Genomic DNA, 72089 nt, shown 5'->3' on the forward strand with positions numbered 1-72089 from the left:
CCTAAAAGAGTTCCTTCTTTTGACCCCCTCCACCAGGAGGAAAGAGTCCACTGGGAAATTCCACCCAAGGTACTCGCACTTGTGGCGAAGCTGGTGAGATCCACTATGCTACCCATTCCAACCGCGTCTCTTAAGGACCCTGCTGATAGGATGTTGGAAAACTTCCTAAAACTCATTTACATCACTGCTGGTGCAGGGGCCAGGCCTTCCCTGGCATCAGCCTGTGTGGCTAAGGCCTTAACAGAGTGGGCAACTACTTTCATGGCTGGTGCTGCCGAGGGTGTGCCCGCAAGTGACCTGCTACCCACTATTAACATGGTAAATCAGGCTGCACTCTATTTGGGGGAGGGAGCCCTTGATTCTGCCACCCTCACCTCTAGGGTGTCAGTTTCGGCTGTGGCTGCCCGCAGATCCTTGTAGCTGTGCTCTTGGATGGTGGACCCTAAAACTTTAAAAGCACTTCCCTTTGATGGTTCCCTTTTGCTACTCTGTAACTGCGGTGGCAGCTTCTAAGGTAGCTTTTCTGCCATCCACCCCTACTTATCCCCAGGTTGCCTTACAGTACTTTTGCTTTCAGGGCTGGGTTAAGGGACAGGCCTTCTCTAGATACCAACCCTAAGGGGCCAGATCCTTCAAGCCTAAGGGTAAGCTTCCCTGGGCCACCAGGTGCCTTGTCCCTAGGTCAGAGGGCAAACCCTCCACATGACGGGGTGGGCCTCCACCTGGGGGATCTCAAGGTGGGCGGCCATCTGTTGGGGTTTTCGGCCATCTGGCTGGAATCCACAGTGGATGCATGGTTTAGGGATGTTGTCTCCCGAGGCTACTCCCTAACCTTTTGGCATCGCCCGCCAAACTCGTTCTTTTCCAAAAGCTTTTTGGAACATTACCATCCAGAAGCTCCTCCAGTCAGGAGTCATAACACCTGTCCCATCGGCCCAACAGGGCTTGGGTTTCTATGCCAGCCTCTTTCTGGTCAAGAATCCAAACCATCCCATTCTTAACTTAAAAAGGCTCAAGGCAATAAGTCTGTTTGTGTCCCAAAGTTCAGGATGGAGACACTGCGATCCATAGTCTTGGCCCTACAGCCGGGAGACTATATGGCTTCCCTGGACATCCAGAATGTGTATCTGCATATCCCCATCAGGCCAGACCACCGCTGGTTTCTGCGATTCATACTTCAGGACTGTCACTTTCAGTTTCTGGCTCTGCCTTTCAGCCCTTTCGACTGTGATGGGCAGCTGCTTTCGCAGCCAGGGTGTCCGGATACTACCCTATCCGGGTGACCTGCTAATTCTGCACTCTGCAGAGATTCTCTGGGACCATCTGACCATAGTGGTGATGCTCCTGGAACGTCACGGATGGGTCATAAATTGGCCCAAGTCCTCCATGCTTCCAGCTCAGTCCATGATCCACCTGGGAGCCAGGTTGTATACCATTCATCAGAGAATCTACCTGCCGGAAGACCGCCGCCGGACTCTGGAGTCCCGCATCCGGCATCTCCTCTTGCTCAGACATATGTCAGTGTATGCCTGTATGAGGGTCATGAGGTCAATGTTATCGACCTTCGTCATGGTGGTATTTGCCCAGTTCCACTCCCGTTCTCTGCAGCGGGAGATACTCACCAAGTGGTCAGGGTCCTACCACATTATCCGGTCGTAGATGCTAGCCTTATCACCAGCTGTATGTCTCTCACTCTCCTGGTGGCTCATGGACCACCACATCACTGGAAAGACCATTCTGGATCCTCTGGTGGACCCTCCTCACTTGCCAAAGGTCATTTAAGGGCCTTTGGACCACGCTGGAGGCCCAGATTTCCATCAATGTCCTCAAACTGAGGGCAATCTTCTGGGCCCTTTACTTGGCGGAACCCTGGCTCAGTCAGTCAATGCAACGAAGGTGGCTTATCAACCACCAGGGTGGCACTCGCAGTCGCACTGTCATGGTGGAGTCATGCCGCATCTTCCAATGGGCGAAGAAAAAGATTCCTGCTCTCTCAGCGATCTTAATCCCAGGAGTCCTCAATTGGGAAGCGGACTTCCTGAGTCATCAGACCCTGAATGCGGGCGAATGGGCCCTCCATCCATAGGTGTTCCAGTTACTGGTGCGCCATTGGGGCAGGCCCGAGGTGGACTTCATGGCATCATGCCACAACCACAAGGATACCCTGTACGGATCCAGGGGCTTGCATGGTGGACGCACTGTCGGCTTCGATTTCCCTCATCCTGCAGGTAATTCACAAGTTGAAGGTGGAGGGCGACACCTTGATCGTAGTGGCTCCATATTGGCCCAGACGAATCTGGTTCTCGAATCTGCAGGCCCTGTCAGTGACCCCTCTGATCCGTCTACCTCTACGCACAGACATGCTCTCTCAGGGACCGGGTCTACACCCGGATTTGCGGCATCTGGCTTTGACAGGGTGGCTGTTGAGATCTCCCTGTTAAGAGCCAGAGGCTTTAACAGGGGGATTCCAAAGGCAAGGCTGCATGCTTGTGAAGAAAAACAAAGCCCTCATCCTCATGTGAGCTAGCCTATGGGCGTCAAATACTTGGAGGGTGTGACCCTTGGACCAATGAGAGAAGACTTTACCTGATGCATTATCTGCTTTTGGAGTGTATAAATATCTGCCACTTGGATCAGTTTTGGTAACACTCTGAAGACTTCTACTTGACGACGAGCATCCTGTATCCAGGGGGCACTTGTGTGTGTGTGTGTGTGTGTGTATGTATGTATGTATGTATGTATGTATATGTAGGTTGTGGTTCTCTCTTTGCTGTAATTATCTGTTGGCTGTCCTATACATACTTTGCTGTTATCTTTACTTTGCTAATTAAATCTGTGTGTTGGACCACAATACAACAGTATATGCTATTGTACTCTCTTAAAAGTGTTACAGCTGCTTGCATCTGCGCCAAATATCTTGTCATGCTTAAAAATAATTTGCCTCCTACAGTTACTACTGTATGGCATTTGTTTAAGGGGTACTAGTGTCACATGATGTATAAGGGGGACTACTGTGTGGCATGTGGAGTGCTAGTGTGTGGAATAATGTGTAAGGGGTACTACAGTGTGGAGTAATGTGTAAGATACACTACTATGCAGCATAATGTGTAAGGGGCACTGCTGTGTGGTATAATGTGTATATGGGACACTACTGTGTGGCATGTCTATAAGGAGTGCTAGTGTGTGAGATAATGTGTAAGGGGTACTACAGTGTGGAGTAATGTGTGAGACACTACTATGCAGCATAATGTGTAAGGGGCACTGCTGTGTGGTATAAGGGGCACTGCTGTGTGGTATAATGTGTATATGGGACACTACTGTGTGGCATGTCTATAAGGAGTGCTAGTGTGTGAGATAATGTGTAAGGGGTACTACAGTGTGGAGTAATGTGTGAGACACTACTATGCAGCATAATGTGTAAGGGGCACTGCTGTGTGGTATAAGGGGCACTGCTGTGTGGTATAATGTGTATATGGGACACTACTGTGTGGCATGTCTATAAGGAGTGCTAGTGTGTGAGATAATGTGTAAGGGGTACTACAGTGTGGAGTAATGTGTGAGACACTACTATGCAGCATAATGTATAAGGGGCACTATGTGTGGCATGTCTATAAGGAGTGCTATTGTGTGAGATAATGTGTAAGGGGTACTACAGTGTGGAATAATGTGTGAGACACTACTATGCAGCATAATGTGTAAGGGGCACTGCTGTGCATAATGTGAAAGAGGCAATACTGTTGTGCATGTGTATATGGGCTAGTGTGACGTGGCATACTATGTGGCATAATGTGAAAGAGGCAATACTGTTGTGCATGTGTATATGGGCTAGTGTGACATGTGTAAGGAGTACTATAATGTGGTTTAATGTGTATTAAGGGCAGTACTATGTAACATAATGTGTAAGGGGCACTACCATGGGGCATGTGATAAGGGGCACTACTGTGTGACATTATGTGCCAAATGACCAGTTTGTCACTATTTTAGGCGTAAAGAAATTGTAGATTGCGCTTTGTCTTTGGTTGGGTATGGGGGAACATATGTTGTACATGAATGATGGTAGAATTAACGCAGTGGTAAACTTTTAAATGCTTTTACTAAGTAAAATAAGTGATAGATAATGCATACAACAATTCAGTATCATAAACAAATTGAATGTCCTTAAGACTGACAGATCTGTAGTCCCGTGCTATGGTCTGTACACCGGGCCCTGAGTGCGTGTGTCAGATTAATGGCAACGATCTCCTGATCTGTGAGTGAAAGTTAGGAACAGTGTCCAATCTGTTCCCAGTTGAAATAAATCTCTGTCCACAGTTTCTTTAAAAGTTAAGAGTTATCTAAATGCGTCGTCCCGCTTATCAGATAAATTATGTCTTCGGGTACCCCTTTAAAAGCCTGCTGGTTTGTTGCTGCAGGTTTTTAGAGGAGAGGGACTGGTGCAGCTTAGGGGTGCCGGCGTCCACTCTCAACTGATAGCCCCAGATGGTGATGTGTCGCACATGTGTACACTCCATGTTTAGATTTGTTCTTGTGCTCTATTTTTTTGTCAATGATTGATTTAACCTCATTGTGTAGGTTGAGCCCTCTTGGTGCAAATGTTTTAAGTTTTTACATTCATTTTAATTCTGCTTTGTTGATTTTATGTGTACAGTCTTCCACCCTCCAGTTTGGATGTAACAATTCTATACCCACAATTTTCAACGATTGTGGGTAGGGTGGCCAATCCCGGGATCATTATCGGCGGGATCCCGGGATTTGGCCCCCAAAACACCGGGATTGGTGTATCCAATCCCGGGATTTCGGGATTTGCGTAGTCTAATGCTGGGCAGCATCTGAGCATCGCTCAGACGCTGCCAGACTTCCCCTGCACCCGGCAGTGCGGCCCTGCGCAGTGTGACGAGGTCATAGGTCACGCTGCACAGGCCGCATAGACAGCCTAAGAAGTGTCCTGCGTGCTGGCTCCCGGAGACCCCGCCTACCCACCCGGCTCACTGAGAACTCTCTCCCCCACCCGGCTTCCTGCCTGCTCCTGTCCTAGACAACATGCTGGCTGGCTCCTGGAGACCCCGCCTACCCACCCGGCGACCCCTCCCGGCTCCACGCCCACCCTCCCGGCAACATCACCATGCCCATGTAAGTAAACATGCAGGGCATTGAGCATTTTTCAATCCCGGGATTGAAAATTGCCCTGGGATTGGCTTCCCTAATTGTGGGTCATTATCATGGTGAAGTGTCTTGAGATATTGTGTTCCTTGTACCCTCTTTTTATGTTCCTTAAGTGCTCGTATATACGCTCTTTTAGTTGTCTGGTAGTTCTGCCAACGCATTGTTTGTTGCACCCACATTTCAGGAGATAAATGACACCCTTACTGTCGCATGTGATTTCTTGCTTTATTTTAAATGTTTCGTCATTGACAAAGGATTTAAAGTCTGTGGTGGGTCTGGTGCTTCTGTTTTTGGTTGTTACAACCGGCAAAGTTTCCACAATAGAAATCTTTTGTTAGGGGGGCACTGAGCTATTGTTGTTTGTATGGCAGGTTTTGGGGGATAAGTTTTTATTATTAACTTTTGTTTTAAATCAGGTGCCTTTTTTGAATATAAGTTTTGGTATTTGTGGGAGGTGGTCTGCCAGAACTTTATCTTCTAATAGTATTGGCCAGTGTTTGATTAGAATTGTCCTCAATTGTCCTGATTGTTTGGAGTATTGTGTGATGAAAGGTACCTCATTAAGGATTGGATCATTATCTGCTCCTTTATCTCTGTATTTCAATAGGTCTTCTCTATTGGTCTGTTGAATTTGTTGAAAGGCTTCACTGATTTTGTTTTCTTCATATTGTTTTTCTTTAAATTCAGTGGCCAGTTCATTCCCTTGTTTTATGTAGTATAAAATGTTGGAGCAGTTTCATCTTAGTCTCATAAACTGGCTTTTGGAGACTGAATTCATCCAGTTTGGGTGATGCCAACTGGTTGACAGTATGTAGCTGTTTACATCTACTGTTTTTTTTTCAATTATGTTTTTGTTTGAATCCAAGATTTGTCTGTGTAAATGTTTAGGTCGAGGAAATTTACTTATTTTTTGGTTGTGAAAATTAGATTGTTCTTGTTATTGTTTGTGTGAAATGAATTATTTTAATGACTGCTCATCCCCTCTCCAGATGAAGAGCACATCATCTATGTACCTTGTCCGTAGCACGAGATTCGCCTCTAGTCACCTCCCCCCATATGTGGTGGTCCTCCCACCAACTCAGGAAGAGGTTGGCGTTTCTGGGGGCGAATCTCGTGCCCATTGCTGTCCCAGTGGTCTGCATGAAAAACTGATTCTCAAACCAGACATAATTGTGTTTAAGAATGAAATCTATGCTGGTGATAATGAGTTGTATCTGTTCTGTTGCTAAATCTTTATCCTATGTGAGATGGTATTTAATACTTTCTAGCCCTAGCTCATGTTCTATCACTGAATATAATGATGTAATATCGGATGTGGCCAGCCAGAGGTCTTGGTCCCATTGGGTATTTTGAAGTTTGTCTAGTATATGTGTGGTGTCTCTTAGAAATGATCTGTTTTTGAACATATGGCTGCAAAAAGGTATCCAAGTATCGTGAGAGGTTTGATGTTAATGAGTTGATCCCAGAAATTATTGGCTTACCAGATATTACAGCGTTTTTGTGGATTTTTGGGAAATAGTAAAACAGATCCTGTAATGCTGATATTTCTCTTCTGGTTAGGTTCTTGTCATGATTGTGTATGTCTAGTTTTTCTAGATCTTTTTCTACCATCTTGGTGAAATGGTCTATCTGTGCGCCTTTCATGTAGCTGGGGTAGAAGGTCGATGCTGGTTTTTGGTGTGTATGTTTGTATTGGTCCCCATTATCGGTGTTTCTTATTGGTGCTGGCGTTGTATTTGCAAAAAACTTCTTTTTATGTGAGTTTTCCTGTAAAATTATGTAAATCAAGTTACGTCTGGAACTTGTCTCATTGATTGGTAGGAGTGAACTTTAGCCCTTTACATAGTAATTTTGTATGTTCTTTTGTCATGATATGGTTGCTTAAAATGAATATTCCTTTTCCTATTTCCCCCTCCTGTGTCTTACTCTCTTTCTTGCCACCTCCTCCTCTGCACCCTCTTCTAGTCCTCTTATTTTGTTTGTTACATTTCTCCATCTTGTTGCTTTCTTTATTTATGGAGGTGCTGTGTGTTTCACCCCTAAAAAAAAAGAGGTGCTATGTCGACACATGTCTGGGTGCTTGTTGTCTCACTTGGTGAGGTCTGATGTTGTTTAGATGTTACCGAGGGTGGGTTTGTTTTGTATTTGCAAGATGCAAAACAAAGGAAAGCAAACGCTTTTTGGGCGCACTCTTAGAAAATGTAATGTATATTTATTTTAAAACATAGCTTTTATTGTGGACTTGTTAAGATACAATGGCATAGCGCATGGATACAATAAACATTATTCTGAATATACTGGTTGTTTTTGTTGTGTGGTACTGATAAATAATAATTACTGAGTCATATATCAATTTTAAAGTTTACCACACATATAATTTGTCATTTGTTGCATGTAGTCATCAGAGGTATAATAACCAGAGTGACCAAGGGTGGCAAAAATGAGTTAGTTGTCCCCAACTGTTTAGACAGATTGGGGTTCAGTAGCCCCACGTTACTGGGTAGCTCTATCCTGTGAGCTGAAATAATTAGTGCCTGTATTGGCAAGGATTTTGGAATCGAGCAGTAGGCGGCTCCTGTGCTGTTAGTCTGTTGACTGGGATACCTAGATGTAATACCACACCTGGACTTCTCCAGGGGTCACCCACCTGGATACTGCCCTGGCCCTTCACTGCTTGGCTTCCAAGTTCGAAACGGGTTTGGGCACCCCAGTGAGGTATGGTGGTATACTGGTTGTGAATTGTGTCACGACCCAACAGCTCAGGTTAACTGCTAAATAACATCTGAAATATTGGATGTTAACCCAATGATTTGGGACAGAGGTTATATATGTATCCCACCAGTGACCCTGGTATAGTGTGCATACAGTTTGAAGTTCAATTATTGGCAACAGCTAACAAGGTGAAAGAATGGATGAATATCCTAGAGATTGGGTGATATATTTGCAGAGCCCTGGTTGTTAATGCAGCTTGAGTCCCAGTGTGTATCTCATAGTTCTGTTAGGAACACATAGACATGGCTTTTGTTGCAATACATTAGAAATGAATTGACAGTGGTTAAGTTACAATTAGTTGACAATTGACCATTTGTCACAGTGTATCACAGAAAAAATGTTGGTATGCTTAATCCTCCGGAGACACTGTAACTCACTAATGATTGATCAAGAATAATATTGAAGTCAGCCTGACCATTCCTCAGAGAGAGGAAAAAGATAAAGTGTTTGTGACTGACACAATGTAAGTACAATGTGTCGATTGGCCACTGATTGCAAATAATTGAGCCTGACAGTCATAAAAAAAGGGGTATAGAAAGTAACGTTTTTGGAGTGTACCACAACTGATGGTTCAGACTGTGGCAACTCCTGTACCTGGTCCTGTGGTGTGCCGGCAGGGGAGTTGGATCCTGAGAGCCCGATTGCTCATGCAGTTTAGGCAGTCCCTAGCCAATATGTGGCTGGGGGAGTGACGTGGTCCGTCCTGATGTATGAATGAAAGCTCCAAACGGCTTGTGATGAGATCAGTCGCCGCCATGCACCGCGGCTGGCGTCAGGAAGCAGACTTGCGAGTTAGGAATTCCCAGTGTCTGCTGTATGCAAGGGGGGTTGGGTGGGAGAGCACAGGTCCGTCTCAGTCTAGTGGGGGTAACGTGGGGCGCCTGCTAGGACACGTGTTTCGCCTCCATTGGCTTCTTCATGCAGCGCCATCTTGTTTGAGGGCAGCTGCCCTTTATTCTGATTCCTGACCAATACTGTGCGATAACCATTGATTGACAGTTTGAACAACCAGTAAGCTGATTATAAGTGTTTGTGATTATCAATTAACAGCTATAGCTAGGTTTAGCATTATAAGACTGTTTATTTCCGTAAATTAAAGCGGGAATTAGTATTTGTGTACTGTATTACAAAGGAAGAACTATTTGCTGTAGTTTTTTTATATAGATTGTTTGTCTTAGTTTTTATTTTTTATGTGTTATTTTTAATTATTCTTGTTAATTTTTATTTATTTAATATTTTATTTTTGATTTTGTATTGATTATTTTTTAATGTTTGTTTAATTATTTTTTATTTTTTATTTTATTACTCTGTGGTAGAAGATGAAAACTGAACAATTATAAAAGGAAATGATATGAGAGCATTCAATTAGAGGGTTATGAAAAGACCCAAAAATGGAGATATAAAAGGAAGAGATATAAAAGGAAAGGAAGAAATACAATGATGTACAGGACGATTAGAAGCAGTTGGTTGATCCCAGAAATTATTGGCTTACCAGATTTTACAGCGTTTTTGTGGATTTTTGGGAGATAGTAAAACAGATCCTGTAATGCTGATATTTCTCTTCTGGTTAGGTTCTTGTCATGATTGTGTATGTCTAGTTTTTCTAGATCTTTTTCTACCATCTTTGTGAAACTGTCTCCCTGTGCGCCTTTCTTTTTTTTTTTTTTTATTATCGTTTTTATTTGCTTTTACAGATTAACATACTTGTCATACAGTAATACATGCAATCGGGCATAACAATACATTAAGTTCTAATACAAGTACATTACATTATCCTGGTGAAGCTAGGTACTTCCCTTTTCCAATCCCTTCCCTTACTTTCACTTCCCTTTTCCCTCTTCTTTGGCTCCCTATCTACCCTTTTTTGGCCCTCCACCTTTTTCATCTCTTTCCCAGAGTTCTTTCGTCTGCATGGTTTTTTTTTTTTTTTTTTTTCCCTCGTTACACCGTCCCAGTCAGCAATCCTCCTTCCTTTGGTATGTTTATACTATGTTCTCTAGAACTGTACGACTGAATCTGGCCAGCAGCCATTTGTTTATTTCGGCCTCTAGAGTTCATGTAGGGTTGATATCCTCGTGTGTAAGTAAGGGGGGGCAGTAAAGGTGCAGAAAGTGGGGGAAGGATAACAAGTTGAGAATGAATGCAGCACCAATGCGCGCTATAAACGTTAGATCTCCGTTCGCATAGCCTAATCTAGATATCTCTATGTAGAGTTGTCTAATAGTGTACACCTGAGCATGGCCCAGTTTGCGTCGCCCTCTCCTCTCCAAGTAAGGCTAATAGCCAAGTAAATAGGATAGGTAAAGGATAACGAGATCAGACCAAAAATAAACAAAAGTACACTTTAGACTTTGAGTCCGCCTTCCCATGGCCTGATCTAAGTATCTCGATGTTGAGTTATCTAGTAACCCATAGCTGGGTGTCTACTGGGTCGCGTCAACCTCTCCGGTTCATATAAAACGGGTAACTAAATGTTTCAATAAGGGGGGACAACAAAATTAAAGAGAATGGGTAAAGGATAGCGAGATAAGGTTAAGAAGAAGAAAAAGCACACATTAGTCTTTAAAACTGTGTTCCCATCATATAGCCTAGGTCTCTCTCTGTATGGTTATCTAATACCGCTCTAAGGGGGGCCTGCTGAGTTGCATCAACCTTTCACATTCATCTGAAAAGGGTAACTAATTTTCCATAAGGCGGGACAACTTAATTAAAGAGAATGGGTAAAGGATAGAAAGACAAGATCAAGAAGAAACAAAAGCACACTGTGATCGCTAGATAAGTACTCCTATAGTATGAGCTAAGTATTACACCAAGATTATGGTGAGTACTGTCGCTTATTTCTTTAATCCCTCTCTATACATTTTAAGAACCATTGTGCCACAGTTTTCTTACCTCGATATTTAGTCTTACTGTATATTTTAGTATTTTATTTTATTTAAGGGTTCTAGGTGACTATTTATTAGTTCCCTAGATCCTTTATTTTTTCTTTTTCTGCTGTTTTACATATGACATACAGGACAAACAGGGGGAGACAAGGGAAAGAGTTTAGGGAGAAGGGATACGGGGAAGGTAAGGGTGCTGTCAAACTATTGTATACCTTTTATGTTAATATTCTCTGTATGTTAGTCTCCCTGCCTTGTTGTAGGTTAGGGTAACCATAGATCTCCCCTTTTTTTTTTTTTTTTTTTTTTTTTTTACTCGTTCGATATATTATGATATTCTACCCATGGATTCCAGATTTCATTGAATTTAGCTGTTTTTTCGTCTACTATGCTTGCCAGAAGTTCCATCTGGTAAATATACCAAATGGCTTCTTTTATAGCGTTGATGGAGGGGGTTATCTTAGTTTTCCAATTACTAGCTATTTTTGCCTTGACTGCCCCCACCACAAACCAAATAAATTTTTGTGCAGCATTTTCTATACCTGGTGTTTTTAGGGGGAATAGTATGTACTCCGGGGACATAGGAATATCTACTCCAGTTATCTGGTGAATTAATTTCCCAACTTTCTTCCAAATCTCCTGTATATTGGGACATCCCCAGAAGATGTGGCTAAGTGTACCCTGTCCCCCGCATTCTCTCCAGCATCGATCGCTGGCGTCTGGGAATATATGTTTCAGTCGGCTGGGAGTCAGGTACCATCGTGTATATATCTTATAGGTATTTTCTCTATATCTTATTGATTGGGAGACTGATATTAAATTTTGTTTAATTTTATTCCATGTCTCAGGGGTCTGTTGTTTCCCCAATTCTTCTTCCCAGGCAATTTCATGCGATAATTTACTCTGTTTCTTATAGTTCAATAGTAATTTGTAAATAATTGAGATTAAGCCTCTAGATGTTGCCCTCTTCTGGCAAAGACCTTCTATTATGTTTTTACTCTGTTCCTTTCTGGTTTTCCCGAAAAAGCTACGAATTTGTAAGTATTGAAAGTAGGCTTTAGGTATTATATCATATTTTATTTTGAGGTCCACGAAGGAGGGGAAACCCCCCGCAGTGTTTAATTCGTTGATAAATAATATTCCTGTGTTCGCCCAATTTTTTTTAAAATTTATTTCTTTGCTAACTGGTAGTTTTGGATTGTCCCACATTGGGGTCAAAGTAGATGGGCGGGGGGTCAGGTTATAGTCCTTGTTTAATTTATCCCATATTGACAATGTATGCCTAATAATTGGAAAATTTTTAACTTCCTCTGGTCTCTCCTTTTTGGTCTGCCATAGGAGTGTTGAGATGGAATACAGCTGGAGTGATTCCGACTCCAGCTGCACCCATCTCCGAGTATCGGGATCCGAGTGCCACATGATCATTTGCGCACATTGTGCCGCATAATAATAATTTTTTAAATTTGGGACCCCGAGTCCCCCCTCTTTTGTGCCGAATTGTAAGGTTTTGAGGCGCACCCTGGCTTTTTTCCCTGCCCATAAGAATCGGGTGAAGATACTGTGTAAATTTTTAAATATCCCCGCTGGGATTCTTATGGCCAGTGCTTGAAATAGATAGAGCATTCTCGGTAGTATATTCATTTTTAGTGCATTAGCTCTTCCCGTCCAAGAAATGAAAAGCTTTGACCACCCCTTAATATCATTTGTGATCTCATTTATTATTTTTGGGAAGTTTGCATTATATAGTTGATTATAATTTTTGGTGATATTTATTCCTAGATATTTAAGCTGTGCTTTCTTCCATTTTAATGGATACGCCAGTGATATGCTCCCTTTCTCGTCCGGTGAGAGGTAAAAGTCTAGGACCTCCGTTTTTTCTGCATTTATTTTGAAATTTGATATTCTACTAAATTCTTGAATTATCTCAAACAGCCTTCGCGTCGAGACTACCGGATCAGATATCGTAAGGAGAATATCATCGGCGTACATAGCTGTTTTATATGTATCCTTCCCAATTGTGATTCCTCTTATTTCGCTCTCGTTCCTTATCCTGGCCGCCAGGGGCTCCACCATGAGGGCGAAAACAAGGGGCGAGAGCGGGCATCCCTGTCTAGTCCCATTATTTATCATTATTGGGGTTGATTTGGTCCCGTTGAGACTAACTACTGCCGATGGTGTTTTGTATAGAGCCTGGATGCCTGTCAAAAATCTTCCGCCAATACCGTATTTCTGGAGGATCTGATACATATAAGGCCATGAGACCCTATCAAAGGCCTTTTCTGCATCAAGGCTCATCAATAGGGCCGGGGTCTTGGAATTATGGATGATCTGTATTGTATCAATAACTCTCCTAATATTTTCAAAGGCCTGTCTCGCTGGAATGAACCCGACCTGGTCCGGATGGACCATGAAGGGTGCGACCTTAGACAGGCGATTTGCCAAAATTTTCGCATATAGTTTAAGATCCGAGTTTAATAATGATATTGGCCGGTAGTTACTACAGAGGGTATGGTCTCTGTTTGGTTTTGGGATCACTATTATCTCGGCTGCAGTTGTGGCCTGGTCTAAGGGTTGTCCGTCCCCGATGGAATCGAACAGGATTTTTAGATTAGGGGCTAAAATCTTGCTAAACGTTTTATAATATATGGCCGAAAAGCCGTCCGGGCCAGGTGCTGATGAATTTTTTAAAGATTTGATAGTGAGCTCTATCTCTTCCACTGAAATGGGAGCTTCCAATGTTAGAATTTGTGATGCTGATAACCTCGGAAGGTTACATGTTTTAATAAACTCTTCAGTTTTAGTTTTACGTTCATCCTCTATCATTTCATTTGGGAGATTATATAATGCATTGTAGAACTCTCTGAACTGTTGTGACATTGCCCTTGGGTCATATATTAGATTATTATTTTTGTCCCTAATCGAAAAGATTCGATCTCTCTGTCTTTTTTTTCGGATTCGATGGGCTAATAGAGCGTCCGCCTTGTCCCCTTTGGAATAAAATTTGTATTGAAGCCATTTCATCGTATTTGCAGCTTTTTTTGAGTGTAATTGAAATAGTTGGCTTTTTAAAGCTAGGAGTTTGCTATAAACAGTCCGATTAGGTTTTTTTTGATGACTAAATGTAAGCATACTAATCTGTTGTTCTAGTTCTTTTATTAATTTTTCATCTTTTATTTTTTGAATTTTTGTTCGTTTTATGATTAGGCCTCTGATTACCGCTTTGTGGGCTTCCCAAATTGTGGCGGGCTTGACTTCCTCCGTGCTATTTAGCTCAAAAAATTCTATTAACGAATTTTCTATCTCCTTCCTGTCCTTCTGTCTAGACAGAATTGAGGAGTTTAGTCTCCATCTATATCCTGTTGGGTCCAAGTTATTAAGTTGGATACTTATTGTAATCGCTAAATGATCCGACCAGACCACTGGGGTAACCCCAGCCTTAGTCAGGTCCCTAGTTAATTGTGCATTTACAAAAAAATAATCTAATCGGGAATGCACTTTATGCGGAATAGAGAAATGCGTAAATATACATTCCCTTGGATAAAGAACCCGCCAGGCGTCATAGAGGTTATTTGACGTTATATTTTCATATAGTCTTTTTGTTTCTTTTCTAACTGCCTGGCTCGGGGGGGTTTCAGCTTTCCTGTCCATGTCAGGGTTGACTACGGCGTTGAAATCCCCTCCTATGATTATTTTGCCCTGTGATATCTTGTCTAGTTGTTTAAAGAAATCTGCGTAAAACTTATTTTGTTCTAAATTTGGGATATATACTGAGGCTATTGTAAATTGGTTGTTTGCAATATAAATAGTTATGATGTTAAATCGGCCATATGGATCTGAGTATTGTTTGATTATTTTATGCGCCAAAGAGTTATGTATTAAAATTGCCGTCCCTTTTTTTTTCTTAACAAAGGTAGAGTAATATACGTCTGGAAATGCTCGTGACTCCAGGGAGGGGTGTTCAGTTTTGAAATGTGTTTCTTGAAGTAATAAAATTTTTACCTTTTGTTTTTTGAAAAACTGAAGCGCCATAGTCCTTTTTCGCGGTGAATTTAGACCGTTGACATTCAACGACATTATACTTATTGACATGGGAGTTTTAAAGTTAGTTTTTTTTTTATCGAGAACTGCGTATTGCTATTTCGGTATACCGTCTGGCTGCACCCTTGGGAAAGACATACTGGACATAACACAACATCTACTGGAACTAACAACACGTAACATATAAAACAAAAATATTTTGATGCGTCTATGCGCATCTAGGAAAAAACCGTTAAATTTTAGTAAACGGTGACACCACCCTTTAGGGGTCCCTTGTTGGGGGGATTCCTCTCGGGGTGGAGTATCTCAATAGGGGAGGGAAAAGGGCCACTAGAACAACCCACCGAAGGAAGGGGAAAGGTTGATAAGTGGTAAGGTTAAGCTACCTCTCTTTTTTGTCACCTACTGGTGAACAGCTCTAGGGGGTGGGGAATTATGGGCATATGGGGGAATAGGTCTGGAGGGGGGGGGGAGGGACCGGTTATTATGTTAATCCCTGGTCTCTTTTCTTTTCTGTCCCATTCCTTTTCTTTCCTTTTATTTCCCTTTCTTCTCTTTCCTTCTCTCCTTGCCTTCCGTCTGCCCTCCTATCCCCTTCCCCTCCCTCTCTCCTTTTAATCGGCTGTTCTAGAACCTTTTAAATCCCACGCCTATGCCCGGGCCCTCCATTATTTAAGATGCCATTAGTTTCTGTTTTGGACTGTCCTCTCAAGGCTGTCCTGCGCGGGAATTTATCCCGATGTTCTCCTGATGAACTTCGCACACACAAACACACACGTAATCAAAAGAGAAGAAGAAGAGAAAAAAAAAAAAGGAGGACAAAGTACAATTTTTCTCTTTCTTTCCCTTTTTCCCCCTTCTCTACAACGACATATGTAATGGGGTGGGTGGGGAGGTAGGGAGTTCTATAGAAAAGGCTATTTCTATCGTTCATTTGCCCCGTTCGGGTTGCTTTACCTCTATAAGAGTTAATATATTAGCCGGTAATTATGCGCTGTAATACAAGCAACTCCTCCACCCACCCTAAGTATGATTTGAGCAATTTGTACATTAGCAAGTTTAAGGTCCCTAGTCACAGTTTTTTATAATATTACAGTGTGCCCTCCCTGACTCTTAGGTAAGACCTAGTTAATTTCATGCACACTTTTCCATCTTATAATTGGAATTGATTAATATGCTTTCTAAAGGGACATAGCCCACATTTATCAAAGCGCTAGGGTCCCCAAAAATTGGGGGGTGACTACAGCGTATTGCCTAGGCGCAAGGAGAGCTAGAGATCTGAGATAAATAGAAGCAGGAGAGGAATAAATCAATTATTATGTATATATAGGAGAAAATAATAAAAAAATAAAGTAAAGAGTGCAGTGAAATTTCTATGTTGATTAATGTACCCATATCTAAGACCCCAAATTGGGGATTTATGCGGGGTGTGAAGTGTGTGAACCTTATCCCTTTTTCTTTCCCTTTTCCCCTCGCACCGCCCCTTCTCCCCTTTTAACCCTCCCCTCCCCCTTCCCCCCTACTCCCCCCCCCCTACTCTCCTTTTTCCCCCGCCCCTTCCCCCCACCCCCTCCCCCCTTTGTGTAATCTGTGCCACTGTGTTTCATGTCTTATAACATAATGCTATTGAACTAAACATCTCTGGATATATGTGACTACTTATCATAATGTGCCGTTTCTAAGTGTCTTTCTGGGACCTCAAATCGTGGTTCCAAAAAATGGTTAGTGCGTGTCTTAAATATCTCAGTTATTTTATGAACATTTCTCTTCTGCCTCTAATATGCCTTTATATCAAGTCCTTTGCGCATCAGACTTAATTACTGTATATATAGAATAAAAAAAAAAAAAAAAAAGAAGAAAAATTAAAAAAAATATAAAAATAGAATGTTCATCATACATCGGCTTTATTTCTGCGACCATTCCGCACTCGGCGGCTTCCTTAGTTCAAGAGTCCCTGGGGCATCCATTGGGGTGTTTCGGGGGTCGGGGTCTATGCCGATACCTTTTAATATTGTTGTACCGGAGGCAGGTTCTTTAATCATATATTTCTTTCCGTCATAGGAGAAGTTATCTTCTGATCTCGTAGGGCTTTAGTAATTGCTCCCATCTCTCTTCTCTTCCTCAGTGTGGATGGGGCGAGATCTTGAAAGATCAACAGGGAAGAGTCTTTATATTGAATAGTCGGACTTGCTCTGCTATAGTCCAGGATTTTTGTTTTTATGAAATCGTAATGGACTCGAATGATAATGTCTCTGGGGGGTTGATCTGCTGTGGGTTTCGCTCTTAATGCTCTGTGTGCTCTGTCCAAAATAAGCAGATCTTCTTTACAGTCCGGCAGCATGTGTTGCAAGAGCCCCTTTAGGTATATAGGCAGGGTTTGATTATCGATGGATTCAGGCACATTTCGTATACGTAAATTCTGCCTTCTAGACCTATTTTCAAGATCTTCTACTTGTTCTTTTAAAAGACAGATTTCTGTTTTCATCTCTGTGACGTCCCGGCAGAGGTCTGTCTGAAAGTGACATATTTCGTCGGATTTGTGCTCCAAAGTATCTATCCGAGCACCTAGAGATGATATCTCCGATTTTAATTCTGTCACTGCAGCTTTTAATTCTGTCTTAAAAGAATTAGTGATTCTTTGAATCAATACATCATAGGGATCTGGGTCTACTAACTGGGATGAGTCAGATCTGGAAATTGAGCTTGAGGGGCTCATGGTAGGTGTTGACATGGCCTGTTGATTAGCTTGTTTGTTCTTTTTGGTGCCGAAAATGGCCGCTGGTTCCTGGGCATTGCCCTTGCGGCCTTTACTGGTCATCTTTATTTATATCTCTGATCTATTTTGATGTATATATTTTTTTCTTTTTTTTCTTTTTTTTTTCCCTTTTTTTTCCTTTTTTTTTCTTCCTTTTTTCTTCCTTTTTTTCCCCTTGCTCAGTCTTTCCCTCTGGTAAATAAAGATTATAAGATTTTATTCAAACTCTGCTTTTTGTACTTTTACTCTTCAGCTCTGATTCTCTGTCTCTCCTCCCCCCCTCTCCTTCTATTATGATTCTCCTCTCCCTCCTATTCCCTTCTTCTTGCTTCTTGTCCGGCTTCCCCTCCCTTTACATAACGTCTATGTATTTGGTAGTTTACCGCTTATCATTTTACTTTTTGGCAGACATTCTTCGCTTCTGGGGCCGGTGTGGCACTGTGCTCTAATTTGATCGGCCTGATTTATTACATCGTCCCTGTAGGACTGTTGTGAGTGAAAAAGCGCTGGATGACCAGTCTCTTCTGAGGATTTGCAAGTTTGTTTAAACTGTTTATGGTTTCAGAGTGAGCCTGGGCTTAAGCCTTGATATGCAGTTGTTGGGGATTTTAAGCGTATAATTTTATAATGGGAAATAGTTTCAGCCAAATGTTTGGCACTCACCCCTGCAAACTGCTCGTGTATCTGTCCGGTCTCCCTCTCCGGGGTCTGCTATGGTGTGGTCACCTGCGGGCCCAGCTGGCTTGTCTGGCTCACTCTGCTTGCACTGGCATCAGACGGGTACTCTTCCTGCTGTTTACCGCTTTTTCTGGCTGTGCCTGCAGCGTCAGGACCAAGCCGGGCACCGGGCACCTGGGTGAGGGACTGTGAGTGCTTCACACTACAGCGGGGTTCCTGGAGTCTGCGGCCACGGTGAGCGCGGTCCTCTCCTCGGAGATCTCTCTATCAGGCCTCTGACGCGGCACTGCAGCTTTCCAGGCTCCACTCTGCCGGCGCCTGCGTTCGCCGCTTCTCCTCACCGGTCTACAGTGCCTCAGCCTGCAGCTCCGTCCTGAGCCCGGCTCCGAGGCAGAGACCGCTCGAGGGGTTTGATGCTCCTAGAGACTTCGGCCGCCGTGAGCACTTTCCCTCTGCGGGCTTTCCGCCAATCTTCTGACGCGCCGCTACGCCCTTCCGGCTTCCACTCTGCCGGCACCTGCGTTCGTCACGTCACTGGTCCTGGTCCTCTCCGGTCTACAGTACCTCAACCTGCAGCTCCGTGCCGGGCCCGGCTCCGAGGTAGTGACCGCTCGAGAGGTTTGAGGAATCGGGTCTGGGGTCTAGCTTCCACCGGTACCGTGTTCTGCAGCACTTGTCTCCGGTTAGAGGATCATGCACGAGACACTCCAGTACGCGTCCGTGCGGCTTCCTCTTCCGGCCACTCCCCCCCCCTGTTCCCCCCGGTGCGCCTTTCATGTAGCGGGGGTAGAAGGTTGATGCTGGTTTTTGGTGTGTATGTTTGTATTGGTCCCCATTATCGGTGTTTCTTATTGGTGCTGGCGTTGTATTTGCAAAAAACTTCTTTAATGTGAGTTTTCCTGTAAAATTATGTAAATCAAGTTACGTCTGGAACTTGTCTCATTGATTGGTAGGAGTGAACTTTAGCCCTTTACCTAGTAATTTTGTATGTTCTTTTGCCATGATATGGTTGCTTAAATTGAATATTCCTTTTCTTATTTCCCCCTCCTGTGTCTTACTCTCTTTCTTGCCACCTCCTCCTCTGCACCCTCTTCTAGTCCTCTTATTTTGTTTGTTACATTTCTCCATCTCGTTGCTTTCTTTATTTATGGAGGTGCTGTGTGTTTCACCCCTAAAAAAAAGAGGTGCTATGTCGACACATGTCTGGGTGCTTGTTGTCTCATTTGGTGAGGTCTGATATTTAGATGTTCTTTGGTCAGTGTTTGATTCTAGTTCTGATCCTTTCTCAGGTGTACCCCGATGTATTGTGAATTCTGTTTTTAATATTGAGAATCTGTTAGTATGTCCCTCTGTTCTGCTTGATTCCCACCCTTGTTCTAGTGAAATCCTAGCTAGATGGTCGTAATGTGCGTTTTCTTCTAACGGTGTTTCTACTTCATGTATTGGAAACGATTGTTTAGCTATCGATGTATTAATTGTCTCATCAGCTAGAATATTGTTTTCTGCTGGGGTCTCTGTTTCTTGTCTTGCTTTGGTATGTAGTGATGTCATATACTGCTGGTATGTAGTGATGTCATATACTGCTGGTATGTAGTGATGTCATATACTGCTGGTATGTAGTGATGTCATATACTGCTGGTATGTAGTGATGTCATATACTTCTGGTATGTAGTGATGTCATATACTGCTGGTATGTTAGGTTGGGTCTTTTGTATACTGAACTGCACTTCAATGGTTTTTTCTCTATAGTCTTAATTGGTTTCTTCTTGTCTCTGGGTGGTATATTGAATCTGTCCCTAAGGAATTTTTTATTTTTGAAGTTCAATTCGTTGTAATTCTCTTCTAATCAGTCTGTCAGAGGTCACGTCTGAAAGGGTGATAAATTCTACTATTGTAGGTGTGGCAAGTCTCCAGATATGCCAATCTGAGAATCGCTGCCCGTGACACCTTACTGATTACCTCAGTGCGTGTGGTAAATCAAATTAGTTACTGACACCAGCCAGAGTACCGTGTGTATGCCAATGCCCAGGGCAAGCACTGACTCTTACATGCACAAAAAATTATTAATACATAAAGAAAATGGTAACATGCCTTCCGGGCTTGGGTTGGAAAACACAAAAAAAAAAACAGAACTAAGATTTATATATTTAATCCAGGTCCAAACTTCAAAGCCCATTGTTACAGAACAAAGGTTACAAGAATATTATTTTTTCTTTCAATGGCTTCCCTTCCCTTTCAGAATCCAATTTAAGCTTCCATCACTCCCTCACCCATTCCTTTGCCATTTACATCTCTGACCTCATCGCCCTTTACACTCCCGCCGCCCTCACGCTCTGCTAATGCACGCAGCCTCTCCTGCCCAGGGATTACTTCCTCCCACTCCTACCTCCAAGACTTTTCTTTTTTAAATTCGATAATTTTTATTGAAAAGTTTTTTGTTCATATAACATTAACACCCCATAACAGTGCTATAAATAGCCAGAGCATTTAAAACAATAGCATATATAACAGGAGCAGAAATAGCTTTGACATGTATATATATAGGGACATTTTTCCTGTAGTAATATAGACAGTGGTATTGCATTATATCGGTAGGTGTATAGCAGCCTTAGTATTACATAGAGACATAGTCATGTATATCAAACATATGTAGTTTCAGAAGCAAATAGCAGGGTTTTATGGGATTTTCATCACTTCAGGAGAGAGAGAAATGTATACCAGTCAAGGTACCCGGAGGCGCCATCCGGGTCCCTGGAAACGGATGGATAAAGAGATACACTAATATAGATATATATTGTATAGGGTTCACTACACCCCACCAACCTGCAACACATAGTGGTTAGTTGCCACTGTCCAAATACAAATAAATATAAATATATCCCAGAATAAATCATGTCTATGCATCAAAAAAAAAACCCAAACGTAGCCCAAATCAAACCTCCCTATAACCCCCCACCCTGTATGTCCCACCCCCAACCTGGGAATACCTGGAGCCCTAAACCTAACAACCTACCCTCTAAACCCCACTAAACTACATTAACTAGCCTAGAAAATCCCCCCCCCCCCCCCCCACAACCCAACATGTAGAGCATATTCAATAAGGGTGGTTAAGACAGGATATGCCGAGGGCTATTTAGAGTGGCAAAGAAATAATGACCTAGACTGGGTGAACCCCATCTCTCCCACAACAAGCAAGTATGAATGACCTTTTGGTTATAACATTAGACAAATGTATAGCATACATGAGGCAGAGTTAGAATGCAGTAAAATATAGAGTACGGTGTGAGAGACTTTCCTAACAGCGATTTTGAGGTAAGTCCTGAAACATTAATCCGGCCAGGCCTCAATGTCCAAAAATGATAGAAAAGGGCAGACAAGGTGCTTGATCCCAGCTCCTCCCGAATACTCAGGGCAATATTCAGGGCACACACACATATCAGTACAGGTATGCAAAGCGTCCAAGGCAAGTTTTCCAACTGACAAAGCCCCAAAGGTGTATATATCCGGAATTGGTATAGGAACAAATAAGTGTCTATCTCCAACATCTTGGGGACAATCCAGCCAGCGTTCAGGACATGCGGGCACAGCCTCACAGAAATTTAAAGTGTCCCATACAGGTTTCACAGCAGACAGGGCCACAGGAGAATATGTGTCTGGGGCTGGCACAGGAGCAATAGAACTCACATAAGTAGTGTGCATAGGCAGGCTGCCCAGGATGTCCCCCGCATCCTGTACCGCACCGTCAGGAGAGGAGGCAGGAGTCAGACCACCATGTTTAATAGCATCAAGCTTGCTTAAGAGCCTGGAGGCCGAGGCTTGAATCGCCAAAATAATTTTTTGAGTGGAGATTTCCATAATTTGTGTAGTCCTCCGTAGAAGGGAATATTATAGCTTCAATAGGACCTCAGGTGTAATGATCAGATTTGCATCAGAGGGAAAGTCCAGCATGTGCCAATTGAGACAGCAGCTCTGAAGTTTTAGCCCCCCTTGCAGGTACCAGTAGGTGTGTGGCAGCAATAGCCACTGGGCCCAGCACAGGATCAGTTCTGATATAGGTGCCTCACAGCTAGCCTAGAGACAGGCAAGCAAGATGGCGCCCGCCCCTCCGCGCGGCCTGAGCGGCGCGTCTCAAGCGAGACGACTCCCACTCTCCCCCGCTACTTTACGGAGAGCCACCGGACGCCACAACCCACCCAGTCACCTGGCCAGCGGCAGCAGCACAGACGGTCACCCGGATCGCGCACACATCCAGTGTTCAGGAGGATCCAAGATGGCGGCCGCGTACGGAGAAGATATGCAGGGCGCAGCAGTCTCCGCTGACAGGACTCCGCAAGCCGTCTATCGGGTCCTTAGGCAGCCCAGGGGAGACAGGAGCACCTCCGGACACAGTGGGTATATGTATTTGCCACCTGCGGGACCCGGGGCAGGATATATGGTCAGGATGTGCACGGAGCTCACACTCCCCGCGTCCGCTTTCAGTGCTGGTCAAGCCACGCCCCTCACCTCCAAGACTTTTCACATGCTGCTCCCTACCTCTGGAATTCTCTACCTCTCATACAGGCTCTCAGGACCCACTTCTTCACCAAACCCAACCAAATCTCACCTCTCTGTTCTATGCTTGCTGTCTGTCCCATCTGTGTCACCCCTATTTGTCTGCCCCTCATCTTTAGAATGTAAGCTCTTATGAGCAGGGCCCTTTTCCCTAATGTATGTGCTTTTCCTTCTATTACTTAAAAACCATCTTTGACCAAATTCTGCAATTTTCTGATAATTATTCCAGTGTCCTCTGCTGATGCAGCTATTTTTATGTACTCTGTACTTGTCCTCTGTTGTATTCAATTTTAAGTCACTGTTTTGCTGATTAGTTTATGCAATTGGGTGCTGGGGATCCTCTGTGTAACCATATAAATAAAGTATAATAATAATGTGTAAGAAACACTATTGTGTGGCAGAATGTGTAAGGGACACTACTGTATGGTATAATGTATAAGGGGCACTACTGTATGGTATAATGTATAAGGGGCACTACTGTATGGTATAATGTATAAGGGGCACTACTGTGTTATGTGTAAGGGACAGTATTGTGTTGTATGTACCCTGTTCCTTTTATCTGACACATTTTTAAAACAACCTGATGGGTCTGCAACCATACACACTGTGGGGGAGGATTTGCACAGGCACTGAAGTATAACATAAGTAAATAATCAAATTTTACCAACATCAAAACCACATTACCGGTAATCCCATGTGGTATCTGGTTGGCGGTGCTCCCAAGGTAGTTCAGTGCAATAACTGAAAACAACAGTCAGTCGTAGAAAACCAAAGAAGAACAACAGGGGTTTTGGGACACACTTTATAAAGATATAGATAAAATGATCGGTGAATTAATTAAAATAACTTTTATTCAGAAGATAGTTTAAAATAGCGACAAACATGAAAGACCTAGTCAATACATATAAGTGCAGAAATCCTTATAATGATAGGAAAGGTCTTTGTGATCACATACAATGGTTACACTACGGATTATCTCCTATAAACTGTCACCACCGGTAATAAGATGTTAGTCACTACAATAGGTGGCTATTGATATAAGATATAATATGATCAGTGACATCGGCAAGGAAATGTCAGTTATAACGCATGACACTGAATGAGAACATTCCGTACTGAGCAATAGATACAATATTTAGTATCCATAGGTTCCAGTGAATACATTTATAATATTGCTCAGCACCAGTTAGCGTCCTAAAGGCTGACAGATGAGAGATGCAGAGAAACAGAACAGATCTGGCTGTATAGAATACTCCACTGGGAATAGTTCCTGCGCTTCTGCTGTCTGAGAGATTACAGCACCAGGTATTCCCTGGTAGTCTCCTAATCAGGAACTAACCAGGCCAATCACGGCTTAGCCTCTAAGGTGGGAGGAGACTAGGACACAGTGAGGTATGGCAGTAATATGATCACAACAGATGAGAGAGCATTTGGTCATCAGCAAGTTGGAGTGAAAATGAAAAGAGAACGCTTCTGCTTTTCTGTGCATTGGTGCAGATGGGCCCCTGATACAGAATCGGCATTGCAGGGACACTCACCACCACAGAATGAGACAGCCTTAAGAAAATAGGGAATATATACATATATCAAAAGTAATGCTGCCCATACACTTACGCTATCGGATTCGATGCAACATCGCAGTGCGATGTCCATCAAACCCGATTGCATCTTGTGGTAAAAAAAAGTGCCCCTTTTCAGCACCCGATGTCCATGCCATCTTGAGATGGCACATTAGGTGCTGGCAGAGGACCGCATTGTAGTGTAGTGCTAGCGGGCGTCAGCAGTGGTGGCAAAATTGTTTAAAACACTGGGCAGCCCTCTGATTGGCTAAGCTGTCTCAGCCTATCAGAGGGCTGCCCAGTGTTTTAAACAATTCTGCCACCACCGATGACTCCTGCTAGCGCTACAATACAATGTTGCCCTCTCCCACACCTCCAGCGGTCCCTTCGGCCCCCTCTCCCCAAGCCACTGAAAGCGTTCTCTCTGACCCCCCATGTGGTTAAAAACTACATGCGATCGCTCCTGCAATTCAACAGAAATGATGTGCAGCACATACGATCTATCGGTGCAGCGTTCAAAGGCGTGCCTGCGCATCCTGTTTAATGGTCCCATTAAAATGCATACAAACATTTCATCTATCAGCCAGATGTGGTCAAAAGCAAATGATTACATGTAATAACTCACAAGTGTATAGGCAGCATTAGTTCTCACCCTCACAATTGCCTTCTGCTGTCCACCGTCTTATTTAACACATTGAATGGCGAATGAGAGACAAAGTAGAAAATGCTCTGAATCTACAACTAATCCCGGATAAAGAAGCCAATATTCAAACACTGAGATGTCAGCCTCCTGCTTCCCCGGGACAGCTCATATCTGACTATCAAAGGGACACCTGAGCCGAACGCTGAGGAGGAACCCGCAGTGCGATAGTGACACTGGGGCAGGTAGGAAGTAGATTCTGATTGGTTGCCCATAGCAACATCACATGTGAAGCAGAATACACATCTTAGTAAATGTCCCCCTTAGACTACTCGTGTATGCACTGACACGAAAAATCCTATAGAGACCGATATTAATAATAAGGTTTTATAATGAATATTTAAGATCAAACAGCGCCTGACAATTTGGTATAAGTGAATACATCATATTTATGCCAACATTTCTCCTTTTATTGTCAGAGTAATGTAACCAGCCTGTATCATGTCCCTCATCTCACGGGTATTACATTACACCTGTGTGTGGATTTTCTGGTGTCTAACCAGATGATATTTATATATAAAACATTTCCCGCACTCAGAACATGCACAAGGCTTCTCCCCTGTGTGAGTGGTCTGATGAGCACAAAGCGTTTGTTTTTGTGTAAAATATTTCCCACATTCAGAGCATAAAAACTTCTCCCCCGTGTGAGTTCTCTGATGTTTAACAAGATCTCCTTTCAGGGCAAAACTTTTCTCACACTCGGAACATGGAAACTGCTTCTCCCCTGTGTGGCTTAGCTGATGTCTATTAAGTTCTGATTTATATATAAAACATTTTCCACATTCAGAACAAGGAAACGGCTTCTCCCCTGTGTGAGTTCTCTGATGAATAACAAAATTTGATTTCTGTGCAAAACTTTTCCCACATTCAGAGCATGTAAATGGCTTCTCCCCTGTGTGAGTTCTATGATGTTTTACAAGATCTCCTTTCACAGCAAAACATTTCTCGCACTCGGAACATGGAAATGGCTTCTCCCCCGTGTGAGTTCTCTGATGTATAACAAGACCTCCTTTCAGGGCAAAACATTTCTCGCACTCGGAACATGGAAATGGCTTCTCCCCTGTGTGAATTCTCTGATGTTTAACAAGATCTCCTTTCAGGGCAAAACATTTCTCACACTCAGCACATGGAAACTGCTTCTCCCCTGTGTGGCTTAGCTGATGTCTATTAAGTTTTGATTTATATATAAAACATTTTCCACATTCAGAACATGGAAACGGCTTCTCCCCTGTGTGGCTTAGCTGATGTCTATTAAGTTCTGATTTATATATAAAACATTTTCCACACTCAGAACATGCATACGGCTTCTCCCCTGTGTGAGTTCTCTGATGTCGGACAAGATGTGCTCTCTGTGTATAACATTTCTCACACTCAGAACATGCATACGGCTTCTCCCCTGTGTGAATTCTCTGATGCCTCCCAAGATCTTTTTTTTGTGCAAAATATTTCCCACACTCAGAACATGGAAATGGCTTCTCACCTGTGTGAGTTCTCTGATGTTTAACAAGATCATCTTTCAAAGCAAAACATTTCTCGCACTCGGAACATGAAAATGGCTTCTCACCTGTGTGAGTTCTATGATGTAGGACAAGAGCTGATTTATGTGTAAAACATTTCTCGCACTCGGAACATGGAAACATCATCTCCCCTGTGTGGGTTCTATGATGCACATTAAGATGCGCTTTCATTTTATAACATTTCCCACACACAGAACACATAAATGGCTTCTCACCTGTGTGAACTCTCTGATGTGTTATAAGATAAGACTTTACTTTAAAACATTTCCCACACTCAGAGCATGGAAACGGCCTCTCCCCTGTGTGAGTTCTCTGATGTTCAACTAACTTTGACTTACATGGAAAACACTTATCACATATTGGGCGCAGTCACACGCAGCGGTCCATAGGGGCGCAGTCACACGCAGAGGTCCATAGGGGCGCAGTCACACGCAGAGGTCCATAGGGGCGCAGTCACACGCAGAGGTCCATAGGGGCGCAGTCACATGCAGAGGTCCATAGGGGGCACAGTCACACGCAGGTCCATGGGGGCACAGTCACACACAGGTCCATAGGGGCACAGCCACACGCAGGTCCATAGGGGCACAGCCACACGCAGGTCCATAGGGGCACAGCCACACGCAGGCCCATAGGGGCACAGCCACACGCAGGCCCATAGGGGCACAGCCAAACGCAGGCCCATAGGGGCACAGCCACACGCAGGTCCATAGGGGCACAGCCACACCCAGGTCTATAGGGGCAAAGCCACACACAGGTACATAGGGGCACAGTCACACACATGTATATAGGGGCACAGTGAGTCAGGTGTAACCCTTTCCCCAGCACCGCTCACACCGACACTGCAGCACTTACACCCCGCTGGCCGCCTCTCCCGGAGCTCCGGACACTTCTCTGCGCCGCCGCCCGCTACTTCCCTCTTCCGGAGACTCCGGGAAAATGGCCGCCGCGGCCCCGCAGCGAGTACACAGGAAGTGATGATGCTCTACTAGTGACTGTGACGGGGATGTGACAGTGCTCAGCCGTGCACGGAGCCGCTGTCACTGGGGAGACCCCGGACCCGCTGCTGCCGCCCCCGGACACACTGGCTGCTGCTGCCTGTATATAGCCCGGCTCACACTGCTGTATACACAGGGAGGGGGCACACAGGGACACTAGGATGGGGGCAGATAGGGATTAGGGGGACAGATATTATCAGAACACTATATTAATACCTAACCCGCCCGCTGGCTCCCTGGTAGTGTTGGGAGGTCAGGGGGCGGAACGCTGGGAATATCAGTGACAATCAGTTTATCGATTAATTAGAAAAAAACATCACCTCCATCATTTCCTGAGCAGGATGATGAGTTCTGTAACAGGGCGCAGATGGCCTTAGATACCGGATCTGGAGCAGACAAACTCAGCCAGATGTCTCAGGGTACAAAGCACCTTAGATACCCATTGTGGGTGCCGGGGCAGGGTGCAGACCACCATATAAGGCTGTTCTGGATGTGTGAATGGGGCGTAGACCACCTTAGCCATTTCTAGTGGCAGACACCACCATAGACAGATGTGCCGAATGTTGACCACCTTAGATAGCCATTCTAGGTGTAGACCACCTGAGCAAGACCTCCTTATTTATTTAAATGCCACATGGTGTGAAGACTACCTTAGTTAGCTGTTCTGTGTGTTGGAACAGGATGCAGACCGCCATAGCTGTTTCAGATGCTAGAATGATGAGCAAACCACCTTCACCAGGTGTTCCGGATACCAGAGTAGGGCGCAGACCACCTTAGCCAACCATTCAAGGTACCAGAGTAGGGCACAGATCACCTTAGCCAACCATTCAAGGTACCAGAATAGGGAGCAGACCACCTTAGCTAACCATTCAAGGTACCAGAATAGGGAGCAGACCACCTTAGCCAACCATTCAAGGTACGAGAGTAGGGCGCAGACCACCTTAGCCAACCATTCAAGGTACCAGAGTAGGACGCAGACCACCTTAGCCAACCATTCAAGGTACCAGAATAGGGAGCAGACCACCTTAGCCAACCATTCAAGGTACCAGAATAGGGAGCAGACCACCATACCGAACCATTCAAGGTACCAGTATAGGGCGCAGACCACCTTAGCTAACCATTCAAAGTACCAGAATAGGGAGCAGACCACCTTAGCCAACCATTCAAGGTACGAGAGTAGGGCGCAGACCACCTTAGCCAACCATTCAAGGTACCAGAGTAGGACGCAGACCACCTTAGCCAACCATTCAAGGTACCAGAATAGGGAGCAGACCACCTTAGCCAACCATTCAAGGTACCAGAATAGGGAGCAGACCACCATACCGAACCATTCAAGGTACCAGTATAGGGCGCAGACCACCTTAGCTAACCATTCAAAGTACCAGAATAGGGAGCAGACCAACTTAGCCAACCATTCAAGGTACCAGAGTAGGGCGCAGACCACCTTAGCCAACCATTCAAGGTACCAGAATAGGGAGCAGACCACCTTAGCCAACCATTCAAGGTACCAGAATAGGGAGCAGACCACCTTAGCTAACCATTCAAGGTACCAGAATAGGGAGCAGACCACTTTAGCCAACAATTCAAGGTACCAGAATAGGGAGCAGACCACCTTAGCCAACCATTCAAGGTACCAGAATAGGGAGCAGACCACCTTAGCCAACCATTCAAGGTACCAGAATAGGGAGCAGACCACCTTAGCCAACCATTCAAGGTACCAGAATAGGGAGCAGACCACTTTAGCCAACAATTCAAGGTACCAGAATAGGGAGCAGACCACCTTAGCCAACCATTCAAGGTACCAGAATAGGGAGCAGACCACCTTAGCCATCCATTCAAGGTACCAGAATAGGGAGCAGACCACCTTAGCCAACCATTTAAGGTACCAGAGTAGGACGCAGACCACCTTAGCCAACCATTCAAGGTACCAGAATAGGGAGCAGACCACCTTAGCCAACCATTCAAGGTACCAGAGTAGGGCGCAGACCACCTTAGCCAACCATTCAAGGTACCAGAGTAGGGAGCAGACCACCTTAGCCAACCATTCAAGGTACCAGAGTAGGGAGCAGACCACCTTAGCGCAGAGTAGGGCGCAGACCACCTTAGCCAACAATTCAAGGTACCAGAGTAGGGAGCAGACCACCTTAGCGCAGAATAGGGAGCAGACCACTTTAGCCAACCATTAAAATAAATATAAATGTATAAAATATAAATATATAAGAAATGCGCTATTTGCTGGCATGAATTATAGACGTGCGTCTCACACATTTGAATAATGTAAGAGACGCCGCACGTAACCTGGGAGACAAAACAGCACCCATTCACACAAGAAAATAATGACGCTCTCTGTTGCTATGGAGAAACGGAGCGTCACATATACTTTCAAAATTGCTAGGTGACCGGTCAGATGATGCGGACATGAAGCCGTCAGCCCCTAGGAGAGAGTTACGCTATTGTCTCATCATACAGAGCGGAAGGAACTGCCACAGCCCTGATTTGCCATTGATACCAGACCGACCTAAAGTAAGACGTATCACAATAATGCAGGTGCCGCCGAAACCCGAAGCACCTAACCTGGTAGCTTGTAGATTCGTACAAATAAAGGAAACCCAACACGTCCTCCTCACTGGTGATTAAGCCTTCGTACCGGTGAAACGCGTGGCCAGAGTCTGGGGGACTACACCAGATGGAAACCAGAGTCACATATGATCTGATTACGGCTCATTAGAAAGCGAAGTACACATTTACTAAGTCCATTACCCCCGGTTTTCTATATACATCCGTCATCGAGGAGCAAGTATTTAAATGGACACAGTGCATATTTATTTAGAGAAATATGAGGATGTTATTTAAAGTTATCTAAAAATTGAGAAATATAAGAGCATTTAATCAGTAGTACCTAAACGGATGTCCGCACTTTGGGATATAGGAAAGAGTTGGGGGGGAATCTGTATAAGATATACATCACCATGGAGTGCTAGAGTACATCTGAATAAGATCAACAGCAGATCCCCATATCTTCCTTCTACTGCCGCTGATAACAAGCCTCTATTTAATTGCGCCCTCATCCAGTCCGTTCACTGTCCTTGGGACACATGGCAGGAGAGCAGGAACAATTTGAGGCATAAGGGAGCAGTCCTTCTTTCATAATCTCCCATTGATACTCCTCATCTTCTCCCTCTGTGTAATAATATGTAAATCTGCGTTGTCGGCAGTGTGTGTGTGTGTGTGTGTATATATATATATATATATATATATATATATATATACACACACACAATATTTTCCTGAATGAGTATTCCATTAACATTGTGGCTATCAGCCTGAGACAGTCACCCAGACCCAGAATAATATCTTTGTCAATTTTTAACATTTATATTTAATTTGATGTTTCACGTAATGGGGCAGATGTATTATAGCTATAATACTTCCTGCTTCGCCTCATTAGCGAGGCGAAGCAGGAGGGGAGGCCGACAAGATCGCCGAAGCGGGGGAGCGCTAACCCCCCCCCCCCCCCTCCGGCGATGTCCCCTCCTGGAGACAGCGCATCAGTTTACGCTGATGCGCTGTCTCCTGTCCCCCGGCCGGCTGCACTGGGCATACATTCGGCCTGCTATCATTTAGATAGCAGCGCCGATATGGACAGGGGCGCATGGCGCCTCTGTCCTGTACCGCACGCTGGCTGCTTCATACATGGGGGAGAAGCGGTATCAGTGCACATAACATGCGCTGATACCCCTTCTCCCCCATAACGACCCTTCATACATCTGCCCCAATGTTTGTTAATATATCACTTATATAAAAAATCTGTACAAGATTAATGCCACAAGGGATGTGATGGTACTTGTTTCCTAGCACGGCCACACCGATTTAGATCGGGGTGGTCGTGTCGGAAAAATCGGGTCGATCACATCGCATGCGATTTGGTCGCATGCGATGCGATCGACGCGACCGACCGATTTTGGACCCGATTTTTTTCATTGAATCCAATGTAAATTGGGTCCCTGGGACCCAATTTTACATTGGATTCAATGAAAAAAATTCCCAACCCCCCCAAATTTAAGCGTGTAAACCCCAGCCCACGATAGACGCCAACCTGAAGCGTGGCGAGCGCAGCGAGCCCGCGAGGGGCGGCGGTACGCGTCCTCCGACCTTTTCATGCCCTACTATCCACTAGGGCGTGGAGTGAGAATAGAATAGTGTGGCGAGCGCAGCGAGCCACTGAGCCCGAAGCGTGGCGAGGGGACGCGGATACCTTCACAGGTAAACGCGTCCCTTCGCGGGCTTCACAGGTGTCCGCGTCGCCACGGACACCTGTGAAGCCCGCAAGGGGACGCGTATAACTGTGAAGGTATCCGCGTGCGCTCGCCACGCTTCGGGCTCGGTGGCTCGCTGCGCTCCCCACACTATTATATTCTCACTCCACGCCCTAGTGGATAGTAGGGCATGAAAAGGTCGGAGGACGCGTACCGCCGCCCCTCGCGGGCTCGCTGCGCTCGCCACGCTTCGGGTTGGCGTCTATCGTGGGGTGACGACGGACACATTTTTTCACCATTTCAATGTTAAAAAATATTTTAACATTGAAGCCTATGCAAAAATCGGGGGCATCGCGTCGCATCGCGTCGGGACCAATGTTAATGGTCCCGACCGACGCGATGCCCCCGATATTGTATCCTAGCCGGCAAAATGGACCTGATTTCAAAGGAAATCGGGTCCATCGGGGGTAATCGTGTCCCTTAACTAAGGGACACGATTACTCCAGATTGTGGCCGTGCTAGGAAACAAGTACCGATGTGATAAACTCCCAAAGTGAGATCATTGGCTATCACAGCTGATACAAATAAATAGGTACTTGTTTCCTAACAGGGCGCCCATCGCATACCATCCGTATTGAGTGGTATGTGATGGTATGCGATGCGATATTCCCGTTAAATTAACAGGAGTGCTTGTACAATGAAATATTGCATAGCATTGCATGCCAGCAAATGGCATGCGATGCAATTTTTAATTGTACAAGCACAATGATGGGTGCTTACAATGTTAAATGCACCCCCATTGTCAACGACACCCCCACTATCAACGCCAACCCGAAGCGTGGCAAGCACAGCGAGCCCACGAGGGACAGCGGTACGCATCCTCCGACCTTTTCATACCCCCACTATCCACGTCGGCATTGAGTTGATTTTAGATAGTGTGGCGAGCCCGAAGCGTGGTGAGCCCCGCGAGGGGACGTGGAATACATGGAAAGTAATCCATGTCCCCTCGCCACGCTTCGGGCACGGTGGCTCGCTGCGCTCGCCACACTATCTAAGATCAACTCCGCTCCGACGTGGATAGTGGGGTTATGAAAAGGTCGGAGGACGAGTACTGCCGCCCCTCGCGGGCTCACTGCGCTTAGGGTTGGCGTTGATAGTGGGAGGGCGTTGACAATGGGGGTGCATTTAACATTGTAAGCACCCATCATTGTGCTTGTACAATTAAAAATCGCATCGCATGCCGCTATATTGCATGCAATGCGATAAGATGCACTTTGATCAAAATCGGTCGCACCGTGCTAGGAAACAAGTACCAATAAATATTCTTGATTCACTATTGTTTGATGTCATTATCTTTTCACTCTTTAAAACAGGTATCTAGTAGTGCAATTATTAATTATATAGTTGCTATTGGGTGGCAATTAAGCGCAAAAGTATAGTGTAGGAATATAGATTTTAACGTATATCAATAAAAATAATACATTTTATAAAGAAGTGTCCCAACAAAGAGTCATCTTTCTTCTTCAGTCCGACTTGCCAACCATTCTAGGTACCAGAGTAGGGAGCAGACCACCTTAGCCAACCATTCAAGGTACCAAAATAGGGAGCAGACCACCTTAGCCAATGTCACATCGGATGGTTGTTGTGGATCAGTGACAGGCTGCGGTCCCCGGACGGGCTGCACTTATGGTGCTGGAAGCTTGGCGGGTAGGATGTAGGACCTATGCATAAACTCTCTGGCCGTGAGACTTAGCTAAACTCCTTGGTGAGGGCACTGAGTCTAACTGCCCAGCTTTGCAGATCACCTTAGCCAACCATTCAAGGCACCAGAATAGGGAGCAGACCACCTTAGCCAGCCACTTAAGGTAGCAGAATAGGGTGCAGACCACCTTAGCCATTGTGGCTGCTGGGCAAAGTGTAGTCTACATTCAGCAGCTATTTCTGGTGGCGGGATAGGGTGTAGACCACCTAAGACAGCTGTTCCGGATACCAGAATGGGGTACTGGCTACCTTAGTGTTAGTACTCTGGGGAGTACCCGTGTACAAATACAGAAGGAGACTGACCACAGCACCACACCGGGCCACCGCACCACACCTGACTCCAAAGGTTATAGGCAGCAGCGCTAAGACTTCACCTATAGTAGCCACATTCAAAGGGGTAAATTAGGTTCACCCCAACCCCGGTGTCACCAGGAATTTGCAAGGTAACAAGATGCCCACCACCTCTGGAGCAGACAAGAGTAAAGCTAACTAAAACCCGTACAATGGGAAACCAAACAAAATGTGGAACAACGGTCCTCCACGGGAAGGGATCCTCCAGCTGAGCAACGTAGAGTTTTATAAATAAGTAACCCCTACATAGGTCAGAGACACCATAAAGGGATTTTTTTAAGAACTTACCATTCAAATCCCTTTCTCTGATATGGTCCTGGTGACATAGCTTCACATTGGGATGTAGGAGGGTCCACAGGAGCCAGGCACCTATACCAAAGCTTTAGAGAGGTAGGCTCCTCCCACTGCATCCCAGAATCCTCAGTTCAACTTTCCAAAGCCACTGGAATACATCAACTCAGTACAAACGCCTGAACATATCATATGCAGAAACTTAAATTTTACCATCATAACACGATACATCATGAAAACGGCAATACTTACTGAGCGTAAGGGAGGGATCGCTGTGTCACCAGGACCATATCAGAGAAAGGGATTCGAACGGTAAGTTCTTACAAAAATCCCTTTTTCTCTTTCAATGGTCCTAGTGACACAGCTTCACATTGGGACGGTCCATTGGGAGGTCTGCAGCTCTCATCACTGCTCGCCCAAATGATGCGTCCTCCAACGCGAACTCGTGGAACCTGTAGAATTTGGCAAAAGTGTGAACAGATGACCAAGTGGCAGCCCTGCATACTTGCTCAGCCGTAGTTCCATGGCGAACCGCCCAAGAGGTGGCAACAGACCTGGTGGTATGTGCGTTTATTCTGGCTGGTACAGGCCTACCAACCTTAGTATATACAAACGCAATAACTGATCTCAACCACCTGGCAATGGTCTGTTTTGAAGCGGGCCAGCCTATCTTGTATACATCATATAAAACCAGTAAAGTATCTGTCTTCTGAAAAACTTTAACTGTCCATATAAATGCGCAAGGCGCGCACCACATCCAAATTCCTCAATTTGTCCCTTTTCTTGGAACCCTCTGGGGGTTGAAACACAGGAAGAACAATATCCTGATTTAAATGGAAAGCCGAAACCACTTTCGGCAAAAACTGGGGTACTGTTCTCAGAACAGCCTTATCATCATGAAAGATTAAGAAGGGAGGCTTACAAGACAATGCTCCCAACTCCGAAACCCCCTTTACAAAGGAAACAGCACACAAAAACACTAACTTCCAAATGAAAAACTTGAGGTCAGCCGACCTTAATGGTTCAAAAGGAGGCTTTTGAAGTATCTCCAACACCAGAGACAAATCCCAGGGTGCCACTGGTTGTTTGTATGGTGGTTTTAATCTAGTTACTCCCTGAAGAAAGGTTTGCACCTCCGGGAGCACAGCCACCCTTTTCTGAAAGAAAATCGACAGAGCCGATATCTGGACTTTAAGAGACTGGAGACTCAGCTCTGAAGAAATTCCATCTTGAAGGAATTCAAGCAACTTAGATAGCCGGACTCTGGACGTATGAGACTTCTGGCGCTCACACCATCTAATATATGTCTTCCAGACCCTGTAGTAGTTAGCTGAAGACACCGACTTTCTAGCCTTGATCATAGTATTCACAACCGCTTCAGAAAATCCTTTGTTCTTTAAAATGGCGGTTTCAATAGCCAAGCCGTCAAAGTTAGCCGAGCTAAATCCTGATGAAAAAACGGCCCTTGACTTAGTAGGTCTGGCCTTAGAGGTAGACGCCACGACTCTACTGATAGTCTCCGAACACTCAAGTACCAAGACCTCCTTGGCCAATCTGGAGCTATCAGTATTACTGAAATCTCTTGGTATCTGATCCTCTTCAGAACCCTGGCAATCATCGGAAATGGTGGAAAAATGTATGCCAGATTCCCTGTCCAGGGTATGGTCATTGCATCCACAGCTGACGCCAGAGGATCCCTAGTCCTGGAAAAGAATTTGGTTGATGGTTGAACCTGGACGCCATTAAATCCACCTCCGGGAGCCCCCACCGAGATGCAATCTGCTGGAAGATCTGTGAATTCAACGTCCATTTCCCTTCTAGCAGCTCTTCCCTGCTCAAGAAATCGGCCTCCACATTCCTCACACCTGGTATGAATATTGCCGATAAGGCTGGAACATTCTGCTCCGCCCACAATAGAATCCACGACACCTCCCTCATAGCCAGCATGCTGCGTGTGCCGCCCTGATGATTCAGATATGCCACAGCCGTGGCGTTGTCCGACTGAATCCTTATGGGGAGGCCTCTCAGTCTGTCTTCCACCAGGGATAAGGCCTTCCAAACAGCCCGAAGCTCCAGGATGTTTATCGGGACAGCTGACTCCACTGCAGTCCACAGGCCCTGAAGCCTCAGGTCCAGGACTACTGCCCCCCAGCCCCTGAGACTGGTGTCGGTAGTGGACCCTTAACCAGTCCAAAGGGCAGCGCCTGGAATTGAAAATGTCGGTCCCCGATTGCAAACCTCAAAAGAGCCTGATGCTTCAGGTGAATTGGGACATGTAAATATGCGTCCTGGATGTCCATGGACGCCAAAAATTCTCCATGGTCTAGGCTGAGAAGCACAGACCGCAGAGACTCCATCTTGAAGTGATCCCCCCACAGGTGAAGATTTAATGACTTCAGATTTAGGATGGGTCTGAAGGTTCCATCTGGTTTGGGCACTAAAAACAGAATGGAATAAAAGCCTTTTTTCCATTCCTTCCGTGGTACCGGGATCACCACTCCTTTTTCTAGAAGCGACTGAGCCCCCCCCAAAAGAGCAGTTCGGAGTTGTGACTCCTTTGGGAGTGGTGTGGGTAAGAATCTTCTCAGAGGAAGACCCCTGAAAGGGATCTCGTATCCCTTAGAGACAATGTCTAACATCCAAGGATCCTGATCCAACAAGGCCCAAGCTTCCCGAAACCTTAAAAGACGACCCCCTACTCTGAAGACAGATGGGGATTCCCCAGGCAGTCATGCCAAGGGCTTTTCATCACCTTTGGTGCTCAGTTTCTTATGGAAAGAGCCGAAGCGAGATTTTGGGGCTTTTCCTTTACTGGACTGGAATTTACCCCTAAAAGACTGGACTCAAAAGGACGCACCTCCTCTAGAGGAGGGCCGAAAGGCCGAAAATTTTGGAGCCTCTTATCAGGCGTTTTCCAAGCCCCTTCTAAAAGATCCTGTAAACCTTCATCTGCCGGGAAGGTAACAGCCTCTCTACGTTGCCTCTTAAACACCCCTTTAAAAGGAGTCTTGTCTTCTTCAGACAAATTCAAGGCCTGCTTAACAGCAGCAATCAAATCCTCCACCACAGGGGTTGAGGTATCCTCAAAATCATCACCCTGCTCCCAGTGAATATCTGAGGTGCACTCTCCTTCCTCCCCTGAATCAACAGGCAGCAAAGGGACCGAATAAGACGGTCTAGGAGTCTCCTCGGAATCATTGTCAAATCTATCCAGCAGAGCATTAAACCTGCTGATACCCTTAGCAGTGTCCTGCATCACCTGCAACAGACCAGGATCTGCTTGAGTCAGAGGCAAGGAGCCTGAGGACTGTTGAGAAGATGACATAGGTTGAGGGGAAGATACCCCAACATCTCTGTTTGTCAAACAACTGCACTAAGGCATTCACTGACCTGCCCAGGGCACTAGCCCACGCAGGCTCTGTCTGCTCTACCCTCTGGGGTTCACTGCCCATCGGTCTCACAGCTACGCAAGCAAGGCACAATCCCCCCTTGGCCATCTGTTCAGGGGATATTTGAAGTGCACAAACACTGCACGTGCACAATGTAAATAGGGCTCCCTCCCCCAAAGTTACAGACTTTTGCTCTGACATGATTAAGTATTTTCACACAGTGCAAACTGATAGGCGTTTGTCACAACATTCAGTTATTATATTGTTTCTTACCTGGTTTGTGGCTTCTCCTGTCTGTTCAGCCTGCTCCATGCTGCAAGGAAGTTCTGTGTGGCCTGAGCTTTGCTAATTACAGCACCTGGAGCAGTCCTTGCTGCTGACAAGCTCTGTATAGTTGAACTGTGCTGTGAGATCTGAGCTCAGCTAATTAGTTACACCTGGTAACTCTCTCCTGCAGGAGAGTTCAGTGTAAACTGAGCATGCTCAGCCCATTGATTAGTTCACCTGTGGTTCCCTGTGCTTCCTATAAAGGGCAGCCTCTGGGAGACAGAAGCTGCCAGAGTATAGGTTCACACCAGCTCCAGCGTTCCAGTGCCTTGTACTATTCCAGACTTCTGATTATTGCATCTGACCTCGGCTTGTTCCTGACCATTCTCCTGCCTGATCCTCGTGTACCGTACCCAGTGTTTACCAGTGTATGATTCCGGCTATTCTCCTGACTATTCTCCTGCCTGCTCCCTGTGTACTGCATCCTGTGCCTTCCTGTGTATGACCCGGCCTGACTCTGACTAACCATTGCTGCATCCATTGGTACCGTATCTGCTCACCTGTTACTGACCCGGCTTGACGACCACGCTCCATATTCCACAAGCTACCACCACTCATACGGGGAACCTGACCAGGGGGCCGCGACCGGCGTGTCGGGTGCCGCAGAAGCCCATATCCCGCTTGGAGGGGTCACTGGCAGAAAACCCCCGGCACGGTTAGACTCCGCGCCCCTGTGTCAGGTCTAGCCAATCCCCGAGTGGTAGTGCACCCCAAGTTTGTGACAGAATACTCTGGCCCAACTGGAATATGGAGTCTGCTAGTGGTCTATCTCATAAAGAACTCCTGGAACTCCTGCTGGCCAGGGTTAACAAGCAAGAACAGGACCAAGCTCTGATTATGCAAAGCTTGCAAACTCTGCAGCAGCAATTGGACCTCGCTCCACCCTCTCCAACATCAGTGATTTCTGATCCGGAGTCCATTAGGGTGCCTCGCCTGCTAATACAGCAGTTACAGGAGCTGCTGTCTAACGTCCTCACCCTTGTCACCAAACTGCTCGGCGAGTCTACTGTGGGCTTGGTGCCTGCAAGACCCTCAGATTCCACTCCGGGTACCCCATTGGAAAATACATCTGTGCCCGTTAAGGACAAGTACGTGAGTCGGCCTCGTCCCCAGTTGTCAGATGAGGAACGCCAGCGACGCAGGTCCTTAAATTTATGTTTTTATTGTGGAGGCCAGGACCATTTGATTGGGGATTGCTCCTTCCGAGAGGCCAGGAATAAGGTTATTGCTTCTGTGCCCACTCAGGAAGAGTTTCATGGCTATCCCTGGGGTCCAAGAACTAAAATCTTTTTACCTAAAAGCAGTAAATTTTCGGTCAAGCCGCAAGAAGCGAACCCGAGTGTCAAGTTCCGAGAGGGGAGTCCGGGTGTCCAACCCCAAGAGGGGGTCCCATCAGTCCAACCCCAGAAGGGAGTCCTGTCCATTCAGCTCCAGGAGGGAGTTCATGGTCACAAACCCCAGGAGGGGAATCCGAGTATCAAGGCCCGAGATGGGAGTCTAAGTATCAAACCCAAAGATGGGATTCTGTCCACCCAGCCCCAGAAGGGGGTTCTGTTAGTCCAGCCCAAAGAGGGGCTTCCGAGTATTGTGCTCCAGGAGGAGCTTCCTAGTGTCCAGCCCAAGGAGGGGCTTCCGATTATTGTGCTCCAGGAGGAGCTTCCTAGTGTCTTGCCCAAGGAAGGGCTTCCTAGTGTCTTGCCCGAAGAGGGGCATCAAAGTGTTTCACCCCAAGTGGACTCTCACAGTGTTGAGTTCCGAGAGGGGTCTCAGAATGGCGAGCCCCAAGAAGGGGTACAGAGTCTTTTTCCTCAGAAGGGGTTTCGGAGGGTAATTTCCCAGGAGGGTTCTCAAATTCTCAAGCCGCAGAACGGGGTTCAGAGTGTCGTGCACCAGGAGGGGTCTCAGACTGTCAGACTCCAAGCAGGGTCTCAGAGTACCACACCCCAAACAGGGTCTCTGAGCATTGCGCCCCAGGAGGGTTTCCCGAGCACTGCACCCCAAGAGGGGTCTCTGAAAGTGGTACCCCAAAAAGGGCCTCTGAGTACACTACCCCAAGAGGAATCTCCGAGAGTTGCACCCCAAAAGGATCCTCTGGTCGCCACACCCCAGGAAGGGTCTCTGAGTGTGGTTTCCCAGGTTAGACCACTGAGCACTTTGCCTCCAGAAGGGGGTTCCGAGTTAATCGCCCCAGAAGGGGGTTCCGAGTCAATCGCCCCAGAAGGGGGTTCCGAGTCCGTCGCCCCAGAAGGGGGTTCCGAGCCCGTCACCCCAAGTGGGGGTTCCGAGTCCGTCACCCCAAGTGGGGGTTCCGAGTCCGTCACCCCAAGTGGGGGTTCCGAGTCCGTCACCCCAAGTGGGGGTTCCGAGTCCGTCACCCCAAGTGGGGGTTCCGAGTTAGGCACCCAAGAAGGGTGTCCCCAGTTAATCACCCCAGATAGGGGTTCCGAGTTAATCACCCCAGATGGGGGTTCCGAGTTAATCACCTCAAAAGAGGATTCCGAGCCAATCACCCCAGATGGGGGTTCCGAGTCCTTCACTCCAGACGGGAGTTCCGAGTGTGTCACTCCCAGCAGAGATTCATCTGCCCTTGCCTCCGGGCATGAGGACCCATCTGCCCTTGCCTTCGGGCATGAGGACCCATCTGCCCTTGCCTCCGGGCATGAGGACCTATGTGCCACAACCTCCGGGCCAGTTTCCACAGCCTCCGGGCCAGTCTCCGCTGCCTCCGGGCCAGTCTCCGCGGCCTCCGGGTCAGTCTCCGCGGCCTCCGGGCCAGTCTCCGTGGCCTCCGGGCCAGTCTCCGTGGGCTCCGGGCCTGCCTCCGTGGTCTCCGGGTTCGCTTCCTTGGCCTCCGGGCCTTCCTCCGTTGCCTCTGGGCCTGTCTCCATTACCTCTGTGGTCTCCAGGTCTGCTTCCATGACCCCTGGGCCTAAACATGTCAGCCAAGAAAAAATTTCTAGAGTACCGATGCCTACTGTACTGGACATCCATAAGGCTTCAGCAGTGCCTCAAGTTCAAGAGACATCCATTGTTTCTAAGGTCCCACCAGGGTTGGCTAGTACACAAAAGCCAGTTGAAGAATCTCCTGAAGTCATTTGCTTTGATGGGAACATTGCCCATTACCAGGCTTTAGCTGATTACTACTTAGATGCCATGAACTTTGATCCATCCTCCGGGGTTAATCTGGCAAATATTGTAAAATACATGATCTTATCCTTCCGAGGAGAAGCACTAGACTGGGTCAATCCACTTGTTGAAGCCAATGATCCTCGACTGCGAGATCTGATATCATTCTCCAGGGCCGTGATTGACAAATTTGGATCAAAGACTCCTTCATCTTCCTTGGTTGAAAGTCTGTCCATGCCTCTTTAAAACCATGGGTCATCTAGACGGCATGCTGAGAGTACTAGTGCTTCTGGGAATATTTTTTTACCAAGATCTGAATCAAAGAACTCAACAGTTAGGGGCATTCGTGTTGGCTCTCTAGCACTTCATGGTCCCAGTGAATCATCAGCCAAAAAGTCTTTGATCTGCACTCCAGAATTAGACTCCAACTCAGATTATGATTCTGAACACGATGCCGCTCCCTTTCTGGGTGGTCTAGTGTTGGCCAGAGCCCGTTTTGTAGAGCCAAAGGTCGCACATCAGTCAGCGAAATTCAAACAGTCTTCCAAAAAGAAGAAGCACCGCAGACGACCTTGAAAATTTCCTTGTGGGGTGTTCGGAGCCCACCCCTAGAGGGGAGGGTAATGTCACAACATTCAGTTATTATATTGTTTCTTACCTGGTTTGTGGCTTCTCCTGTCTGTTCAGCCTGCTCCATGCTGCAAGGAAAGTCTGTGTGGCCTGAGCTTTGCTAGTTACAGCACCTGGAGGAGTCCTTGCTGCTGACAAGCTCTGTATAGTTGAACTGTGCTGTGAGATCTGAGCTCAGCTAATTAGTTACACCTGGGTAACTCTCTCCTGCAGGAGAGTTCAGTGTAAACTGAGCATGCTCAGCCCACTCATTAGTTCACCTGTGGGTTCCCTGTGCTTCCTATAAAGGGCAGCCTCTGGGAGACAGAAGCTGCCAGAGTATAGGTTCACACCAGCTCCAGCGTTCCAGTGCCTTGTACTATTCCAGACTTCTGATTATTGCATCTGACCTTGGCTTGTTCCTGACCATTCTCCTGCCTGATCCTCGTGTACCGTACCCAGTGTTTACCAGTGTATGATTCCGGCTATTCTCCTGACTATTCTCCTGCCTGCTCCCTGTGTACTGCATCCTGTGCCTTCCTGTGTATGACCCGGCCTGACTCTGACTAACCATTGCTGCATCCATTGGTACCGTATCTGCTCACCTGTTACTGACCCGGCTTGACGACCACGCTCCATATTCCACAAGCTACCACCACCACGAACCTGACCAGGGGGCCGCGACCGGCGTGTTGGGTGCCGCAGAAGCCCATATCCCGCTTGGAGGAGTCTAGGGTTACCACCTAGTCCCTTTAATTCCGGACACATATTAATTATACAGGTTCTGTGGCTTGCTGACTTCAAGACTCCACTTCACCTGATTTTAAACTGCCACAGAACCTGTGTAATTAACATGTGTCCGGAATTAAAGGGACTAGGTGGTAACCCTAGAGGGGTCACTGGCAGAAAACCCCCGGCACGGTTAGACTCCGCGCCCCTGTGTCAGGTCTAGCCAATCCCCGAGTGGTAGTGCACCCCAAGTTTGTGACAGCGTTATATACAGAGTCAATGTATATCACAGCACTTATCTGTCTGAAACTCCGGAATTCTCCTCCAGATGAAGGGGGTAGCGATGCCCAGGAAATCCACCACTCAGCCAGAAAACAGCGCTTCAGCTCCACAGTCAGCGTCTCCCAAAGCAGCGCCAAGCAGAGTGAGGGAAGAGACCAACTGTCCCTGCTGCTGCGGGGTTTGTGGAGTTTTGGCGCCAAACTACCCCCAGTAGCTGCTCCCACTGTTTGATCTCCTCATTCCTAGTGTCTCCCCTTCGCATAGGGACCACTTGGAATCGTCCTGTGACAAGCTGCTGTCTTTTTCAATAAGGAGCTCAGCTTGTAAGCTCCGCATAAAATGGCCGCCCCCATAACTGAGCACCCCTCCCCATGAACCTCACCTGCGTGAAGCCGGTTCATTGCACCCCGGAGCCCAGGCAGCTTCTTAATAGAAGCTGTCAGCGCCGCACAGAGAGAACAGTGAGCTGACAGGACGCGCTTCTGTCAGCTCATACAGCGCTGGCAGTGTGAGGATTCTGTGAGAATCCTCAGCACTGCGTCCTACCTATAAGTGCAAAATTAAGAAAATAAAAAACACCTATCTATCTCTAATCTTCAGCTGCGCAGCAGCCTCTTCAGTATAACACCCACTCCGATGGGCACCTAAAACGAACTGAGGATTCTGGGATACAGTGGGAGGAGCCTACCTTTCTAAAAGCTTTGGTATAGGTGCCTGGCTCCTGCGGACCCTACTACAGCCCAATGTGAAGCTGTGTCACCAGGACCATTGAAAGAGAAATGATCCTTTATTTGGAATAATGGTACAGTTAGAATTGCTATTAAAACCCTGTATAAGGCCCAGTCATCGGGAGGTTTGGGACTCCCCAATCTGCGACTGTATTATGTGGCCTCACAACTGGCGCATCTGTCTGAATGGGTGAAGGGAACGGTGGATCCAACAATGGTCATATTTTTAGCTGAGCAGGTGGACCGTTCCCCTACGTTTTCTTCTCTCCACTACAATTTTTTACTTTCAGGCGTATCATCGGTTAAACTTTTGCTTCGTCAAGCTTTAACGGTCTGGCAATTTGCTCATACATTTCACTACACAGTAAATACACTTACTACTACATGTTGAAATTTAAAAGAACCATTTTTTGGTTATTTTGACCTTCACAGTTAGATAGGATATATAGAAACACACGCATTAGAGTTTTCTCATCAGTTCTATGCGGTATATAGTATAAATTGACTCACATAGTAATCCCACACACTGGTTTACACAGAAACCAAATTACTAAGGGAGAATATCCATAAATTGAGAGGTCTGCTATGGTCTTTTGATGCTTATCTCCATTGAATTATTACCATTGTTGGAGAAATGTACTAAATGATGTAAATGTATTATACTATGTACTTCGTTGTTTGTAATTTCATTTACTTTCTTTTTCTTTGTATGGAAAAAAAAAATACAAACATAAAAATACACACACACACACACACACACACACATACAGACATGGCTGTGTGTGTTTGTGTAATTTTAAATATTTGAAGGTGGTGAATAAAACCTAGATCTGAAAACACTATTATTATGAAAGTCTCTGTCCACAGTTTCTTTAAAAGTTAAGTATGTTATCTAAATGCGTCGTCCCGCTTATCAGATAAATTATGTCTTCGGGTACCCCTTTAAAAGCCCGCTGGTTTGTTGCTGCAGGTTTTCAGAGGAGAGGGACTGGTGCAGCTTAGGGGTGCCGGAGTCTCAACTGATAGCCCCAGATGGTGAAGGTGTTGCACATGTGTACACTCCATGCGCCGACCGCCGCTGATATCCGGCGGCTTCAGGGACTTCAAATAGCAGAGTGCGATGTTCCGGTCAACAGCGTTGCCGTGGACACTGCCTAGCTTATTCAGACCGGGATCCCTCCTGCCTCGCTCGTCACTTGCAGCCTCCTACTTACCCTTTCCTTGCAGTCCATCTGGCTCCCGTTCAGCTGCGAGAAGAGTGCTCCCGGCTGTCACCGTATGGGTGCAGGTTGGATCGTTCCCATCTTTGTCTGTCGCCAACGCGTTTCAGCTTGTAAGCCTTCAAGGAAGTTTGTGCTTTGGAAAAGTCTGTGTGTTTAAAACCTTCTCCGTTCTCTGGTTGGTTCCGGTAATCATTTTGTATTGGTCGGTCAGAGTGTCTGTCATCAATGCCTTCTGATTGGCTCCAGTGGTGTACTTTTCATTGTTTTTTTATTATTATTTTGTCTGCGTATCTCTAGAATATCAGATCTGTTTGGTTTTAGGCATTGCCGTCATTATTGTACATTTTATCCTCCATTTTATCCTCTTGTGTTAGCAGTGCGATTAGTTTTTATATATGTTTTTTCCAAAGCATCCCTCTTTTTTGTTCAATTGGACATGACATTCCCCTTGAATGTGCCCCTGTCAGCACCTAACAGTCTACCCTATTTACACTAGAACCTAACAGTCTTCCTTAGTCGCAGTCCCGTTAGTACCTAAAGGTCGGTATCTTTGTCAATGCTTCTGCCGGTATCTGGAAAAATCTCTTGTGTACCTAAGATGCTTCTTTGATATTTTGTTTTCTCTGTGTATATGACTAGATCATTTGTTATCAATGTAATCTTTCTCTCGGAGAGTATATGTGTTAAGTATTTAGAGTCCAAATGTTTGTTGTAATTAGCTGCTGTGAAAAGTGATATTTTAAAGGGTGTGTGAGCTATTGATGTTCTGTAGTCTGATTAATTATTTATTAATTATTTACTTCCAATGATTGATTTAGCCTGTGGTTCGTTGAATTTATTTTAAATTCATTATCCCTTTATTAAGAAGTGTATTTGATAATATTATTGTACATTCAAACTATACTCATATTGATGCTTATGCTGTGTACTGGTTTCTGATGGAGGAAAGGACTTTTGTTTAGATTTGTTCTTTGTGCTCTATTTTTTTGCCAATGATTGATTTAACCTCATTGTGTAGGTTGAGCCCTCTTGGTGCAAATGTTTTATGTTTTTACATTCATTTTAATTCTGCTTTGTTGATTTTATGTGTACAGTCTTCCACCCTCCAGTTTGGATGTATCAATTCTATGCCCACAAATTTCAATGATTGTGGGTCACTATCATGGTGAAGTTTGAAGTGTCTTGAGATATTGTGTTCCTTGTACCCTCTTTTTATGTTCCTTAAGTGCTCCTATATACGCTCTTTTAGTTGTCTGGTAGTTCTGCCAACGCATTATTTGTTGCACCCACATTTCTGGAGATAAATGACACCTTTGCTGTCGCATGTTATTTCTTGCTTTATTTTAAATGTTTCGTCATTGACAAAGGATTTAAAGTCTGTGGTGGGTCTGGTGCTTCTGTTTTTGGTTGTTACAACCGGCAAAGTTTCCACAATAGAAGAAACCTTTTGTTAGGGGGGTACTGATCTATTGTTGTTTGTATGGCAGGTTTTGGGGGATATGTTTTTTTATTAACTTTTGTTTTAAATCAGGTGCCTTTTTGAATATAAGTTTTGGTATTTGTGGGAGATGGTCTGCCAGAACTTTATCTTCTAATAGTATTGGCCAGTGTTTGATTAGAATTGTCCTGATTGTTTGGATTATTGTGTGATGAAAGGTACCTCATTAAGGATTGGATCTTTATCTGCTCCTTCATCTCTGTATTTCAATAGGTCTTCTCTATTGGTCTGTTGAATTTGTTGAAAGGTTTCACTGATTTTGTTTTCTTCATATTGTTTTTCTTTGAATTCACTGGCCAGTTCATTCCCTTGTTTTATGTATTCTGAAATTTTGGAGCAGTTTCATCTTAGTCTCATAAACTGGCTTTTGGGGACTGAATTCATCCAGTTTGGGTGATGCCAACTGGTTGACAGTATGTAGCTGTTTACATCTACTGTTTTTTTTAATTATGTTTTTGTTTTAATCCAAGATTTGTCTGTGTAAATGTTTAGGTCGAGGAAATTTACTTATTTTTGGTTGTGAAAATTAGATTGTTCTTGTTATTGTTTGTGTGAAATTAATTATTTTAATGACTGCTCATCCCCTCTCCAGATGAAGAGCACATCATCTATGTACCTTGTCCCTAGCACGAAATTCGCCTCTAGTCACCTCCCCCCATATGTGGTGGTCCTCCCACCAACTCATGAAGAGGTTGGCGTTTCTGGGGGCGAATCTCGTGCCCATTGCTGTCCCAGTGGTCTGCATGAAAAACTGATTCTCAAACCAGACATAATTGTGTTTAGGAATTACATTTATGCTGGTGATAATGAATTGTATCTGTTCTGATGCTAAATCTTTATCCTGTGTGAGATGGTATTTAATACTTTCTAGCCCTTGCTCATGTTCTATCACTGAATATAATGATGTAACATCGGATGTGGCCAGCCAGAGGTCTTGGTCCCATTGGGTATTTTGAAGTTTGTCTAGTATATGTGTGGTGTCTCTTAGAAATTATCTGTTTTTCAACATATGGCTGCAAAAAGGTATCCAAGTATCGTGAGAGGTTTGATGTTAATGAGTTGATCCCAGAAATTATTGGCTTACCAGGTTTTACAGCGTTTTTGTGGATTTTTGGGAGATAGTAAAACAGATCCTGTAATGCTGATATTTCTTTTCTGGTTAGGTTCTTGTCATGATTGTGTATGTCTAGTTTTTCTAGATCTTTTTTCTACCATCTTGGTGAAACTGTCTCCCTGTGTGCCTTTCACGTAGCTGGAGTAGAAGGTTGATGCTGGTTTTTGGTGTGTATGTTTGTATTGGTCCCCATTATCGGTGTTTCTTATTGGTGCTGGCGTTGTATTTGCAAAAAAACTTCTTTTTATGTAAGTTTTCCTGTAAAATTATGTAAATCAAGGTACGTCTGGAACTTGTCTCATTGATTGGTAGGAGTGAACTTTAGCCCTTTACCTAGTAATTTTGTATGTTCTTTTGTCATGATATGGTTGCTTAAAATGAATATTCCTTTTCCTATTTCCCCCTCCTGTGTCTTACTCTCTTTCTTGCTGTTAGGATCCGTAGAGTCCCCGCCAACCCTAACTCCGTTGCCTCCGGATAGAATTGACGGACGCGTGCAAGGGCTAAGGCTTCACCTATAATAGCCGCGTTCGACAGAGCCCGTTAGTCAGGCTCCGCCCCCGATGCCACCAGGTCTTACTTGTGACAACGCGCCCGTCAAGGCCAACGGAGGACAAGGGGAACAACTGACTACAACCACAGGCGAGGACTCACTAGACTAGAAGATGATAGAACTTGCCACCAATGGCACTGGGAGTAACAATACTCCAGAGATGGTATTGAAGCAATAAACAATATGTACAAGTAACAATACTCAAATGATGGTATAAGAACAATAACAGATGTACAGGAGTAACAATACTCAAAGGAAGGTACTTAACACTAAATGGCATACAGGAGTAACAATACTCAAGGATGGTACTAAACAATACTGGAATGAACAGGAACAAATGAGATAAGGATACCCCCACTTATCTGAACGATGTTGATACAGAACAGGAAGGGTTAAACCTCAGCAGCAATGCGGGAACCGATACTGGAATGCTGGAAGCAGGGCAGGAACCAAGACCACCAGGAACCAGGGAACCGGGAGCACTCTGACCAAGCAAGGAAGAACTATCACCGGCGTCAGAGAGTGGTGCCCGGGAGTTTAAATAGGGCGCCAAAAAGGCGTCCCCCGCAGCTGCTGCTAATCAGCTGAGAAGGGCCTGCAGACTGTCCCCTCCTCCCCGCGGCCGCCTGGCGTCCCCCGTCGCCTAGGCAACTGCTGCGGCAGGGGAGGAAGGAATAATGAGAACACTGCCGAGCGCGCGACAACGTCCGGCAGAAGTGCGGGACTGATGACGCGGCGGCATCCCGGCTGCCTAGCAACAGCTGGGGCGCTTGGAGTCAGTATTGCCGGAGCAGCGCTACCTGCGTCCGCATCCGGCGGAAGCACAGAGGGGATGACGCGACGGCGTCCCGGCCACCTAGCAACAGCCGGGGCGCGTCGCCCACGGAGTACCGGAGCAGCGCAGCCTGAGCTGCTCCTAACACTTGCCATCGCCTCCTCTGCACCCTCTTCTAGTCCTCTTATTTTGTTTGTTACATTTCTCCATCTCGTTGCTTTCTTTATTTATGGAGGTGCTGTGTTTCACCCCTAAAAAAAAAGAGGTGCTATGTCGACACATGTCTGGGTGCTTGTTGTCTCACTTGGTGAGGTCTGATGTTAAGGTGTTCTTTGGTCAGTGTTTGATTCTAGTTCTGATCCTCTCTCAGGTGTACCCTGATGTATTGTGAATTCTGTTTTTAATATTGAGAATCTGTTAGTATGTCCCTCTGTTTTGCTTGATTCCCACCCTTGTTCTAGTGAAATCCTAGCTAGATGGTCGTAATGTGCGTTTTCTTCTAACGGTGTTTCTACTTCATGTATTGGAAACGGTTGTTCAGCTATCGATGTATTCGTTGTCTCATCAGCTAGAATATTGTTTTCTGCTGGGGTCTCTGTTTCTTGTCTTGCTTTGGCATGTAGTGATGTCATATACTGCTGGTATGTAGTGATGTCATATACAGCTGGTATGTAGTGATGTCATATACTGTTGGTATGTAGTGATGTCATATACTGCTGGTATGTTAGGTTGGGTCTTTTGTATACTGAACTGCTCTTCAATGGGTTTTTCTCTAAAGTCTTAATTGGTTTCTTCTTGTCTCTGGGTGGTATATTGAATCTGTCCCTAAGGAATTTTTTATTTTTGAAGTTCAATTCGTTGTAATTCTCTTCTAATCAGTCTGTCAGAGGTCAGGTCTGAAAGGGTGATAAATTCTACTATTGTAGGTGTGGCAAGTCTCCAGGTATGCCAATCTGGGAATTGCTGCCCGTGACACCTTACTGATTACCTCAGTGCGTGTGGTAAATCAAATTAGTTACTGCCACCAGCCAGAGTACCGTGTTTAGGCCAACGCTCAGGGCAAGCTCTGACTCTTACCTGCACACACAGTTATTAATACATAAAGAAAATGGTAATCTGCCTCTCGGGCTTGGGTTGGAAAACACAAAAAAAAACAGAACTAAGATTTAGATATTTAATCCAGGTCCAAACTTCAAAGCTCATTGTTACAGAACAAAGGTTACAAGAATATTATTGTTTCTTTCAATGGCTTCCCTTCCCTTTCAGAATCCAATTTAAGCTTCCATCACTCCCTCACCCATTCCTCTGCCATTCACATCTCTGACCTCATCACCCTTTACACTACTGCCCGCCCTCTTCGCTCTGCTAATGCACGCAGCCTCTCCTGCCCAGGGATTACTTCCTCCCACTCCTACCTCCAAGACTTTTCACATGCTGCTCCCTACCTCTGGAATTCTCTACCTCTCATACAGGCTCTCAGGACCCACTTCTTCACCAAACCCAGCCAAATCTCACCTTAACTCTCTGTTCCACACTTGCTGTTTGCCCCATCTGTGTGACCCCCTATTTGTCTGCCCCTCATCTTTAGAATGTAAGCTCTTATGAGCAGGGCTCTTTTCCCTAATGTATGTGCTTTTCCTTCTATTACTTAAAAACCATCTTTGACCAAATTGTGCAATTTTCTGATAATAATTCCAGTGTCCTCTGCTGATGCAGCTATTTTTATGTACTCTGTACTTGTCCTCTGTTGCATTCAATTTTAAGTCACTGTTTTGCTGATTAGTTTATGCAATTGGGTGCTGGGGATCCTCTGTGTAACCATATAAATAAAGTATAATAATAATAATAATAATAATGTTTAAGGGACACTACTGTATGGTAAATTGTATAAGGGACACTACTGTTTGTTTAATTATGTGTAAGAAACACTACTGTGTTATGTGTAAGGGACAGTATTGTGTTGTATGTACCCTGTTCCTTTTATCTGACACATTTGTAAAACAACCTGATGGGTCTGCAACCATACACACTGTGGGGGAGGATTCGCACAGGCACTGAAGTATAACATAAGTAAATAATCAAATTTTACCAACATCAAAACCACATTAACGGTAATCCCATGTGGTATCTGGTTGGCGGTGCTCCCAAGGTAGTTCAGTGCAATAACTGAAAACAACAGTCAGTCGTGGAAAACCAAAGAAGAACAACAGGGTTTTTGGGACACACTTTATAAAGATATAGATAAAATGATCAGTGAATTAATTAAATATAACTTTTATTCAGAAGAGTTTAAAATAGCGACAAACATGAAAGACATAATCAATACATATAAATGCAGAAATCCTTATAATGATAGGAAAGGTCTTTGTGATCACATACAATGGTTACACTACGGATTATCTCCTATAAATGGCCACCACCGGTAATAAGATGTGAGTCACTACAATAGGTTGCTAAGATTTAATATGATCAGTGACATCGGCAAGGAAATGTCAGTTATAACGCATGACACTGAATGAGAACATTCCGTACTCAGCAATAGATACAATATTTAGTATCCATAGGTTCCAGTGAATACATTTATAATATTGCTCAGCACCAGTTAGCGTCCTAAAGGCTGACAGATGAGATGCAGAGAAACAGAACAGATCTGGCTGTATAGAATACTCCACTGGGAATAGTTCCTGTGCTTCTGCTGTCTGAGAGATTACAGCACCAGGTATTCCCTGGTAGTCTCCTAATCAGGTGCTAACCAGACCAATCACGGCTTAGCCTCTAAGGTGGGAGGAGACTAGGGGACACAGTGAGGTATGGCAGTAATATGATCACCACAGATGAGAGCATTTGGTCATCAGCAAGTTGGAGTGAAAATGAAAAGAGAACGCTTCTGCTTTTCTGTGCATTGGTGCAGATGGTCCCTGATACAGAATCGGCATTTCCGGGACACTCACCACCACAGAATGAGACAGCCTTAAGAAAATAGGGAATATATACATATATCAAAAGTAATGCTGCCCATACACTTACGCTATCGGATTCGATGCAACATCGAAGTGCGATGTCCATCAAACCCGATTGCATCTTGTGGTGTAAAAAGTGCCCCTTTTCAGCACCCAATGTCCATGCCATCTTGAGATGGCACATTAGGTGCTGGCAGAGGACCGCATTGTAGTGTAGTGCTAGCGGGCGTCAGCAGTGGTGGCAAAATTGTTTAAAACACTGGGCAGCCCTGATTGGCTAAGCTGTCTCAGCCTATCAGAGGGCTGCCCAGTGTTTTAAACAATTCTGCCACCACCGCTGACTCCCGCTAGCGCTACAATACAATGTTGCCCTCTCCCACGTCCCCAGCGCTCCCTTCGCCCCCCTCTCCCCAAGCCACTGAAAGCGTTCTCTCTGACCCCCCATGTGGTTAAAAACTACATGCGATCGCTCCTGCAATTCAACAGAAATGATGTGCAGCACATACGATCTATCGGTGCAGCGATCAGAGGCGTGCCCACGCATCCTTTTAAATGGTCCCATTAAAATGCATACAAACATTTCATCTATCAGCCAGATGTGGTCAAAAGCAAATGATTACATGTAATAACTCACAAGTGTATGGGCAGCATTAGTTCTCACCCTCACAATTGCCTTCTGCTGTCCACCGTCTTATTTAACACATTGAATGGCGAATGAGAGACAAAGTAGAAAATGCTCTGAATCTACAACTAATCCCGGATAAAGAAGCCAATATTCAAACACTGAGATGTCAGCCTCCTGCTACCCCGGGACAGCTCATATCTGACCATCAAAGGGACACCTGAGCCGAACGCTGAGGAGGAACCCGCAGCGCGATAGTGACACTGGGGCAGGTAGGAAGTAGATTCTGATTGGTTGCCCATAGCAACACCACATGTGAAGCAGAATACACATCTTAGTAAATGTCCCCCTTAGACTACTTGTGTATGCACTGACACGAAAAATCCTATAGAGACCGATATTAATAATAAGGTTTTATAATGAATATTTAAGATCAAACAGCGCCTGACAATTTGGTATAAGTGAATACATCATATTTATGCCAACATTTCTCCTTTTATTGTCAGAGTAATGTAACCAGCCTGTACCATGTCCCTCATCTCACGGGTATTACATTACACCTGTGTGTGGATTTTCTGGTGTCTAACCAGATGATATTTATATATAAAACATTTCCCGCACTCAGAACATGCATACGGCTTCTCCCCTGTGTGAGTTCTCTGATGAGCACAAAGCGTTTGTTTTTGTGTAAAACATTTCCCACATTCAGAGCATAAAAACTTCTCACCTGTGTGAGTTCTCTGATGTTTAACAAGACCTCCTTTCGCTGCAAAACATTTCTCGCACTCGGAACATGGAAATGGCTTCTCCCCCGTGTGAGTTCTCTGATGTATAACAAGATCTCCTTTCAGGGCAAAACATTTCTCGCACTCGGAACATGGAAACAGCTTCTCCCCTGTGTGAATTCTCTGATGTTTAACAAGATCTCCTTTCAGGGCAAAACATTTCTCACACTCAGCACATGGAAACTGCTTCTCCCCTGTGTGGCTTAGCTGATGTCTATTAAGTTTTGATTTATATATAAAACATTTTCCACATTCAGAACAAGGAAACGGCTTCTCCCCTGTGTGGCTTAGCTGATGTCTTTTAAGGTCTAATTTATTTGAAAAACATTTTCCACACTCAGAACATGCATACGGCTTCTCCCCTGTGTGAGTTCTCTGATGTAGGACAAGCTGTCCTCTCTGCGTATAACATTTCTCACACTCAGAACATGCATACGGCTTCTCCCCTGTGTGAGTTATTTGATGTAGGACAAGATGTCCTCTCTGCGTATAACATTTCCCACACTCAGAACATGCATACGGCTTCTCCCCTGTGTGAATTCTCTGATGCCTCCCAAGATCTTTTTTTTGTGCAAAATATTTCCCACACTCAGAACATGGAAATGGCTTCTCACCTGTGTGAGTTCTCTGATGTTTAACAAGATCATCTTTCAAAGCAAAACATTTCTCGCACTCGGAACATGAAAATGGCTTCTCACCTGTGTGAGTTCTCTGATGTAGGACAAGAGCTGATTTATGTGGAAAACATTTCTCGCACTCGGAACATGGAAACATCATCTCCCCTGTATGGGTTCTATGATGCACATTAAGATGCGCTTTCATTTTATAACATTTCCCACACACAGAACACATAAATGGCTTCTCCCCTGTGTGAACTCTCTGATGTGTTATAAGATAAGACTTTACTTTAAAACATTTCCCACACTCAGAGCATGGAAACGGCCTCTCCCCTGTGTGAGTTCTCTGATGTGCTACTAACTTTGACTTATATGGAAAACACTTATCACATTCAGAACAGGCAAATACTTTGCGAGATGTACTAGGTGTACCAACATCGGAGTCATCAGTGGGACATTCCTCATTATCGGAGTCATCAGTGGAACATTCCTCATTATCGGTGTCATGAGTGGAACATTCCTCATTATCGGTGCCATCAGTGGAACATTCCTCATTATCGGTGGCATCAGTGGAACATTCCTCACTATCGGAGGGAGCAGGCGATGTGTCTGCACTGCGATGGTCTGAATGTATAGTTAGAGGAATGCGGTTTTCTCCTGGAGAACTTCCTGTGATGTCATCTTCTATTTTCAAATCTGGAAAACAAAATGGGGTTTATCCATCAGGGTGATTCCTTCTTGGGTGTCCGTGCGCTGGGAATACAATACACGCATGGAAAGAGAGATCTTGTGTTACACCGTGGAGCATTTCTACAGATGTGTCCTTAATTACTGCAGCAGCACCAAATAGCCCCTCTTAGCCGTGCCAGGCCCCGTGCCCCACAGCAGCACAGAGCATCTTTCTCACCCCAAATGTGCATCTTATTTGTATAATTAAAACAGACAGAGGTGGAAGAAAGACATTGGAGAATGAAGCAGGACAGAGGAGTAGGGTACAGAAGGAGATCACACAGAATGGGGACATCAGGACTGAGCTGGAGAATGGGGCAGGAGAGAGGAGTAGGGTACAGAAGGAGATCACACAGAATGGGGACATCAGGACTGAGCTGGAGAATGGGACAGGAGTAGGGTACAGAAGGAGATCACACAGAATGGGGACATCAGGACTGAGCTGGAGAATGGGGCAGGACAGAGGAGTAGGGTACAGAAGGAGATCACACAGAATGGGGACATCAGGACTGAGCTGGAGAAAGGGGCAGGACAGAGGAGTAGGGCACAGAAGGAGATCACACAGAATGGGGGCATCAGGACTGAGCTGGAGAATGGGGCAGGACAGAGGAGTAGGGTACAGAAGGAGATCACACAGAATGGGGACATCAGGACTGAGCTGGAGAATGGGGCAGCGGCAGGACAGAGGAGTAGGGTACAGAAGGAGATCACACAGAATGGGGACATCAGGACTGAGCTGGAGAATGGGGCAGCACAGAGGAGTAGGGTACAGATGGAGATCACACAGAATGGGGACATCAGGACTGAGCTGGAGAATGGGGCAGCGGCAGGACAGAGGAGTAGGGCACAGAAGGAGATCACACAGAATGGAGGCATCAGGTCTGAGCTGGAGAATGGGGCAGGACAGAGGAGTAGGGTACAGAAGGAGATCACACAGAATGGGGACATCAGGTCTGAGCTGGAGAATGGGACAGGACAGAGGAGTAGGGTACAGAAGGAGATCACACAGAATGGGGACATCAAGTCTGAGCTGGAGAATGGGGCAGGACAGGGGAGTAGGGTACAGAAGGAGATCACACAGAATGGGGACATCAGGTCTGAGCTGGAGAATGGGGCAGGACAGAGGAGTAGGGTACAGAAGGAGATCACACAGAATGGGGACATCAGGTCTGAGCTGGAGAATGGGGCAGGACAGAGGAGTAGGGTACAGAAGGAGATCACACAGAATGGGGACATCAGGTCTGAGCTGGAGAATGGGGCAGGACAGGAGTAGGGTACAGAAGGAGATCACACAGAATGGGGGCATCAGGACTGAGCTGGAGAATGGGGCAGGACAGAGGAGTAGGGGACAGAAGGAGATCACACAGAATGGGGGCATCAGGACTGAGCTGGAGAATGGGGCAGCGGCAGGACAGAGGAGTAGGGTACAGAAGGAGATCACACAGAATGGGGACATCAGGTCTGAGCTGGAGAATGGGGCAGGACAGGGGAGTAGGGTACAGAAGGAGATCACACAGAATGGGGACATCAGGTCTGAGCTGGAGAATGGGGCAGGACAGAGGAGTAGGGTACAGAAGGAGATCACACAGAATGGGGACATCAGGTCTGAGCTGGAGAATGGGGCAGGACAGAGGAGTAGGGTACAGAAGGAGATCACACAGAATGGGGACATCAGGTCTGAGCTGGAGAATGGGGCAGGACAGGAGTAGGGTACAGAAGGAGATCACACAGAATGGGGGCATCAGGACTGAGCTGGAGAATGGGGCAGGACAGAGGAGTAGGGGACAGAAGGAGATCACACAGAATGGGGGCATCAGGACTGAGCTGGAGAATGGGGCAGCGGCAGGACAGAGGAGTAGGGTACAGAAGGAGATCACACAGAATGGGGACATCAGGTCTAAACTGGAGAATGGGGCAGGACAGAGGAGTAGGGTACAGAAGGAGATCACACAGAATGGGGACATCAGGTCTGAGCTGGAGAATGGGGCAAGACAGAGGAGTAGGGGACAGAAGGAGATCACACAGAATGGGGGCATCAGGACTGAGCTGGAGAATGGGGCAGCGGCAGGACAGAGGAGTAGGGTACAGAAGGAGATCACACAGAATGGGGGCATCAGGACTGAGATGGAGAATGGGGCAGGACAGAGGAGTAGGGTACAGAAGGAGATCACACAGAATGGGGACATCAGGACTGAGCTGGAGAATGGGGCAGGACAGAGGAGTAGGGTACAGAAGGAGATCACACAGAATGGGGACATCAGGACTGAGCTGGAGAATGGGGCAGGACAGAGGAGTAGGGTACAGAAGGAGATCACACAGAATGGGGACATCAGGTCTGAGCTGGAGAATGGGACAGGACAGAGGAGTAGGGTACAGAAGAAGATCACACAGAATGGGGACATCAGGACTGAGCTGGAGAATGGGGCAGGACAGAGGAGTAGGGTACAGAAGGAGATCACACAGAATGGGGACATCAGGTCTGAGCTGGAGAATGGGACAGGACAGAGGAGTCGGGTACAGAAGGAGATCACACAGAATGGGGACATCAGGACTGAGCTGGAGAATGGGGCAGGACAGAGGAGTAGGGTACAGAAGGAGATCACACAGAATGGGGACATCAGGACTGAGCTGGAGAATGGGGCAGCGGCAGGACAGAGGAGTAGGGTACAGAAGGAGATCACACAGAATGGGGACATCAGGACTGAGCTGGAGAATGGGGTAGGACAGAGGAGTATGGTACAGAAGGAGATCACACAGAATGGGGACATCAGGAGTGAGCTGGAGAATGGGGCAGCGGTAGGACAGAGGAGTAGGGTATAGAAGGAGATCACACAGAATGGAGGCATCAGGTCTGAGCTGGAGAATGGGGCAGGACAGAGGAGTAGGGTATAGAAGGAGATCACACAGAATGGGGACATCAGGTCTGAGCTGGAGAATGGGGCAGGACAGGAGTAGGGTACAGATGGAGATCACACAGAATGGGGGCATCAGGACTGAGCTGGAGAATGGGGCAGGACAGAGGAGTAGGGTACAGAAGGAGATCACACAGAATGGGGGCATCAGGACTGAGCTGGAGAATGGGGCAGGACAGAGAATAGGGTACAGAAGGAGATCACACAGAATGGGGGCATCAGGACTGAGATGGAGAATGGGGCAGGACAGAGGAGTAGGGTACAGAAGGAGATCACACAGAATGGGGACATCAGGACTGAGCTGGAGAATGGGGCAGGACAGAGGAGTAGGGTACAAAAGGAGATCACACAGAATGGGGGCATCAGGACGGAGCTGGAGAATGAAGCAGGACAGAGGAGTAGGGTACAGAAGGAGATCACACAGAATGGGGGCATCAGGACTGAGCTGGAGAATGGGGCAGGACAGGAGTAGGGTACAGATGGAGATCACACAGAATGGGGGCATCAGGACTGAGCTGGAGAATGGGGCAGGACAGAGGAGTAGGGTACAGAAGGAGATCACACAGAATGGGGGCATCAGGACTGAGCTGGAGAATGGGGCAGGACAGAGAATAGGGTACAGAAGGAGATCACACAGAATGGGGGCATCAGGACTGAGATGGAGAATGGGGCAGGACAGAGGAGTAGGGTACAGAAGGAGATCACACAGAATGGGGACATCAGGACTGAGCTGGAGAATGGGGCAGGACAGAGGAGTAGGGTACAAAAGGAGATCACACAGAATGGGGGCATCAGGACGGAGCTGGAGAATGAAGCAGGACAGAGGAGTAGGGTACAGAAGGAGATCACACAGAATGGGGGCATCAGGACTGAGCTGGAGAATGGGGCAGGACAGAGGAGTAGGGTACAGAAGGAGATCACACAGAATGGGGGCATCAGGACTGAGCTGGAGAATGAAGCAGGACAGAGGAGTAGGGTACAGAAGGAGATCACACAGAATGGGGACATCAGGACTGAGCTGGAGAATGGGGCAGGACAGAGGAGTAGGGTACAGAAGGAGATCACACAGAATGGGGGCATCAGGACTGAGCTGGAGAATGAAGCAGGACAGAGGAGTAGGGCACAGAAGGAGATCACACAGAATGGGGACATCAGGACTGAGCTGGAGAATGAAGCAGGACAGAGGAGTAGGGCACAGAAGGAGATCACACAGAATGGGGACATCAGGACTGAGCTGGAGAATGGGGTAGGACAGAGGAGTAGGGCACAGAAGGAGATCACACAGAATGGGGACATCAGGACTGAGCTGGAGAATGGGGCAGCGGCAGGACAGAGGAGTAGGGTACAGAAGGAGATCACACAGAATGGGGACATCAGGACTGAGCTGGAGAATGGGGCAGCGGCAGGACAGGGAGTAGGGTACAGAAGGAGATCACACAGAATGGGGACATCAGGAGTGAGCTGGAGAAAGGGGCAGGACAGAGGAGTAGGGTACAGAAGGAGATCACACAAAATGGGGACATCAGGAGTGAGCTGGAGAATGGGGCAGGAGAGAGGAGTAGGATACAGAAGGAGATCACACAGAATGGGGGCATCAGGACTGAGCTGGAGAATGGGGCAGCGGCAGGACAGAGGAGTAGGGTACAGAAGGAGATCACACAGAATGGGGACATCAGGCCTGAGCTGGAGAATAGGGCAGGACAGAGGAGTAGGGTACAGAAGGAGATCACACAGAATGGGGACATCAGGAGTGAGCTGGAGAATGGGGCAGGACAGAGGAGTAGGGTACAGAAGGATATCACACAGAATGGGGACATCAGGACTGAGCTGGAGAATGGGGCAGCGGCAGGACAGAGGAGTAGGGTACAGAAGGAGATCACACAGAATGGGGGCATCAGGACTGAGCTGGAGAATGGGGCAGGACAGGAGTAGGGTACAGAAGGAGTTCACACAGAATGGGGGCATCAGGACTGAGCTGGAGAATGGGGCAGCGGCAGGACAGAGGAGTAGGGTACAGAAGGAGATCACACCGAATGGGGGCATCAGGACTGAGCTGGAGAATGGGGCAGGACAGAAGAGTAGGGTACAGAAGGAGATCACACCGAATGGGGGCATCAGGACTGAGCTGGAGAATGGGGCAGGACAGAGGAGTAGGGCACAGAAGGAGATCACACAGAATGGGGACATCATGACTGAGCTGGAGAATGAAGCAGGACAGAGGAGTAGGGCACAGAAGGAGATCACACAGAATGGGGGCATCAGGACTGAGCTGGAGAATGGGGTAGGACAGAGGAGTAGGGCACAGAAGGAGATCACACAGAATGGGGACATCAGGACTGAGCTGGAGAATGGGGCAGGACAGAGGAGTAGGGCACAGAAGGAGATCACACAGAATGGGGACATCAGGACTGAGCTGGAGAATGGGGCAGCGGCAGGACAGAGGAGTAGGTTACAGAAGGAGATCACACAGAATGGGGACATCAGGACTGAGCTGGAGAATGGGGCAGCGGCAGGACAGGGAATAGGGTACAGAAGGAGATCACACAGAATGGGGACATCAGGAGTGAGCTGGAGAATGGGGCAGGACAGAGGAGTAGGGTACAGAAGGAGATCACACAGAATGGGGACATCAGGAGTGAGCTGGAGAATGGGGCAGGACAGAGGAGTAGGATACAGAAGGAGATCACACAGAATGGGGGCATCAGGACTGAGCTGGAGAATGGGGCAGCGGCAGGACAGAGGAGTAGGGTACAGAAGGAGATCACACAGAATGGGGACATCAGGACTGAGCTAGAGAATGGGGCAGGACAGAGGAGTAGGGTACAGAAGGAGATCACACAGAATGGGGGCATCAGGACTGAGCTGGAGAATGGGACAGGACAGAGGAGTAGGGCACAGAAGGAGATCACACAGAATGGGGACATCAGCACTGAGCTGGAGAATGGGACAGGACAGAGGAGTAGGGTACAGAAGGAGATCACACAGAATGGGGACATCAGGACTCAGCTGGAGAATGGGGCAGGACAGAGGAGTAGGGTACAGAAGGAGATCACACAGAATGGGGACATCAGGACTGAGCTGGAGAATGGGGCAGGACAGAGGAGTAGGGTACAGAAGGAGATCACACAGAATGGGGGCATCAGGACTGAGCTGGAGAATGGGGCAGGACAGGAGTAGGGTACAGAAGGAGATCACACAGAATGGGGGCATCAGGACTGAGCTGGAGAATGGGGCAGCGGCAGGACAGAGGAGTAGGGTACAGAAGGAGATCACACAGAATGGGGGCATCAGGACTAAGCTGGAGAATGGGGCAGGACAGAGGAGTAGGGTACAGAAGGAGATCACACAGAATGGTGGCATCAGGACTGAGATGGAGAATGGGGCAGGACAGAGCAGTAGGGTACAGAAGGAGATCATACAGAATGGGGACATCAGGACTGAGCTGGAGAATGGGGCAGCGGCAGGACAGAGGAGTAGGGCACAGAAGGAGATGACACAGAATGGGGACATCAGGACTTAGCTGGAGAATGGGGCAGCGGCAGGACAGAGGAGTAGGGTACAGAAGGAGATCACACAGAATGGGGGCATCAGGACTGAGCTGGAGAATGGGGCAGGACAGATTAGTAGGGTACAGAAGGAGATCACACAGAATGGGGACATCAGGACTGAGCTGGAGAATGGGGCAGGACAGAGGAGTAGGGTACAGAAGGAGATCACACCGAATGGGGGCATCAGGACTGAGCTGGAGAATGGGGCAGGACAGAGGAGTAGGGCACAGAAGGAGATCACACAGAATGGGGACATCAGGACTGAGCTGGAGAATGGGGCAGGACAGAGGAGTAGGGTACAGAAGGAGATCACACAGAATGGGGGCATCAGGACTGAGCTGGAGAATGGGGCAGGACAGAGGAGTAGGGTACAGAAGGAGATCACACCGAATGGGGGCATCAGGACTGAGCTGGAGAATGGGGCAGGACAGAGGAGTAGGGCACAGAAGGAGATCACACAGAATGGGGACATCAGGACTGAGCTGGAGAATGGGGCAGGACAGAGGAGTAGGGTACAGAAGGAGATCACACAGAATGGGGACATCAGGACTGAGCTGGAGAATGGGGCAGGACAGAGGAGTAGGGCACAGAAGGAGATCACACAGAATGGGGACATCAGGACTGAGCTGGAGAATGGGGCAGCGGCAGGACAGAGGAGTAGGGTACAGAAGGAGATCACACAGAATGGGGACATCAGGAGTGAGCTAGAGAATGTGGCAGGACAGAGGAGTAGGGTACAGAAGGAGATCACACAGAATGGGGACATCAGGACTGAGCTGGAGAATGGGGCAGCGGCAGGACAGAGGAGTAGGGTACAGAAGGAGATCACACAGAATGGGGACATCAGGACTGAGCTGGAGAATGGGGCAGCGGCAGGACAGAGGAGTAGGGCACAGAAGGAGATCACACAGAATGGGGACATCAGGACTGAGCTGGAGAATGGGGCAGGACAGAGGAGTAGGGTACAGAAGGAGATCACACAGAATGGGGGCATCAGGCCTGAGCTGGAGAATGGGGCAGGACAGAGGAGTAGGGTACAGAAGGAGATCACACAGAATGGGGGCATCAGGACTGAGCTGGAGAATAGGGCAGGACAGAGGAGTAGGGTACAGAAGGAGATCACACAGAATGGGGGCATCAGGACTGAGCTGGAGAATGGGGCAGCGGAAGGACAGAGGAGTAGGGTACAGAAGGAGATCACACAGAATGGGGACATCAGGAGTGAGCTGGAGAATGGGGCAGGACAGAGGAGTAGGGTACAGAAGGAGATCACACAGAATGGGGACATCAGGACTGAGCTGGAGAATGGGGCAGCGGCAGGACAGAGGAGTAGGGTACAGAAGGAGATCACACAGAATGGGGACATCAGGACTGAGCTGGAGAATGGGGTAGGACAGAGGAGTAGGGCACAGAAGGAGATCACACAGAATGGGGACATCAGGACTGAGCTGGAGAATGGGGCAGCGGCAGGACAGAGGAGTAGGGTACAGAAGGAGATCACACAGAATGGGGACATCAGGACTGAGCTGGAGAATGGGGCAGCGGCAGGACAGGGAGTAGGGTACAGAAGGAGATCACACAGAATGGGGACATCAGGAGTGAGCTGGAGAAAGGGGCAGGACAGAGGAGTAGGGTACAGAAGGAGATCACACAAAATGGGGACATCAGGAGTGAGCTGGAGAATGGGGCAGGAGAGAGGAGTAGGATACAGAAGGAGATCACACAGAATGGGGGCATCAGGACTGAGCTGGAGAATGGGGCAGCGGCAGGACAGAGGAGTAGGGTACAGAAGGAGATCACACAGAATGGGGACATCAGGCCTGAGCTGGAGAATAGGGCAGGACAGAGGAGTAGGGTACAGAAGGAGATCACACAGAATGGGGACATCAGGAGTGAGCTGGAGAATGGGGCAGGACAGAGGAGTAGGGTACAGAAGGATATCACACAGAATGGGGACATCAGGACTGAGCTGGAGAATGGGGCAGCGGCAGGACAGAGGAGTAGGGTACAGAAGGAGATCACACAGAATGGGGGCATCAGGACTGAGCTGGAGAATGGGGCAGGACAGGAGTAGGGTACAGAAGGAGTTCACACAGAATGGGGGCATCAGGACTGAGCTGGAGAATGGGGCAGCGGCAGGACAGAGGAGTAGGGTACAGAAGGAGATCACACCGAATGGGGGCATCAGGACTGAGCTGGAGAATGGGGCAGGACAGAAGAGTAGGGTACAGAAGGAGATCACACCGAATGGGGGCATCAGGACTGAGCTGGAGAATGGGGCAGGACAGAGGAGTAGGGCACAGAAGGAGATCACACAGAATGGGGACATCATGACTGAGCTGGAGAATGAAGCAGGACAGAGGAGTAGGGCACAGAAGGAGATCACACAGAATGGGGGCATCAGGACTGAGCTGGAGAATGGGGTAGGACAGAGGAGTAGGGCACAGAAGGAGATCACACAGAATGGGGACATCAGGACTGAGCTGGAGAATGGGGCAGGACAGAGGAGTAGGGCACAGAAGGAGATCACACAGAATGGGGACATCAGGACTGAGCTGGAGAATGGGGCAGCGGCAGGACAGAGGAGTAGGTTACAGAAGGAGATCACACAGAATGGGGACATCAGGACTGAGCTGGAGAATGGGGCAGCGGCAGGACAGGGAATAGGGTACAGAAGGAGATCACACAGAATGGGGACATCAGGAGTGAGCTGGAGAATGGGGCAGGACAGAGGAGTAGGGTACAGAAGGAGATCACACAGAATGGGGACATCAGGAGTGAGCTGGAGAATGGGGCAGGACAGAGGAGTAGGATACAGAAGGAGATCACACAGAATGGGGGCATCAGGACTGAGCTGGAGAATGGGGCAGCGGCAGGACAGAGGAGTAGGGTACAGAAGGAGATCACACAGAATGGGGACATCAGGACTGAGCTAGAGAATGGGGCAGGACAGAGGAGTAGGGTACAGAAGGAGATCACACAGAATGGGGGCATCAGGACTGAGCTGGAGAATGGGACAGGACAGAGGAGTAGGGCACAGAAGGAGATCACACAGAATGGGGACATCAGCACTGAGCTGGAGAATGGGACAGGACAGAGGAGTAGGGTACAGAAGGAGATCACACAGAATGGGGACATCAGGACTCAGCTGGAGAATGGGGCAGGACAGAGGAGTAGGGTACAGAAGGAGATCACACAGAATGGGGACATCAGGACTGAGCTGGAGAATGGGGCAGGACAGAGGAGTAGGGTACAGAAGGAGATCACACAGAATGGGGGCATCAGGACTGAGCTGGAGAATGGGGCAGGACAGGAGTAGGGTACAGAAGGAGATCACACAGAATGGGGGCATCAGGACTGAGCTGGAGAATGGGGCAGCGGCAGGACAGAGGAGTAGGGTACAGAAGGAGATCACACAGAATGGGGGCATCAGGACTAAGCTGGAGAATGGGGCAGGACAGAGGAGTAGGGTACAGAAGGAGATCACACAGAATGGTGGCATCAGGACTGAGATGGAGAATGGGGCAGGACAGAGCAGTAGGGTACAGAAGGAGATCATACAGAATGGGGACATCAGGACTGAGCTGGAGAATGGGGCAGCGGCAGGACAGAGGAGTAGGGCACAGAAGGAGATGACACAGAATGGGGACATCAGGACTTAGCTGGAGAATGGGGCAGCGGCAGGACAGAGGAGTAGGGTACAGAAGGAGATCACACAGAATGGGGGCATCAGGACTGAGCTGGAGAATGGGGCAGGACAGATTAGTAGGGTACAGAAGGAGATCACACAGAATGGGGACATCAGGACTGAGCTGGAGAATGGGGCAGGACAGAGGAGTAGGGTACAGAAGGAGATCACACCGAATGGGGGCATCAGGACTGAGCTGGAGAATGGGGCAGGACAGAGGAGTAGGGCACAGAAGGAGATCACACAGAATGGGGACATCAGGACTGAGCTGGAGAATGGGGCAGGACAGAGGAGTAGGGTACAGAAGGAGATCACACAGAATGGGGGCATCAGGACTGAGCTGGAGAATGGGGCAGGACAGAGGAGTAGGGTACAGAAGGAGATCACACCGAATGGGGGCATCAGGACTGAGCTGGAGAATGGGGCAGGACAGAGGAGTAGGGCACAGAAGGAGATCACACAGAATGGGGACATCAGGACTGAGCTGGAGAATGGGGCAGGACAGAGGAGTAGGGTACAGAAGGAGATCACACAGAATGGGGACATCAGGACTGAGCTGGAGAATGGGGCAGGACAGAGGAGTAGGGCACAGAAGGAGATCACACAGAATGGGGACATCAGGACTGAGCTGGAGAATGGGGCAGCGGCAGGACAGAGGAGTAGGGTACAGAAGGAGATCACACAGAATGGGGACATCAGGAGTGAGCTAGAGAATGTGGCAGGACAGAGGAGTAGGGTACAGAAGGAGATCACACAGAATGGGGACATCAGGACTGAGCTGGAGAATGGGGCAGCGGCAGGACAGAGGAGTAGGGTACAGAAGGAGATCACACAGAATGGGGACATCAGGACTGAGCTGGAGAATGGGGCAGCGGCAGGACAGAGGAGTAGGGCACAGAAGGAGATCACACAGAATGGGGACATCAGGACTGAGCTGGAGAATGGGGCAGGACAGAGGAGTAGGGTACAGAAGGAGATCACACAGAATGGGGGCATCAGGCCTGAGCTGGAGAATGGGGCAGGACAGAGGAGTAGGGTACAGAAGGAGATCACACAGAATGGGGGCATCAGGACTGAGCTGGAGAATAGGGCAGGACAGAGGAGTAGGGTACAGAAGGAGATCACACAGAATGGGGGCATCAGGACTGAGCTGGAGAATGGGGCAGCGGAAGGACAGAGGAGTAGGGTACAGAAGGAGATCACACAGAATGGGGACATCAGGAGTGAGCTGGAGAATGGGGCAGGACAGAGGAGTAGGGTACAGAAGGAGATCACACAGAATGGGGACATCAGGACTGAGCTGGAGAATGGGGCAGCGGCAGGACAGAGGAGTAGGGTACAGAAGGAGATCACACAGAATGGGGACATCAGGACTGAGCTGGAGAATGGGGCAGGGAACAAGGTTCACAGACAAATCAGAGGAAGAGAAGCTGCGAAGTATCCATAAGAGTGTAAGTGAAAGTTACTTAGTACCCAGGTGCGGTGCCCGATGTGCACCCGATGGTGTTTTTGTTACCACCCCAGCCAGGAGCAGACATACACAATAGAAGTGAGCAGCGCTACAAATAATATAAATAAAAAGCTGAAAAATTCAAAAGTGATGCAGATTTGTAAATCTAGTACAAGAATGTATTTATAACTAAAATAATGGGCTAAGCCAGTGGTATCAATAGTACACATGGATGTCCATTTATGTGATAGACAAAACTTAAAAGCTGAATAAAAAAGGGATTTTTGTAAGAACTTACCGTTCTTATCCCTTTCTCTGATATGGTCCTGGTGACACAGCTCAACATTGGGATGTAAGAGGGTCCGCAGGAGCCAGGCACCTATACCAAAGCTTTAGAGAGGTAGGCTCCTCCCACTGCATCCCAGAATCCTCAGTTTATTTGTCAAAGCCACTGGAATACATCAACTCAGTACAAACGCCTGAACATATTATATGCACAAACATCAATTTTACCAATAACAACATGATGCATCATGAACACTGGCATACTTACTGAGCGTAAGGGAGGGATCGCTGTGTCACCAGGACCATATCAGAGAAAGGGATTCGAACGGTAAGTTCTTACAAAAATCCCTTTTTCTCTTTTAATGGTCCTGGTGACACAGCTTCACATTGGGACGTTCCAGAGCCGGTCCTTTGGGTTGGTACGCTCATGTCTGCAGCTCTCAGCACTGCTCGCCCGAATGATGCGTCCTCCGACGCGAACTCATGGAACCTATAGAATTTGGCAAATGTATGAACAGATGACCAAGTGGCAGCCCTGCAAACCTGCTCAGCTGTTGCCCCATGTCGAACCGCCCAAGAGGTGGCAACCGACCTGGGGGTATGCGCATTTATCCTGGCCGGAACAGGCCTACCAACTTTAGTGTATGCAAACGCTATAACAGAGCGCAACCACCTAGCAATGGTCTGCTTAGATGCAGGCCAACCAATTTTGTGTATGTCATACAAGACTAACAAGGAATCCGTCTTACGAAAACCTTTTACTCTGTCCACATAAATGCGCAACGCGCGAACCACATCCAAATTCCTCAATTTGTCCCTTTTCTTAGAACCCTCTGGGGGTTGAAACACAGGCAGAACAATCTCCTGATTCAAATGAAACTCTGAAACAACTTTTGGCAAAAATTGGGGAACTGTTCTAAGAACAGCCCTATCATCATGCAAAATAAGGTAAGGAGGCTTACAAGATAATGCTCCCAACTCCGAAACCCTCTTCGCAGAGGAAACAGCCAATAAAAAGATCATTTTCCAAGTAAGGAACTTAAGGTCAGCCGACCTTAATGGCTCAAATGGAGGCCTTTGAAGACACTCCAATACCAAAGACAAATCCCAGGGTGCCACTGGTTGTTTGTATGGTTGTTTCAATCTGGAAACTCCCTGCCGAAAAGTTTTCACCTCTGGTAGCAAAGCCACTCTTCTGAAAGAAAATGGTCAATGCAGAAATCTGCACTTTAAGAGACTGGAGACTGAGTCCCGAAGAAAATCCATCCTGAAGAAATTCAAGTAACTTTGAAAGTCGGAACTTTGACGTATGAGACTTCTGCCGCTCACACCACCTAATATACGTCTTCCAGACCCTATAGTAGTTGGCCGAAGACACCGACTTCCTAGCCTTAATCATGGTATTCACCACAGCTTCTGAGAAACCTTTATTCTTTAAAATGGCGGTTTCAATAGCCAAGCCGTCAAAGCTAGCCGAGCTAAATCCTGATGGAAGAACGGTCCTTGGCTTAGTAAGTCTGGCCTTAGAGGTAGACGCCACGATTCCACTGACAGTTTCCGAACACTCGAATACCAAGACCTCCTTGGCCATTCTGGTGCTATTAGAATTACTGGAATTCCCTGAGACCTGATTCTCTTCAGAACCCTTGCAATCATCGGAAATGGTGGGAAAATGTATGCCAGGTTCCCTGTCCAGGGAACTGTCATTGCGTCCACAGCCGATGCCAAGGGATCCCTCGACCTGGCAAAGAACCTGGGGACCTGACGGTTGATACAGTCAAGAAAGAAAAAGAAAAAAGTAGTTGTGGCGGATGCACACCAAGAAAATACGATTTTTATATGGTTATCTATGGAGTTTACTCCAATTAATTATTTCAAAAGTAGGGAGTCCTATTAATCTTTATTGGTATTGGGATTCAGGAATTCCCTACTGTAGTTGCGAAATCAGGAAGAGGTTAAAATATTACACACATATAACATACAAATACATCAAGTGCAAAGGAAAATTTTAAAGAGTAAGTGCTGAATAGACTTAAAATGTAGGAAGAAGGGGCTGGTAAATGTGGTGCTGGTATCAGACTTGGGGTATGGTTCCCAAGATAAATTGCATGAAATATAATGTTGCCACGTAAATAATCTGTTTTGGATATTGGATTGTCTTTGCCTATATTGGTTTGACTGGATATCCGACAGATGGGCGATGCAATCCTTGTATGACCCTTATAAGCACTCGTAGGTACCCAGATCTATGTGGAGGTGTAAATTATATAACAGTCAGTAAGTATTAATTGACACAGGTGGTGGCACATGTTTAGTGTTTCTAAACAACAGAGAGGGTAGACAATTGTAGTGAATGATGACACTTTAGATGGTGCTCATACCACTCTGTTGTTTTGTTAGATATACTTTATACACTTTTAATTTGCCGAGTAGCTTTCTCAGGTGTATAATGATATGTGTGCCACGGTTTACTATGCCTGTGCGTTTTTGACTTTATTTTAGCAGAGTTGCAATTGGGATATGTTATAAATACAATATCCACTGTATACGTGATGTATAGCGTGGGCACGCCACAGATATTGCTATGCAAAAAAAGTGAGGTGGCTGTGCCAATTGCAACTATGATGATTAGATACTGACCCCTAGTGGCAGGGGGAGGAAGTTATATCTGCCAGCTGGTCCTTGTCATATCTGGACCACTGGTCCTGCACATAGGGTACCAATACTATGAGTGCGGGTACATACACAAGTCAGACCTATTGACAATGATTATAACATTAAACAGCACCCATTTACAGCCCTCTATCTATCACTACAGACATTGGGACACGTGTTTCGCATATAGAGCTTCTTCAAGCCAACCAACATACTGTCCCTCGCTTGGCATATTTATTTAAGTGGTCCGCCAATCAGTGTGTGGCGTTATAGTCACGTGGCTCGCCGGGAGCCAATGCCTGTGCGGTTGTCCGGCTATTGATGGGGTTTATTTCCGCCCTTAGGCTGGCGTCCCCCGTCCTGACGTCATCGCGCGCATCACGTGATCGGCGTTCCGCGTCATACGCCGTATCACGTGGTCCATCTGGACCAATCCTGCCGCCTCCTGTATTAAACCCGGAAGCGTTATATTCAATTTTTAAGCCCTGTATCGAGCATACTTTATAACAACTCTGTTATTATCGCCCTGGGGTCCGTTTAATACTGTATCTGGATCGCCCAGATTTGTTATATTGGTTAGTCGTCTTTTGTTCATTTTATGTGTGCATATATTACATCTCGGGGCTGCAAATTCAATGCATAACCCCTGATTCTCATCTATGTAATGCTTTGTCCCTGGAAAGGGCCCCACACCATGGATGGGTAATACTGACATTACAAGTATTAGGTATGTCGCCTCATACATTGTAGCCCTGTATTGTGCATGAATTAAAACGACTCGGGTTTATGGTACCCTGGCATAAATCCTTTTAAATACTATTTTGCAGCGTTAGATACTGAGGCTAGTCTATTATTGCCCCTTATTTATATATCATATACTGTAATTGGGGACTGGATGCTATTCCCTTTTGTCCTGTCGTGATTTATAGCTTGTGACATATTTTCTAAAAATGGTGTTTATATTGGAGATTGCTTATGCCAAAAGAAAGATAATATAAATTATTATTATAAATCATGATGTGCCCTTTGGTGATTGATTAGTGTAATGTGACCACAAAAAACAAAGCAAAAAACATTTTAGTGAGAGAAGAAAACTTGAAGAATAAATAAATAACACAGGGAAATTGAGTAAAATTGTGCTCTTTGACTGTAATTGTATCCTATGATACTAGAGGAATGCAGTTCATGTGCTGGCGTATGACGTGTGTATACCCCCATCTTAAATTTATGGGGTCATATTAGGTAAGTAGTGAGTATGATAATAGAGGTGGTGAGAAAGAATGTGAATGAAAATATGAAGTGCCATTCCGACATCTGGGGAATGTGTACTATGCGGAGTGCTGGGTTGGGAGTAGGTATGGTGTTCTTGAATTATTGTATCCTATGTTCTCAAATTCAAACATTGTATACTATGTATACACATTTATAGTGCTTGAGGGACTATTCGAGTGGTAATCCCAATGAAGTCGTGACCATTAGTTAGTAATGATGGGGTGGTATGGTTGGAGTGTGTACCCTCCTTTTATATGCTGGATAGTATTTAGGATTCTAGGCTCACGGTGGATATTATGTAAGGATCCTAATGATGGAATAATCCATATATGGTGTACATCTTTCCACTATGTGCTGCATAGTGGTTGTGATCCCAGGCTAATGGTGAGTATTAAGCACGAATTATGGGGCTTGAAGTCGGTGATAAGTTTTACACACGGATTCTGAGGCTTAAAATCGGTGGTAAGTATATTCACTTGATGGTAAGTATGTTTATTTTAGATTCTAGGGCTTTAGGTTAATGATAAGTATTTTTACGAGTATATCTTATTCCATTCCATGTTGTGGAGGTTTCCAAGTTTGGGAGTAGGTGCAAGGGAGCTCCATTCGCTCGTTGCTATGTGTTATATGATCGATGGATTGATTCTCCTAATGGACAGATGCATAAGTCATAATCCATCAATGCTCTTTGTTTTAGGGAAGGATAGGGTTGTGGTGTCTAACACGGTTGTAGTCCGTTTAATAGGCACCTTAAGCGAGATGGACTTTTCCCAGTCATGTTTTTCTGTATCTCTGGGAGGGTTGATTGGGGGGGTATCTGGGAGGTAATGTTTTTCTGTATATATCTTGAAGGAGGTAGTTGAGGGGGTATCAGAAGGGGAGTAGCTGGTAGAGTATCTCCAGGTAACTTATAGTTGGCTGTTAACTCTACAGCTCTGCAATTTCTTATAGGAAATGAATGTAGCTGTTGCCTTCATTGAGACCTTTGGGTTGTAAGCAATCCATGAGAAAGATTAATTTTGTCTCAGCTTTGAGTAGTTCCATATCCAGGTTGCCTCCCCGTATACCCATACGTATATGTCTCATGCCAAATACTTTGAGCCCCTGTGGATCATTTCCATGGTGCCTCATAAAATGTCTGGCTACTGGGGTTAACCGTTTGAATTTGCTAGAATCTTTTATTGCGTTGCGGATTGAGCAAATATGTTCCAAGACTCGTACTTTAAGTGGTCTTTTGGTCTTGCCCACATATATTTTACCACAGGGGCATTGAAGTTGGTAAATCACCCCTATGGTTGTGCAGGTAATGAGTTCGTTGATTTTCCACGTCTTGCCGAATTTGTCCATGTATGATTGTGTTGGTTCCATGTACTGGCAAGCCTTGCATCGTCCACATTTTGTGGATCCTTGTCTTATAGTACGCATCTTGTATTGGTCAGCCAGATGACTATGTACCAGGTGGTCCCCAATGTTTTTAGCTCTTCGCCAGCTAACTTGGACAGTGGGGGGAAGGATGGTTTTTAGGTCATCGTCTGTTTGCAGTATTGCCCAATGCTTCTGAAGTGTCTGCCGTATCTCTCTCCAATGAGTGTTAAAGGTCCCAATGAACCGCACTGGTTCCTCCTTGATGTCTCGTTTTTTGGGGGAGAGTAGAGATTCCCGGGGTATCTGGTCAACTGATTGCTGTGATTTTCTGATAAGTCTGTTACTATATCCTCTTTCGGTTAGACGTTTAGATAGTTCTTGTTCTCTTTTTTTATAAGTAACAGGGTCCGAGCAGTTTCGTTTCGTTCTTATGATTTCCCCTTTCGGGATGGCTTTGATGGTGCTCGGCAGATGTGCACTTGTGGCGTGTAACACGCTATTAGTGGCAGTGGCCTTTCTGTACATGTCAGTGTAGATATTACCCACTGTATCGATTCCAATAGTCAGGTCCAAGAAATG

The 72089-nt window shown here is 46.5% G+C and overlaps 1 protein-coding gene and 1 pseudogene across 1 annotated transcript; both read right to left on the reverse strand.

The window, feature by feature from the left end:
* Positions 1 to 7773: 7773 nt before the first annotated feature.
* On the reverse strand, positions 7774 to 7892 carry LOC146011720 (5S ribosomal RNA; annotated as a pseudogene).
* Positions 7893 to 24737: 16845 nt separating this feature from the next.
* Positions 24738 to 53968, reverse strand: LOC146007430 (uncharacterized). Its single transcript, XM_083145780.1, has 6 exons — positions 52762 to 53968; positions 37246 to 37528; positions 36508 to 36706; positions 35284 to 35919; positions 30185 to 30287; positions 24738 to 26963 (listed from the first exon to the last, which is right to left on the reverse strand). Exons 1-6 carry the CDS (start codon positions 53839 to 53841, stop codon positions 25566 to 25568), a joined length of 3699 nt encoding a protein of 1232 aa, XP_083001906.1. The 5' UTR covers positions 53842 to 53968; the 3' UTR covers positions 24738 to 25565.
* Between the last annotated feature and the right edge of the window lie 18121 nt (positions 53969 to 72089).

The sequence above is a fragment of the Crinia signifera genome, chromosome 6 (genome assembly GCF_055691185.1).
Source record: "Crinia signifera chromosome 6, ASM5569118v1, whole genome shotgun sequence".
NCBI lineage: Eukaryota > Metazoa > Chordata > Amphibia > Anura > Myobatrachidae > Crinia > Crinia signifera.

Coding starts and splice junctions, on each gene's coding strand:
- LOC146007430 (XM_083145780.1), bottom strand. CDS start 53,841: ATGTGTTCTGTGTGTGGGAAATGTTATAAAATGAAAGCGCATCTTAAT. Junction 37,529..52,761: donor AGAAAATCCACACACAGGTG/TAATGTAATACC, acceptor GGTCTGTTGCAG/GTGATGCAGGACACTGCTAA. Junction 26,964..30,184: donor ACGAATCTACAAGCTACCAG/GTTAGGTGCTTC, acceptor ATATGTGATAAG/TGTTTTCCATGTAAGTCAAA.